A 72,089-nucleotide genomic window follows, 5' to 3' on the forward strand; every position below is an offset into this window, starting at 1 on the left:
AGTACAAAAGCAACTGTACCTTCCTGACGACCTACCTAACGTTCTCAGCCACAGCAGAAGCTGGATTTTCCAGAACTGCCCTCCAACGGTAGCATTTCCCATGCATCGCTCAACCCTAATCCTTGGAGTATATAAAGAGGCTGAAGACTGAAAGAAACAGTTAGAAGCAAGAAACATTTACATACGCAAGACATATTCGAAAATCTTCTAAGTTTTCTTTCATCTGAAATTCATTGAGTTTACTATTAGCTTTTTAGAAGCAAATCTCTTGTAAACGATTCTTTGATAAACAGTTTGTTTAGTTCCTTTAGGAGATCAAGGTTGATCGGATCCTAGAGAAGACTAAGAGAGTGAATCTTAGTGTGAGCTAAGTCAGTGTAATTGTTAGTCACTTGTAGGTTTCAAGTGCAGTTGTAACTCTTACCTGATTAGTGGATTGCCTTCATTCTAAGAAGGAAGAAATCACCTTAACGGGTGGACTGGAGTAGCTTGAGTGATTTATCAAGTGAACCAGGATAAAATCCTTGTGTGCTTTTCTATCTCTTTTCTTTTGCACTTAAGTTCTCGAAAGATTTGTCAAAATCTTTAAGGTGGAAGTTTTATACTGAAAACGTTATTCAAACCCCCCTTTCTACCGTTTTTCATACCTTCAATTGGTATCAGAGCGCAAGTTCTGATTACCACACCTAACAGTGTTCAGTGATCCGGGCCGATGTGAAAAACAATGGCTGCCACCACCAGTGAAACTCAAAGAGATGGTTACAATGCAAAGCCTCCTATGTTCGACGGTCAAAGGTTCGAATATTGGAAAGATAGACTGGAAAGTTTCTTTCTGGGTTTCGATGCAGATCTCTGGGATATTATTGTGGATGGCTACGAGCGTCCAGTTGATGCAGATGGCAAGAAGATCCCAAGGTCAGAGATGACTGCAGATCAAAAGAAGCTGTACTCACAACATCACAAAGCAAGAGCAATTCTTCTAAGTGCTATTTCCTATGAAGAGTACCAGAAGATTACAGATCGTGAGTTTGCAAAAGGCATTTTCGAATCTCTGAAGATGTCTCATGAAGGAAACAAGAAAGTCAAAGAATCAAAGGCATTGTCTTTGATCCAAAAGTATGAATCCTTCATCATGGAGCCAAATGAGTCCATTGAAGAAATGTTCTCCAGATTTCAGTTGCTTGTAGCTGGCATACGACCTCTCAACAAGAGCTACACAACTCAAGATCATGTTCAAGCTCAAGAACAGAGTGTTCCAATTGCAGAACGGGGCTGTGCCGTTCACTGTGTTTTTCCTCCTGAGGAACTCCAAGTCCTGGCAGAATGGAGATTCAACCTCGACAACTTGGCTACAAATGGGTATGATCTTCGTCCTGAAGTCCAAGCTCAAGGTTGGGGAAATTACTTCAACAGACTTCAAGGACCGGTATATGATAAATTGGTCAAGGAATTCTGGAAGCACGCCGACTGCGATGATACTCAGGTGGTATCTCATATTCTTGGCAGAAAGATCATCATCACGGAGAAGTCCTTCGTGAACTTGCTGGGTGCAGATACTGCTTATGGGTATCGTTTCCAACTGACGGAATCGAAGCTGAAACCCAGCACCAAGGACAAAATCAACCAGGCCCTGTACACCACCTTCAAACCGGGCAAGACGAGTTACAAGGTGATGGATCTTCACCCCAAACTCAGGATCTGGCACAAGATCCTGCTCCACTGCATAAACCAGAGACCGAAGGGCAGTTCTCCAGACTACATCAACTTCAACCAGAAGGTGATGTTGTTCTTCATCCAAGATCAGAAGAAGATCTGCCTTCCCTACTTCCTGTTCTCCTACTTGAAGGAATGCATCCGGAAGTCTCGCACCACCGCCTCCATCAAGTCTGCAATCAAATATATCCCTTTTGGAAGGCTGCTCTCAGACTTTCTCATTGAAAGCAACCTGGTGCAAGATCTGGTTAATGCTGGATGTGTAGAGGATCTGAGCACAATTGTCAGTGATGTCTTCACTGCAAACTCTCTGAAGAAGATGGGTTTGGTCCAGAAGAAGATTGCTCCTGCTCATGAAGACACATCTTCTGAGATCAGAGGAAGAAGGATGCCTCTGAATGACTATCCTCTGTGGACTCAGGCAGACAATCCTGACGCCATCAGATGCTATGTTGAAGACCTCAGGGCTCAAGGATTCGAAATTGACCTTGATGATTTCGTCAGCAGACTACCGCCAGCTCCAGAGTTTCCTTCTCCTCCCAAGAAGAAAGCTCAGAGGAAGATGATACTGGACGAATCTTCTGAGGAATCCGATGTCCCTCTGGTCCAAAAGAAGAAGAGAAAGCCTGATGATGGTGATGATAGTGACAATGAGGATGGTCCTCCCAAGAAGAAGAAGAAGAAGGTCAGAATCGTGGTAAAGCCTACTCGGGTGGAACCAGCTGCTGAAGTGGTCGGAAGGACTGAACCTCCTGCCAGAGTGACTCGATCATCAGCACATTCAAGTAAGCCTGCACTTGCTTCTGATGATGATTTGAATTTATTTGATGCACTCCCTATTTCTGTCTTGCTCCAACACTCCTCAAATCCCCTCACTCCTATTCCTGAATCCCAACCAGCCGCACAAACCACCACTCCACCACATTCCCCAAGATCTTCCTTCTTTCAACCTTCCCCTACTGAAGCACCTCTCTGGAATTTGCTTCAGAACCAAATCTCTAGGTCAGATGAACCAACCTCTCTCCTTACCATTCCGTACGACCCATTATCTTCTGAGTCAATCATCCATGAACAACAAGAGCCAAACCAAACAGAACCACAACCCAGAACGTCTGATCACTCTGTTCCCAGAGCATCAGAACGTCCTGCTGCCAGAACCACGGATACAGACTCTTCAACATCCTTTACACCTGTATCCTTCCCAACCAATGTTGCTGATTCTTCTCCCTCCAATAACTCTGAATCAATTAGAAAATTCATGGAGGTTAGAAAAGAAAAGGTGTCTACCTTAGAGGAATATTACCTTACTTGTCCAAGCCCTAGGAGATATCCTGGCCCTAGACCTGAACGTCTAGTTGACCCAGATGAACCTATCTTGGCTAATCCTTTACAAGAGGCAGACCCTTTGGCTCAACAAGCTCACCCTGTCCCTGACCAACAAGAGCCTATTCAACCAGAACCTGAACCCGAACATTCAGTGTCTAACCAATCCTCGGTTAGATCACCCCATCCTCTGGTTGAAACTTCAGACCCTCACCTTGGAACCTCTGAACCCAATGCTCAACTGATTAACATTGGTTCTCCACAAGGTGCCTCTGAAGCTCATAGCAGCAATCACCCAGCCTCTCCTGAACCCAACCTCTCCATAATTCCCTATACTCACCTCCAACCCACATCTCTCTCTGAGTGCATCAATATTTTCTATCATGAAGCCTCTTTGAGGCTCCGCAATGTGCACGGTCAGACTGACCTCAGTGAGAATGCTGAATGTGTGGCTGATGAGTGGAACAATCTGGGCACTTGGCTAGTGGCTCAAGTTCCAATTATGATGCAGCTCCTGCATGCAGAGGGAAGTCAGAGCATTGAGGCTGCAAAGCAAAGGTTTGCTCGAAGGGTGGCTCTTCATGAACAAGAACAGAGAAATAAGCTTCTTGAAGCCATTGCAGAAGCCAAGAGAAAGAAGGCTCAAGCAGAAGAAGCTGCACGTCTAGCAGCAGCTCAAGCTGAACAAGCCAGACTTGAGGCAGAGCGACTTGAAGCTGAGGCTGAAGCTCTTAGATGCCAAGCACTTGCACCAGTTGTGTTTACTCCTGCTGCTTCTGCTTCCATTCCAGATCCTCAAGCTGCTCAGAATGTTCCTTCCAGTTCTACTCAGACAAGCTCATCCAGACTCGACATCATGGAACAGCGTCTTGACATTCATGAATCCATGCTGATTGAGATGAAGCAAATGATGATGGAACTTCTGCGACGATCTGACAAACCTTAGTTTTAGGATCTCTTCATTTTCCTTCTTTTTACTTACCGTTGTTTTATTTAAACTCTGTTTCTTTTTATTTACTTATTCTATTTTATTCGTTTGTGATTCTATATGCACATCTATATATATATTTGTGTCACATATGTTTGCAAAAATCTCTTTTATTCATCATATTTCTTTACATCATAAAATCTAGAATGGAGGATCCCTCCTCATTCTTCTGCACTCCTGGCGCTGCTCTGACCTATCTTTCTCCAGACGCTCCAGTACATGCTGGATGTTGCTGAGCCTGTCCTTTAGCTCATCCCTCTCCAGAATCTCTTCTGCAGTATTGAGCTCCTCTTCCAAACTTTCTTTTTCTTCCAGCAGCTTGAGTTCAAGCCGGCTGAGTTCTTGCACCTCCTCCACGAAGGCAAGAAATTCCTTCAGGTCTCTCTCCAAATCTGGACGCAGGTCCTCTTCCAGCAGTGTCCGTGTCAGCTCCGCGATGGTAGTTGCACCCTCTGGATGCCTGATGTTCAGGAACAAGTCCTCTTCAAAGGCCTTCTTCCTCAGCTCTTCTAGTGCTACGATGTATGATGCCATTTTTTTACTGAAAATTGTTCGAGGTGTGAAGCTTACCTTTCTCTCCAACGCTTTATATAGGCTTCACTTTCTCTCTGAAAGTTAATGCTTCTACGGTTTCTCGAGGTTAAGTTCTTGGTAACTGACCCTTCTCTTTACTCACTTGACCGGTGGTAAACGTTCTTCTCTTGCATTAACTCTTCCTTTTATTTCGCCTAACTCTGATTCTTGCATCATTTTATTTTTCTTTAAACTTAGACCTTCTCTAAGGGGGAGTACCTTGTACTTCAAGCTAAGTTTTTCACACCCCAAGCTTTTTGCTTATGACAAAAAAGGGGAGTAAACCCAGTTTTTGATGTGTAAGATGCGTTAGTGTGATTTATTTTTCTTTTGGAGATTTTAAGAGTTCCACCTTCATGACCATAGATGTGTCACTGGGCAAATACAAGGAATACATTTCACTTCTTCTGAAGTGATTATAAGTTGACTCTGATACCCAAGACTCTGATACCTTGTCTATGACTCTGATTACTTATGCGCTCTGATTACTCGATTTTCATCTATGTCATAAGTCTTTCACTCTGAACTCTTATATTATTTAGCTCAGAATCTAGACTTTACTAACGTTTTCATCAAGTATTAGATTCAGGGGGAGCTAAGCTCAGAATCAAGCAGTGACTTGAATTCAGAATGAGCAAGATAAACTATTCACATCAGGATAAGTATTATTCTATATCTCTAAACTCTGAGTGAATTCAGTTTAATGTTTAAGAATTGTTCATCAAAAATTTTAGTTTTGTCATCATCAAAAAGGGGGAGATTGTAAGATCAAGTTTTGATCTAGTAGTACAACTCTATGTTTTGATGATTACAAGTTAACCTTTTGATATGAACAATTGTGGTACTCTAACGTGTTTTTCTGAGTGTGCTATTTGCAGGTTCTGACCTCAACTCAATCTCACACAAATCAGAAGCACTGTGTATAAAGAGTGACCCAAGCAACGCTTTCGCATTCACCATGTTCAGTATGAACAGTGGAAAAGCTTCAGAAGTTCTGAAGCTATACAAACTCTGATGTGGACTCAGTCGCTAGAAGCTCTGAAGATCCAGAAGTTCTGATAACCAAGAAACACTGAAGGTTCAGATGTTCTGATGGTGTAGAAGACTCTGAAGATCCAGAAGCTGAATAGTGGAAACTCTGAAGTCCAGAAGCAAGAAACTCTGAAGGCCATGTTCTTCCCTCTGAGTTCAGAATCAGAAGATACAATGGTCAGAGGATCTGTGCTTTCCCTCTGACTCTGATCAACCGGCTTCACAAGTTCCAACACGAAGCATTCCTCTGATCAGAAGTCTCCTAGGTTTAAAGGTCGCGTCGCTATCCAAGTACAAAAGCAACTGTACCTTCCTGACGACCTACCTAACGTTCTCAGCCACAGCAGAAGCTGGATTTTCCAGAACTGCCCTCCAACGGTAGCATTTCCCATGCATCGCTCAACCCTAATCCTTGGAGTATATAAAGAGGCTGAAGACTGAAAGAAACAGTTAGAAGCAAGAAGCATTTACATACGCAAGACATATTCGAAAATCTTCTAAGTTTTCTTTCATCTGAAATTCATTGAGTTTACTATTAGCTTTTTAGAAGCAAATCTCTTGTAAACGATTCTTTGATAAACAGTTTGTTTAGTTCCTTTAGGAGATCAAGGTTGATCGGATCCTAGAGAAGACTAAGAGAGTGAATCTTAGTGTGAGCTAAGTCAGTGTAATTGTTAGTCACTTGTAGGTTTCAAGTGCAGTTGTAACTCTTACCTGATTAGTGGATTGCCTTCATTCTAAGAAGGAAGAAATCACCTTAACGGGTGGACTGGAGTAGCTTGAGTGATTTATCAAGTGAACCAGGATAAAATCCTTGTGTGCTTTTCTATCTCTTTTCTTTTGCACTTAAGTTCTCGAAAGATTTGTCAAAATCTTTAAGGTGGAAGTTTTATACTGAAAACGTTATTCAAACCCCCCTTTCTACCGTTTTTCATACCTTCATCAAGGACAAAATTTGAAACGTTTTGTCTGTGAACAGCTGTGTCCTTTCACCAAAGCGTGTCTTAGGAGTTGTGTCAGAGTTAGGTGAATTTGAAATTCAATTTTCATGCATTAGTGGTAGGCATTGGTTCATAACTTGAGTGGGTTTTTAATGACCAAGGCAACGTTTGCAACGTTTGGCTGTGAAACGCCACACACGACATTTATTTCTAGAAATCATATCTTTGTAAGTTTCAAAATATTTTCATATCTCTTTTATGTGACAACAGCACAGGTAATGATGGCCTTGAACAAAGAGCCAGATCACAGAAATGACAAGCAAAGATATTGATCTACACTTGACAAACTAAGACAAATCAAGCTACCTCAGCCCAGACGCATATACAAAGCCACAAGATGAAAGGCGAAGCTGTTTATCACTTATAATTTTGTGCACTTTCATTGGAAAAGCCTGTGAGCTTTAAAAACCTTGTAACATTTTGGGCGTTTGTATTACCCTGTGGGCTTTGTAATAAAGATACACTGCGTCTTAAAATGAACTTTAAGACTGGGTATCTTGTGGGCTTGTGTACTGATATGGGCTGACGAGTTTAGTCTTAGTGGGCTTAAGAGTTTCTGTAATTACTAGGCCAGGCGACCCATGACCCGCACGGGTCAAAACCCAATAATATATAAGAAGGACACCGCCCTTGCGGTGGGGGATCCAATTCACTTTTCACAAACTTGTCTAGCTAATTTTCTTACGTTGCTCTCTGATTGCTTAAGCCTTGGGCTAAGGTTCTATACCGGAACAGTACTATAAAGAAGAAGACATCAAATAGAGATAACAATTTTAGTCCCGTGTGTTTTAGATATTAGTTTTTTTTTTTTAACATAGCTTTTAGTTAATAAAAGGCTTAAATACTCTGAAGGTCCTTGAAATTGTATGGTGTATGAAAATAAGTCCCTGAAGAAAAAATTTCCAATTCTGGATCCCTGAAATTTTTTTAAATATAAATAAGTCCCTACCCGTGTTATGTGTTTATGTGACTCTATTTTTGCACAGTTATCAATTCCACGTGACTTTTTTATTTTCCTTTTATTACACATGTATTAATAAATAATAATTGAACATTTTAATCGTAAAATTAATCCCTAAATCTAATTATCCCTAACAAATTATGTTTCGGCTCAGTCAGTGAACCCTGACTTGGGTTCGTCGACGTGGTGGAAAACCCACGATGGTGGCTCGATTGCCTTGCTGTGGAACTTGAAAATGAAGGATGGGGAGGCCACGACAACGGTGTGGGGCGGCAGAGGACACGACGGCTGGTGCGGTGGTTGCAACGGTGAGGAGCGACGACGCGTAGAAGAGGTGTCGGCCGAGAAGCTCCAAAGTGTCGAGGGTGGTTAGTTTGGGGGCTTCGGCGTGGTTATCTCGCGTCTGCGATGGTGAGAGGAGCGGGTCCTGAGTTGATCTCAAAAGCGACTCTGTCTTGCGGTTTCGGTATTGGTGGGAAGAACCTGGGTATGATGATTGAGAGGCTGCGCCAAGAGATTTTAGGTCAATGGTGGAGACTGGGGTGTTGTGGGTAAATCTGTGTAGAAGGTTCTGATTGAGGTTTGGTGTTGATGTTTGGCTGAGAAGGAGAAAATGCTTTGAAGATGACTCATAATAAATTAGTGTCTCATAATAAATAAATTATAAAACTGAAAAGGAGCCTTTTTTTCAACGAAAGTCCAGGTTTCATAATAGATAAAATCTATGTCTCATAATATATTAGTGTGAAAATGCTTTGAAGATGACTCACAATTCATTACTCTAAATTAGGACTGTTCATGGTTCTCTGAGAACCGAAGCTAACCAAGAACCGAACCGAAAACCGAACCGTTTAAGAACCGAACCTTTAAGAACCGAACCGAACTCGAACCTAAATTGAAAAACCGGTTCGGTAACCGAACCAAAATATCAACTACCAATTCAGGTTCGGTTCGGTTCGAACCATAGTATATCGGTTCGGTTCGGTTCGAACCATCTATAAATATGCATATTTTACCGAACTGGTTAACCAAAATTTGTAACCGGTTCGGTTCGGTTCGAACCATACTATATCGGTTCGGTTCGGTTCTCTCGAACCAAAATTTTGGTTCAGGTTCGGTTCAAGCAAAGAACCGAACCATGAACAGTCCTACTCTAAATGTGCAATTAAGTGCGTGAAAATAATGTGGGTGATCAGGTTTTTCGATTTAAGCTTTAGGTTTATACCATTCATTGTTATGGTCTGGAAAAATATCCTACAATTGCTTCTCTGTCTTTTTCCTAGATATTTTCATAAGAAAAAAATATTAGTCAACTGTTTTTTTTTACATTAGTCAACTGTTTTATTTGTGAGTTGTGTTATTATATTCTAATTCTAATATAAAACATTCTACAAATTGAGTGATTATTTTTTTTCTTTTATTTCCTTTAGTTATCCAACAGCCGAAGTCATGAAACTAACTTTATCAAGGTTCAAAAATTACATTAAAATGGTAATTCGCTCTCAATAACACTTATGAATCAAACTTATGAAATTAAACTGAAATGCTTAAAGAGTTAAACTACCTCTTTAGTCTTTATTTATTTCTAAATTAAAATTTAAAACGTAGTTTTGCTTATTCGCAAGGGTTAGTTTTGGGAATTCACTAGTTTCCCCGTGGTTTCCATATTCTATCTATGAACGCGTGAAAATGGAAACTTGAAAAATCAATTCGCACTTTGCAGTTGCAGAGAGTGAAGGAGAAGGAGAAGGAGAAGGAGGAGGATCGACCAGTGAGAGATTCTTCTTCTCCTCTCATCTAGTCAACAATGGTGAATTGGAATTCCCGAGTGTAAATTACTTACTTGAACCCTTTTCCTTCTGAATTTCAATGGCTGATCATTCAGATTCTTCTCCTCTCGTCCCTCCCCAACCACTCTCTGACGCTTTCGAGATCGACCTCGAAGCTGGTCCCTCTGAACAAATCCAATGCCGGATTTGTCTTGAAACTGATGGTAATTTCACTTCAACCCCTTTTCAATTTCCATTTCTAGGTTACGGCAAATTGTAGTTCAGTAATTTTGAATTACTTGTGATTTGGTATCTTATGCGCGCGGTTTAATTCACTTCGTTCGTTCGTCGATTGATGAAGTGCCCGAGTTGCGGAGTTGAAGCATGTTATGTTATTCACCAAGCTCTGATGATTTTGATAGTAAAAGGATTATAGGGTTCTTATAAGTGCATCTTTTGATTGGAATTTGATTTGAACTGGCTCTTGGAACTGTTGTTATTATTTGTTATATTGAATTGAATGGTTGCAGTTATTTGAAAGCTTCACTAGTGAGCCTCAAAATTTGGGATGTATCATATCTTATAATCTGATTGGAATTAAAGAGTTATTATAAGTCAACGATACGTGCATATTTTGATTGGAATATTTTTTTAGCTATCATGTGTTCAGTGTCTCTTGGGACTGTTTTTGTTATATTGAATTGAATGGCTGCAGTTGAAAGCTTCACTAGTGAGCCTCAAATTTGGGACGTATCATATCATATATCTGATTGGAATTATAGAGTTCTTATAAGTCAACAATACGTGCATATTTTGATTGGAATTTGATTTGAACTTTATTTTTTTTTAGTAATCATGTGTTGAGTGTCACCTGGGACTGTTCTTGTTATATGGAATTGAATGACTGCAGTTATGTGAAAGCTTCACCAGTGAGCCTCAAATTTGGGATGTACCATATATCTGATCAGTTACCATTTACTTGTTTCTTTTCTTCTTCTCTCTCTCAGGTCGAGATTTTATAGCTCCATGTAAGTGCAAAGGCACATCAAAATATGTACATCGGGATTGTTTGGATCACTGGCGAGCTATTAAGGTAAAGATACTGTCTCTTGTAACATCTTGAAGGAATATTTTTTCAGTACTTCTGTAGTACATACTCCCCCTATTAAAAAAAGACACCTAACACGTATGATAAGTAATTCCAATTTTATAGTTTTTTAAAATTTAACAACGAGAGTGAATGTCACATTGTGATTTGTGAGATTGGATGTACTGAGTCTTACAGTACATTAGTTATACTGGAAGTTCGCTCCATTATGAAATTGTGGCATGCTTTAGCTACAATAAAGAATTTATCTATATCCCGCCATCATAAAATAACTACTTCCTTTGTAAGTGGTGATTCGTGATTACCTGTAAGGGTGGAAAGCAGCAATTGTATATGTAGAACTGAGTGAAAGCCATGTTTGGTGGTCACGAACTACTTTGTTTGGCTAATCACTTAAACAAATATCTTCATTATGCTCTTATTTATTGATCTCACAATATTTTCTTATCTAGGTCTATTAGCCTCTAGTTTACTTGGTAGAATTTCATACAACTAAATAGGTTTTTTGTTGATTCTATCTCTTCAGTTATCTCTCTATCCCCTGGTCATTCATTATGTTTTTTATGTGTTTTCCAACTTTATTTTGTGTAGTTTATTTTTGCAATTTTAGCTTACACTTGGATTGTAATATGTTTTCCTTGCTTTGCAAGATTTTTTTCCTTCACGTCTCCTGTCATTTACACATTTGGGTTTGTACTCTAGAGCCATCTAGTTGTCATTAAAATGAAGTTTTGTGCTTTTATCTGATGATAAAAAGAACTGAAGTCTATGACCTGACTTTCCTTCGGAAAAGACAAAGATCCTCTTGTATGCTTTGTGCATAATGAGGAGTAAAGTATCAATAACCAGTGATAGATAAACTCCTGGATATTCTGTATTGTATACAAGTATCTGGGATTCTGGATAATATTAATAATCAGCTTTTATAATACGCAACCACCTACTCTTCATATTCTTTAAAGTTTAACTCAGTTTAGATCCTTGTATTCTAAGCCTAGCAGTTCCATGTGTTAAATGGTGTACTTCAGAGTGCCTCATCTAATAAATATATGTATATCACTTAACGTTCCTGCAGGAAGGGTTTGCATTTGCTCACTGCACTACCTGCAAGGCTCCTTATCATTTGCGTGTTCATGTTGCTGCTGATAGGAAATGGCGTACCCTGAAATTTCGGTTTTTTGTCACCAGAGACATTTTGTTTATTTTCCTGGCTGTCCAGCTTGTAGGTGAATTTATCCCATTCACGTGGCCATATAGATACTTATCTTCTACTTTATAAATCCGTATATATGACATGAATCTGATTTAGCACCTCATTTCTTTTGCATGCAGATCATCGCCTCTCTGGCATATTTGGTTTATCTAATAGATGGTTACCAGCAGTATTGGCTTCGTCTTCTATGGGGTTTTGATAGTGAACTGAGTTTTTATTACATATGTGGTAAGATTGCAATTAACTTGTATCTTAATGTTTAACAAAAATTATTTTCTCTAAACTTCCCCTCTTTTGTCTTGAGTACAGAGTTACCTTGTTTCACATATCAAAAGATACTGGTTTTGGTGTTGATTTCATGCTGTTGTTATTGTTGTTGTTGTCAAATACAGGAGCTCTCTTGTTTTTCGCCTTGCTTGGCCTTTCTGGGTGCTTCATTACTTGTTATGATCGAAGGGTTCGCAGTGATTTGGCTCAACCTTGTAGAGAATTATGTCTTTGTTGTTGTCAACCTGGGTAATAACCTTAATTTAATATATTCATGAACCTTTGACATTCTGAAAACACACAGTTATGATCCTGCTTGACACGTCATAGTAATGGTCGTCTTCTTGTTTGGAAATAGTGCTTGGAAAGTAATATTTGATATTTATTTTGCACTCTATTGGGTATCCCTCTTTAAACAAAGTGAATTGTGAGTGTGTAATAGAACCCAGAAAGTTATGGAGTATTATTGATGAAAACCCTAAGATACAAGAGAGAGACCCAACACGCTCCCAAAACCCAAATCCCAAGTGGTCTCTAAGATAATCCCTAATGCTCACTAACTACTCTTATATATAGGCTACATGCCTCATTAACTTTCTAACTGACCCTCTACCTCACTAACAACTACTATCCCTTCTTAATAACCCCACATACATATGAGTGTGTGTGTGTGTGTACAATTATGTCCATGAGGTCTGGACCTATGATCTAATGCTAACTACCCAAGCACCTCACACTAGTCCAATCCTAGATTGTCTGTCTGTATAATTTAGATATTTCGCTTATAAAATTTTGTTGCTAATATATTCATGTTTGCATATACTAAACTGGGAAAGAAGGTTGTTACATGTTACAATGAAGTACGTTAAATTAGCAGCAACTCTGTAATTCAGAATGGTAATGATCTGTGACTGGGTTGATTTTTATTTCATGTGCTGTTGTTGCAGAGTTTGTGCAGACTGTCATTTGCCCGGCACTCTCTGTATGTGGACTGATTGCACCACATGCTTTGAGAGTTGTGGAACCATGGCAACAGAATGTGGTGGTTGTTTGGGAGGTGCTGGGGAAGCAGGGCTACCATTATTATTTATAATGGCTTTGATTGTTCTGGGACTATTTACTGTAATTGGGATATTTTACAGCGTATTGGTGGCTACTATGGTTGGTCAACGCATATGGCAACGCCACTATCACATACTTGCAAAACGGATGTTAACCAAGGTGTGATTGGTTTACTTTCTCATCTTTTATGCATTTGGTGCATTGCGATTATGAGTCAAATCTTTCTGTCACTTGGTTTATTTGGTCAGCATTTAAATCCTATATTATATCTTCACTGAGACATTTATTTGGTAAGGAATAGCCAAGAATATCAACCTTAAATGTCTGCTTATGCAACTGGCTTACTTGGACTCTCTTGCATTAGAGCAATGTTTATTGAAAGGATTTTTCTGATGTTCTTGGCTAATGTAAATGTATATCAGCTACTGTGGTGTGGCTGTTTCACTGTACTTAAAAAAGGATCTTGCAGTCTAATGAGTAATTGGCAGAAAACTAAAATCCGAATTTGGAAAGTACTATGCAAACTTAATCCTTCGCTTAGCCAAAAAGGGAAATGGTTGACTCTTGGAGTTGTCTGCTTCCTCTTTCTTAAGCTCATGCTTGCCACACTCTGCAATTTCTTCGTACTTCAATTTTAACCGAAATTCCTTTGTCATCTGCTGCACATGCATGCCCAAGTTGATATTAATTCACACATCCACCCCTCATGAGTACATGTGTGGTAGAACTTAGTGATGGGAGGGTAACTATCAGTGATACACCAGGCTAGGCATCCTTTGACTTACATTTGACATGACACTCAAACAATTTGAGATTAGTTATCCTTAATAGTAAATACTGTTAAGCCCATGTGATCTGAAATATCCTGACATTATTTTGATTTGTTGAATATGAAACTTTTACTACTTCTCATCTCAGGAGTATGTGGTTGAAGATGTTGATGGAGAGATGACAGACTCTGATTGGTCTCCCCCTGTCCTTCCACCTGAGCATGTTCAGCAATTGAAAACATTGGGTCTACTATGAGATTGAAGGACTCTTTAGTCATCTACTGACCAGAATGACAGTACAGATAGGCTGGCACTCGCTTTGTTTTGGTATGCTGGTCCATTTCTTGAAGATCTGCAGTTAATTGATAACAGTGTAATAGCCGCTCAATTCAGTTTGGCTTGAACTGTACATTTGTGCTGAACTGCTCTATGTGGAAATTTATGATTTTATTAATTTGTCCACTAATGTAAAGAAAATGAAAGGATTTTCGAATTCCTAATAACACGTTACTGGTTGCTGCTTGGAAAATCTTGTTTCCGTCTCTGATGGGCGTATGTTCTAAATACCCAACTATTCCAACTATCCAAGAATTTCTAAAAGATAATCCAGGTAATCACCACTTAAAACTAGTTGAGTCATCCTACAGACTGACTTTTAAAGCACTATCTGTGAAATAACATTGACAGATATTCTCCCCCTGCATATGAAAAGATTTGCAAAATTTTACTGCTTTTTTTTTTTTCTTCTTAACGAATCAATCATATATATTAGCTGAGTGCAAACAAAATCCACGAGTTGGGCCAGAGGCCTAAGTAGGGTTTGGATCTAAAAAAGCGCTTTTGTCCTATACTATCTAACTCTCTAGATTTCGTAATGGGAAAGTAAGATACCTAAGTATAAAGATGTTAAGTTCAAACGCTGAATACATCATTTATTATATTTTGGGCTCATTGGCTACATAAAGCATGTTTACTTCGGAACGTCACTCGGGAACATAGGCACCAATCCAGGTCCACTTTCTTTACAGAGCAATGATCACGATCTTAGCTTTCAGTCGGGACGACACAACCCCTCATGGCATTCCAACTCCACTAGCCTGAACACAGGGGATCTCAAAATCAACGCGCTAGTGTTGAGTTGTACCACTAGATCATCCCCAGGTCACCTCATCTCTGAAGTGTCACCTCAGGTATCTCAGGGATCCATACCGGGTGCACTCCGGGGCTCTTGTAGAAGTTTCCGCACGTTTCTACTCCTTATTCCTCTTGCATAAAACAATGATGCATGCAGACATATAAAACAATTATTTATCAGTCATCTGCCCCATACTCCTCAGGACCCCATAAGGCCCCAATTACTCAACTTGAGTAATCTTCTTGAAGGCATTTGAAGTCCTCACCTGGAGCCATAACTTGGAACAATTGTTACTCAATGATTAACATTAGTAAACATAGTAATATGCATAAATAGTTCATGCAATTAACTAAGTCCATATCCACCTATTTATTTCTAAATTCAGTTAACCTATATGCAAAAACTCTTCGGTCATAATCATGTCGATCACTGAATAACCGTTCCTGAGCTTTTTTTCAAATAATGCCTTCAAGGTTATCTAACATTGTATCTCCTTCATTGCTATCTGAACCTTCAGATATTATCCTCCACATGTTTATTGCAAAAAGCAAATACAATAATACAAAGATCATGTACACAACCTGCTATAATTTCGCAACTCAATCATACAACATTCAATAGTCAAATAACAGAACAAACTATCAAATATAATCAAAAGCAATCATCCTGCCAGAAAACTCATACTTTGCATCTTGTACTCTCCCCTTACCAATGCTTCAGAGGAGTGCTAGGGATGGGCTGTCCTTGTCTGCAATAATTCAAATCATAATAAGATATAAGTCTTTCTATAGTCATATTTCAAGTTTTTAAGTTAATTAAGTATTAAAATAGCCTTTTAAAAGTCCAAGTCTTCAAATCTTTGGTCATGGTCCTTCAATCTCAAGTCCAATCCTCATGATCAATTCCAAGGTCATCATTTTGTCTCAAAACTCAGTCCATAATTACTCTCCAAACCTGTCCAAGTTTCCTCCATCCCTTAAATTGCAAAAAATGAGTCATTTTAAAGCAAAATTAGTAATTTTAATCATCATTAATCAAACTTCCCTCAAGGATTACGAAAACAGAGGAAAAACACTACGATTCAGGGCTAGAAATAAAGTTCCCAGAGGCTCAGAGCCTCTAGTTCGAGCTCTTCTTCTTCCTCATGAACAGTGGCGGAACCAGGATTTTTGTGGAGCCTGGGCAAGGTTAAGCCTAAGCCTAAGTGCTCACAACTGACGTCTGACCCCGGGTTTTAAATTGCAATTGCGGTTGCGGGCATCGCAGTGTTGCGGTGTGAATAGTTTGTTGCAATGAAAAATATGTCTTATTCTCAGTTAAACACCTCATCTAAACATATAGGTACAATCCAGAATTACTAGGTTCGTCAGACGCTCGATACTTGACATAAGTACGCGGTACACTAAATAATTTAAAAATATAAGGCAAATAATTAGAATATATAGCAGCAAACCTTTTTCTTTCTTCAGATTTGACATTTCTTATTTATCTTCTAGAAAAATAAATAGCTTTAGTGTTATTGAATTATATTTATAAATTATTTTGATGGTGTTATAATTATATCAATATTATTACATAAACTAATACTTATAATATTTTAATTTATTATAACTAACTTGATGTAATTGTTTTATTTTTATATAAAAATATTATTGTAACTTATTTTAAAAACGTTTTTTTTTAAATAAAAACGTTTAACTATTATAAATACTTAATGTGCACCAAAATTATAAATACTTAATAGATATATTTTTTTGTGGTCAAACACTTAATAGATTGTTATCTACCTTATAAACATTTGGGTCATATCTTTTTTTTTTGTTGACAGTCGCACACTAGCTAGGTAGAAATATACAGCCGAGTAGACCCAAGAAAGTGTTGGCACAAAAAATTTGTATTTGACAAAAAAGGCAAATTTTTTCAACAGAGTATAAAATAGGGAAGAGAAAAAACAAAGAGGGTTAAAACTTAAAACAGAAGGCCCAACCCACTCAACATCTTAACCCTAGCAGTAACACAACCTCCTCCTTCTCAACATCTTAACCCTAGCCGCACATCTCCTTCTCTTCTCCTTCATTTGTGCCGCATGTGTCCCTTGTGTAGAGCCTCCAATTTCTTTCTTTTTCAATTTTGTTCAATGCTACATTTGAGTTATTCAAGTGATCCTCTCTCAGTGAATCCACCCCTGTCATGCTTCAGTTCTCAATTCTCAGTGAATCTCACTCATTCTCTCACTCCTTCACTCTCTCTGTCTCTAAATCCCAAGTCTCACCGACTCAATCACTCCCAAATCACGCGAGAGGCGGTGGAGGGAGCAATTGAACAATGGGCGAACAGAGGTGAAGCCGTGCGTGAAGGAAGTGGTGAAGCCGTGCGTGAGCAATGAACAATCGAGCAAGTGAAAGACTAGGGTTTCAGAATTTTATTTTTATGAAGTCCCTGAATTTTTCCCTTACCTTTACATTTGCCCTTTTTCTTTTTTTTTTGGGCCCAAAATATGATCTGGGCCAAAGAAAAAATAAATTTTTTTTGCCAGAGCCTGGGCACAGGCCCAGGGTGGCCAGGCGGTAGATCCGCCTCTGCTCATGAAGAAGAACGGCCGAGAAGTTAATGAACTTCATGTTCATCCTTCTCTTCTTGAATTATAGCCTCTTTGCTTCCTAAAACTCACATGCAGAGTCTCCTTCATGACCATAGAGTGCCTAGAAACGAAAAAGAATAGCCCAAAACCCTCTGATCATGAAGAATAGCACATGCAAAGAGGAATTTTCGAGAAACCCTAATTCCTCTGTTCATAATAAAAACCTTCAAATTTCATGAAACAAACTTGATATTTGAACTCAGAATCGAACGTAGAATCTGAAAATGTAACTTTTACCAAGTTCTGGGAATTTTCCGGCAAGTCTCACCAGAGAAGGCGGTGGTTGCGGCGGCAGTCATGGCGGCGATCAGAGCTGGGTGTAGGGGCGACTTTGTCTTGCTTCCAGGAGTTGAACGATGGAGGTCTCGCAAGCTAATTCGCTATGGTTGAGGAGAAATCCTTAGTTGCAGGTCACGAAGTGTAACACCCCGATTTCGGTGGCGTCACTTTAGTAACCAAAATAAACTTAATGCGGAAAAACGTGATATATTTTTTTTTTTCGATAATAACTAAGACAAGACTGAATTAAATAAAACCCAACAATAACAATTATCAGAACTAATATACAATATATAGACAGCCCCCGCTGTAGTAGTAACCTCGTCACGAGTAAACCTCCAGTGACGGAAAGAAAGGTGTAACGCCCGAAGGCAAGTTATACAAACCAAAAGAAAAGGGTGAAGTGCCCGCAACACCATCCCTCAAAACTGAGAATCAGCTGACCCAATGGCCTGAAAATAAGACCTCCTAAGTCCAACCAACTCTCTGTGATTCCCGTAAGGAAACCACACAAAAAGCTATAGGCGGATCTACCCTGTCCCCTAAGTAACAAATGAAGCAAGACTGTCAGAGCTAAAACTCTACTCCTACACTAATCCTAATTCGAGGAGCTCATGCCAACACTCAAAACTATGTGCTAGCATGATCGTCGTCTGAATCAGAATCCAGAACGACCAAGTCTACTAACCCTATCCGTCCTCCCCTCGCAACCGCAGTACGCTCCGATGCTGGACTCACGGGCTTAGGGCCCGAACCCTGATCATCGATGATCGCAACAGAGGGTGCACTAGACCCTGCCGAAGGCACTCCCACTGGAATCTCCTCTGAGGGATCCTCCTCCTCTGAAGATGACGGTGGCGGCGGTGCTCCTCCGAATCCTGGTCCGCAGTGAACGCCCGGTGGCAAGTTGAAGCTGATAGAGCATCGCCTCAACACTCCTGACCTCAAGAGTCATCCACTGTCCACGTGATCCTCCATGATACGCCCCGAATACGTCGCTCGGTGGCTCGCGGGGTCAACCACCCACGACCCGGGGTCGTCCTGATCGATCATCTCATACCTAATCCCCCCCGAAGGGTGGACCATGGTGTACCAGTCCGCAATATTCATCTGACAAAAGGCGTTGTCCGCCAAAACACACACAGAAGACGCGAGGGTCAACTCTAAAGAACTATGTAGATAATAAACCCAATAGGTACAATTAATAGATAGCCACTTAGGCTTATAACTAGAGATATCATTCCTAGGGTTGCATGTTCCACAAAATCATAACGACAATAATAACAATTAGCATGTTCCAAGTAAGTTTATCAAATAGCAACCACACTCATCAACTAAGTCAGTATGCATGTTGCGTGATATGTATGCAGGTTAACCCAGTCAACCAATATGCAATCCGGAACGGATGGACATCAAACGGATCAATCCTAGCACCAGCAACGGTGGGACCATTCTGCCCGCGTGCCCCTTACACCAAGCATAGGTATGGACATCAAACGAGTCAATCCTAGCACCAGCAACGGTGGGACCATTCTGCTCGCGTGCCTCTGGGATGGACATCAACCGGATCAATCCTAGCACCAGCAACGGTGGGACCATTCTGCCCGCGTGTCTCTTACACCAAACCAAGGTAGCCAGATCAGCCGTAACCCGTAGGTCTGCCATTTCGGTCTGCTACAAGAGACGTCTACAAACGCTCTTCCACGGCATTCCGGGTCTTATGACCATTTTGGAAACCGACGAGGTCCAGAGTACGTCCTGTGTTAATACCTCATTAATGTTGCATGAATGCAAGATGATTAGTCAATCAACGTCTCCGATCTCACTCGACACGTCGCCACGTGTTCTAGCTAAATTAATGTCTCTAAAAGCTTACCCTAAGGTAAAGTCGATTCTGCGACAAAAGACACACTTCACAACACACATAGCTGCTCCAACAGCACAAGAGTATCACATACTCGGGAACTAACGGTTCCCCGGACTTATCCCCAGGATAGCCCCACAACATAGCTGCTCCAACAGCACAACAACCAACGCTGCTCCAACAGAACAACAACAAACGCTGCTCCAACAGCACAACAACAAACGCTGCTCCAACAGCACAACAACGACATACTCAACACTTGGATCCGACGACACTCCTCGTTTTTCCAAAACTAAGATTTGACTTCCAATGCCTTCCTTCGAGGTTATTATCATTACTTAAAGATTTAGAGGTTATTTAAGGTCTTATGAGTTTTCTTTATAAAATAGATTCCATTTTGTCTTATCGCAAGTCTTATACATTTACAGGATCTACCAATCCCAAGTCGCTTCCAGAGGATGTCTCGATCCACTAAACAAAATCAAGGCCCGAACCTCGTTCGTCCTATCAAACTTTCTCAAAACTCTCAAAATAAAATCGGCATGACCTGCCCTCTATTCTCACCATTCAGAATCTCAGATTTCCAGTGTAAAGCATATTTAAATCATCACAATCAACAACATGTCATATATAAAGAAATCTCAACATTAACACTTAGCACTTAGCATATAAAGCATGCACCACACATCCTAGATTACCCACATAGCACATAGCATGTAAGTCAATCTTCAAAAACATTCAGTAGATGAATCATCTACATTGTCAGCCGAAGCCTTAGAAAACATTTTCACTCACACACAATCTCAGTGCATAAACAGTAAACAATGTCGAAACATCGACCCTAAGCATTAACTAGAGATTCAGTGAGAAGCCCTCACCTGAAAGTTCTCCAGAATGACCAACTAGTGCTTCCTCGCACTCAAAGTGTTGCTCCTCAGGAAATTCCTCAAAAGTTCCTTTAAAACAAAATCACAGAAATACTATCAGAATCTATCGAAAACTAAGTTATCGATACTTACTAAGGTTACTCGAAGTAATCTATACTCTAAGGTACGATAATCTAGCGCGAAAAGATAAGTTTTCGGAAAAGGAAATTTCTTCCTCCCCCTCTAATAGGCTCGGCCACTTTGGTTAATTATGGGGCTTGATTTTTCTTCGATCAAACTTGGTTCCTATGCTTTCATAAGCCGTAACTAAGGGTATTCTGAACTCGGAAAAATTATCGGATCAAAAACTGTCGCAGGGGTATTTTGGTCATGATTTTTAACTTAGGATTTTCAAAACTGAAATCCCAAAAATAAAATTTTGCAGGGACGTCACCAACGACGTTTATGACAACTAATCCTACTAGCACTAAGCTAAGGCGATAGTTTACAGCCTAAAGGTTGGAACTTTACTCAAAAACTACATAAATGGGTATTTTAGGCTAGAATTGATTCCGGCGGAATTCCGGCGACATAACGGAAAATCTAATCCGGCAGAAGTGATCTTGGGCACATATAGAAGAGGTTTAGAATCAGAAATGAAAGATTCAGGATAGTTTTGCAAAAACCCATAAACTATCCACTCAGAAAACTCTACAGAAAAGCTATGGAAAAAGCGATCGGAGGTAAGGATTAGCGACTATACCTCGAAGCCTTGAAGCAGCAACTGATTGATCGACGATCAAGCAAGGTTTGAACAAAAACTCTTCTTCCTTCTTCCTTGTTCTTGGCCGCGGGTTTGAAGAGAGAAAATGGAGGAGAATTTGAATTTTTCTTCCTTTCTTTGCTATATATAGAAGGTGGTAATTCGCGGGAAAATGCAAGTTTCGCGAATCAGATTTTTCCGGCATCATTCTCCATGAATTCTAAGATAGGTTTTGGCAAAGGAATTCCTAAGCTAAGAAGATGTCTCCTTGTATTTTTGGCAACTAATGCAAAGTCGGTGCAAAGTCGGTGTAAAACTATTTTACCCGATAAGTTGCTTTTTGCATCGAATGTCGGAATGGAAAACTTCCTTCTGAAGAAAGATTGAAATCATCAAGAGAAATGGGTGTACGCGTGTAGAATATTCATTTGAAGCTCTGAATAGATAAAGTCTTCATTGTCGAGAAATTCTAGGGTTTTGAAATACTAGGGTTTCGGTTTCGGCATACTTCCGATGATTGGAATCGGACGTTCGTAGATCCTAGAGTTTCGCCTCGAAACGATTTTGATATATGGAAAAAGAGAAGTTCTAACATTTCTCTGAAGATTTTGGAATTAACTTCCGTCGTGCCTAAAAGTGAAAATTAGCTATATACTAGGGTTTCTGACCTAGGTTTAAGCGTAAAACGTTCGTGCTATAAATTTTATCGATCATAATGAAATCCTTGAACTTTTCCTGAACTTTCTCCTTCATAAATATATTTCATTTAATAAACTTTCGTTCAGGTTTCCCTTCACATTACATCAACCCTAATCGTAAATGGAAATCTCTTCCACTTATTCTAAGCTTAAAATCTTGGGTCTTACATCACTACCCCCCAAAAAGAAAGTTTCGTCCTCGAAACTTAAGGGTCCGTAAAAGTTCTGGATATTATTCCTTGATCTTTTCTTCTAATACCCATATAGCACCGTCCGTGTCTTTGTTCCAAATAACTTTTCACTAAAACACTCTGCTTTCCCTTCGATTGTTTCACTCTTCTAGCCCCAATGCTGGTTCGACGGCGTCTCAAAAGACATATCATCTTCCAACTCTATGTTGTTCGGTTCGACCACCTGCGTTGGGTCTCCGTTTGAAGTAATACTTGTTGGCATTCGTGCAATTGCACAACATTAACCACTCGTTCCTTTGCTTTTGTTCGTCCAAAATGTTGATTAGAAACTCGGTACATCTCTATGCTCCGGAGTGAATGCTCAACTTGTCCTCGTGACGTGCACTCCTGATCCAAAACTCAACTCAATCGCTTGATCACTCCTAGACGAAACATTACGTTGGAATCTAATAATCCATTATTGTTGTCTCCGTCCTCAAGACCTTCCTTACTCAAACCAATTTAGACTTACTGAAATTCCTAACGCTTCGCATAAATCGAGACTTATCCTCTAGAAGATCAGTTCATAACTGTACCTCAAAGGTCTTAACTAGTCATTTTATCATCCGATCCTCCAACCTTCTGAGGTTTAACTACTATCGTAACTGCTATCACCACTACATCCCTTATTCATACATGATTTTCAACTCCCTAAGTCAATCTTAATCATAGGATTCTTATTCAACTGAGCAAAATTCACTTGCTAACTCTAGCATGCATCACCGAAATCCATGACAAAGTTCCATTCACTATTAGACTCTGAGTAGCCTGTCCAAATATGATAACTTCAAGTATTCATCTTAATACTAACACTTTCCTTCTTGTAACTTGATTACCATCTCGTCGATAAACTTCTTAATCCCTCAATACTCCTTAAGTGAATATCCATTTCTTAAAACTATAACTCCTCCGCTTACCCAAACAACCTGATAAGTGTCGTCACGTTCTCACACTCATAACTGGATCTTGATATCCATAGTCATAACTTGTTATGCTAACATCATTCAAATCTTATCACATGGTTCATTATGTCCGCAGTCTCATAATCAACATCAATCGATTACCAACTTATAACCAACTTTAACACTCTACACAACTCAGAATTTCTTTACTTCAAGATCTCTCTTATACTATACCTCAAGGTCTTAATCCGCAACTCATCTTCAGATTTCCAATCTCCTACTCGTACGTGATTCTCAACTCTCAAGGTCAATCTTAACCCTAAGATTCCAATCCAACTTAGTAAATCTCACTTAGTAATCTGAGCATATTTTCTTTGAAATCCATATCAACAACCTCAAGGATTCAACTTATGCTAAAACTTTCTTTTTCTACTTAATCATTGATTCAACACTCAGTCACTCCCGAAAACTCCTGACGATTCTCTAAGTCTCACACATTCAAGTTAAACTTCCTGGGCTTAAAATCTAAACTTTTATCTAGTTTGCATCGGTAATGTCCTTTGACCCTTTAACACTTTTCAAGTGAAAATTCATTTCTTAAGACTATAATGTCTCCACAAATTAATCATGTACTTAGCAAAACTTATTCCTCGAACTCGACTACAACAATCTAGTTCAAAGTTAATTCTTCTCCATCTTGCTACTTATCAAGCTATCATCTATAACCTGATTAAATCCAACCTATTTGGTCTCTAACAATTCCACTCTGTAATCACATAACCTATGACTTCATAACTTCCGAGAAAATACCTAATATGTTTCCAACATTAAATCTTTTGACTGAGTCTACTTCTACTTGGAGTAATCACACGAACCAACCAATTAATGTCTAAACGACAATCATCAACTTCCAAAGGTTCAATTCTTAATCTTGTACAATCAAGTGCTTAACACGAACTTTCCTCCCAAATTCAACTAATCTTCGATCAGATCAAGTTAATCTTACCAATCCTTCTATCAAAGTCCATAGCCAGCTGTGATTCCGAATATCACCCCCTCAATATTAAGTTGATCAGACCTAATACATCGAAGGTGGAAATCTAGAAAAACCTACTGGATCAGTCAATGAGTTCCTATCATCCAATAGTCACAAATATCTTGATATTAAATCCTCAATGATGTCGCTTCGGAACTACACACTCCCGACATCATAGGTATAATATCCATACGAAATCTCTCTAAGATTCATTCCTTAGCTTCTAGCTTCTGGTCAGACGCATCGGTACAAGACGACTTTCTAGGCTTAACGTGTTATCTTAAACCTCGGGTACTTCTATAGCTAAAATACGAGCTACGTTCAAATAAGGTATTAATAGGCGTAATAACTATAAGGTCAAAGCTTAGACAGTATAAATAAGTTAGGTGTGTTTGCACACGCTACGAGAGTAATGGAATATATTATACTGAAATGAGAAAGAATGGTTAGAAAGTTACCATCGTTCTGTTTAGTTAAACCAACAGTTAGTACTAATCATAAGATAGCTTTTCCATAACTATACGATATGAGTAAGCAATAACTTCAATCAATTTTTAAGCGAAAAATCGCTTGCAGACAATCAATTTTCACTCTTTGCAGAGTCACACAACCTAGCACAGAAGACCTATTCCCCAACAACTCCCGAAAGACTCGACCGTGCTCTGATACCACAATGTAACACCCCGATTTCGGTGGCGTCACTTTAGTAACCAAAATAAACTTAATGCGGAAAAACGTGATATATTTTTTTTTTTCGATAATAACTAAGACAAGACTGAATTAAATAAAACCCAACAATAACAATTATCAGAACTAATATACAATATATAGACAGCCCCCGCTGTAGTAGTAACCTCGTCACGAGTAAACCTCCAGTGACGGAAAGAAAGGTGTAACGCCCGAAGGCAAGTTATACAAACCAAAAGAAAAGGGTGAAGTGCCCGCAACACCATCCCTCAAAACTGAGAATCAGCTGACCCAATAGCCTGAAAATAAGACCTCCTAAGTCCAACCAACTCTCTGTGATTCCCGTAAGGAAACCACACAAAAAGCTATAGGCGGATCTACCCTGTCCCCTAAGTAACAAATGAAGCAAGACTGTCAGAGCTAAAACTCTACTCCTACACTAATCCTAATTCGAGGAGCTCATGCCAACACTCAAAACTATGTGCTAGCATGATCGTCGTCTGAATCAGAATCCAGAACGACCAAGTCTACTAACCCTATCCGTCCTCCCCTCGCAACCGCAGTACGCTCCGATGCTGGACTCACGGGCTTAGGGCCCGAACCCTGATCATCGATGATCGCAACAGAGGGTGCACTAGACCCTGCCGAAGGCACTCCCACTGGAATCTCCTCTGAGGGATCCTCCTCCTCTGAAGATGACGGTGGCGGCGGTGCTCCTCCGAATCCTGGTCCGCAGTGAACGCCCGGTGGCAAGTTGAAGCTGATAGAGCATCGCCTCAACACTCCTGACCTCAAGAGTCCTCCACTGTCCACGTGATCCTCCATGATACGCCCCGAATACGTCGCTCGGTGGCTCGCGGGGTCAACCACCCACGGCCCGGGGTCGTCCTGATCGATCATCTCATACCTAATCCCCCCCGAAGGGTGGACCATGGTGTACCAGTCCACAATATTCATCTGACAAAAGGCGTTGTCCGCCAAAACACACACAGAAGACGCGAGGGTCAACTCTAAAGAACTATGTAGATAATAAACCCAATAGGTACAATTAATAGATAGCCACTTAGGCTTATAACTAGAGATATCATTCCTAGGGTTGCATGTTCCACAAAATCATAACGACAATAATAACAATTAGCATGTTCCAAGTAAGTTTATCAAATAGCAACCACACTCATCAACTAAGTCAGTATGCATGTTGCGTGATATGTATGCAGGTTAACCCAGTCAACCAATATGCAATCCGGAACGGATGGACATCAAACGGATCAATCCTAGCACCAGCAACGGTGGGACCATTCTGCCCGCGTGCCCCTTACACCAAGCATAGGTATGGACATCAAACGAGTCAATCCTAGCACCAGCAACGGTGGGACCATTCTGCTCGCGTGCCTCTGGGATGGACATCAACCGGATCAATCCTAGCACCAGCAACGGTGGGACCATTCTGCCCGCGTGTCTCTTACACCAAACCAAGGTAGCCAGATCAGCCGTAACCCGTAGGTCTGCCATTTCGGTCTGCTACAAGAGACGTCTACAAACGCTCTTCCACGGCATTCCGGGTCTTATGACCATTTTCGAAACCGACGAGGTCCAGAGTACGTCCTGTGTTAATACCTCATTAATGTTGCATGAATGCAAGATGATTAGTCAATCAACGTCTCCGATCTCACTCGACATGTCGCCACGTGTTCTAGCTAAATTAATGTCTCTAAAAGCTTACCCTAAGGTAAAGTCGATTCTGCGACAAAAGACACACTTCACAACACACATAGCTGCTCCAACAGCACAAGAGTATCACATACTCGGGAACTAACGGTTCCCCGGACTTATCCCCAGGATAGCCCCACAACATAGCTGCTCCAACAGCACAACAACCAACGCTGCTCCAACAGCACAACAACAAACGCTGCTCCAACAGCACAACAACGACATACTCAACACTTGGATCCGACGACACTCCTCGTTTTTCCAAAACTAAGATTTGACTTCCAATGCCTTCCTTCGAGGTTATTATCATTACTTAAAGATTTAGAGGTTATTTAAGGTCTTATGAGTTTTCTTTATAAAATAGATTCCATTTTGTCTTATCGCAAGTCTTATACATTTACAGGATCTACCAATCCCAAGTCGCTTCCAGAGGATGTCTCGATCCACTAAACAAAATCAAGGCCCGAACCTCGTTCGTCCTATCAAACTTTCTCAAAACTCTCAAAATAAAATCGGCATGACCTGCCCTCTATTCTCACCATTCAGAATCTCAGATTTCCAGTGTAAAGCATATTTAAATCATCACAATCAACAACATGTCATATATAAAGAAATCTCAACATTAACACTTAGCACTTAGCATATAAAGCATGCACCACACATCCTAGATTACCCACATAGCACATAGCATGTAAGTCAATCTTCAAAAACATTCAGTAGATGAATCATCTACATTGTCAGCCGAAGCCTCAGAAAACATTTTCACTCACACACAATCTCAGTGCATAAACAGTAAACAATGTCGAAACATCGACCCTAAGCATTAACTAGAGATTCAGTGAGAAGCCCTCACTTGAAAGTTCTCCAGAATGACCAACTAGTGCTTCCTCGCACTCAAAGTGTTGCTCCTCAGGAAATTCCTCAAAAGTTCCTTTAAAACAAAATCACAGAAATACTATCAGAATCTATCGAAAACTAAGTTATCGATACTTACTAAGGTTACTCGAAGTAATCTATACTCTAAGGTACGATAATCTAGCGCGAAAAGATAAGTTTTCGGAAAAGGAAATTTCTTCCTCCCCCTCTAATAGGCTCGGCCACTTTGGTTAATTATGGGGCTTGATTTTTCTTCGATCAAACTTGGTTCCTATGCTTTCATAAGCCGTAACTAAGGGTATTCTGAACTCGGAAAAATTATCGGATCAAAAACTGTCGCAGGGGTATTTTGGTCATGATTTTTAACTTAGGATTTTCAAAACTGAAATCCCAAAAATAAAATTTTGCAGGGACGTCACCAACGACGTTTATGACAACTAATCCTACTAGCACTAAGCTAAGGCGATAGTTTACAGCCTAAAGGTTGGAACTTTACTCAAAAACTACATAAATGGGTATTTTAGGCTAGAATTGATTCCGGCGGAATTCCGGCGACATAACGGAAAATCTAATCCGGCAGAAGTGATCTTGGGCACATATAGAAGAGGTTTAGAATCAGAAATGAAAGATTCAGGATAGTTTTGCAAAAACCCATAAACTATCCACTCAGAAAACTCTACAGAAAAGCTATGGAAAAAGCGATCGGAGGTAAGGATTAGCGACTATACCTCGAAGCCTTGAAGCAGCAACTGATTGATCGACGATCAAGCAAGGTTTGAACAAAAACCCTTCTTCCTTCTTCCTTGTTCTTGGCCGCGGGTTTGAAGAGAGAAAATGGAGGAGAATTTGAATTTTTCTTCCTTTCTTTGCTATATATAGAAGGTGGTAATTCGCGGGAAAATGCAAGTTTCGCGAATCAGATTTTTCCGGCATCATTCTCCATGAATTCTAAGATAGGTTTTGGCAAAGGAATTCCTAAGCTAAGAAGATGTCTCCTTGTATTTTTGGCAACTAATGCAAAGTCGGTGCAAAGTCGGTGTAAAACTATTTTACCCGATAAGTTGCTTTTTGCATCGAATGTCGGAATGGAAAACTTCCTTCTGAAGAAAGATTGAAATCATCAAGAGAAATGGGTGTACGCGTGTAGAATATTCATTTGAAGCTCTGAATAGATAAAGTCTTCATTGTCGAGAAATTCTAGGGTTTTGAAATACCAGGGTTTCGGTTTCGGCAAACTTCCGAAGATTGGAATCGGACGTTCGTAGATCCTAGAGTTTCGCCTCGAAACGATTTTGATATATGGAAAAAGAGAAGTTCTAACATTTCTCTGAAGATTTTTGGAATTAACTTCCGTCGTGCCTAAAAGTGAAAATTAGCTATATACTAGGGTTTCTGACCTAGGTTTAAGCGTAAAACGTTCGTGCTATAACTTTTATCGATCATAATGAAATCCTTGAACTTTTCCTGAACTTTCTCCTTCATAAATATATTTCATTTAATAAACTTTCGTTCAGGTTTCCCTTCACATTACATCAACCCTAATCGTAAATGGAAATCTCTTCCACTTATTCTAAGCTTAAAATCTTGGGTCTTACACGAAGTCTCCCCGGAGTTCATATAACTTCCAGAACTCATCGTTTTAGCTCGGTTTTACGTGATTTCTCAGCCCAGAACAGGTATTTATGGGTCCAGGAAGGTCAAGAATACATTATTTTTGAGTTTGAGTGAGAGAACTTAGAGAAACAGAGGTGGTGATGGTGAACACGAGAGAGAGAGAGAGAGAAAGAGAGAGAGAGTGTGAAGAAGGAGAGAAGAAAAAGAGAGAGAGATTAGGTAGAGCCTACAACAGAGAGAGAAAGAGAGGTTTCTGCGGTGAGGGGAGAGTTATAAGCCATCCTTGCATCCTTTATATAGATTTTTTCCAATTAGATGTCCATGTTTTATCTCACAATGTGACTTATATCACCAAAACATGGAAATTATGATTTTGTTGTATAATTTTGGCCTCTAAAAATTCATGCAAGCATACTACCATGTCCAGGAGTTGCAGAGGAATGTTATGATGAAGAGAGGTATGGTGATGTGAAGGTGAATAGTAGAGTTGGTGAAGGTTTTATGTTTTAGTCCCTAAGAAAGTTTCATTTTTAAACTTTAGTCCTTATATAGTTTTTATTATAAAATTAAGGATTTCAGTAATAAAACCTGAATTATCTAATTAAAAATCTAATAAATATTTTTATCTTCATATAAATATTACTGCTATAATCTAAGCTAACAGGTCTAGGGTGTGATGTTATATATTCCCCCTCTCAATGCTGAAGGCCATGTGATATGAGTCGTCAGAGTCTTAATCTTTCGATTCGGCTCAAGTTTCGATCACTCTGAGACAATGCTCGTCATTGTCAAGAGAGTTGATCAGATTACTACGCTCTCAGGTTTTGAGTTCCTTTTGGTTTGTTATGACCATGTCCTTGGTACTTATTGTCGGCATTGCCCTTATCGGATAACCGACCATTCGACTACGTGTAAAATGAGGCCTAACATTAAAGCATTGAGAATGAAGTCATTACTTGATCGGCGAGAGTGAGAGATGTTACAAACTTCATGCACAGACACAGACACATATAACACACACATACACCCATATATTCATGCTATAAGACGATGTATCTCAATACTATGTACTATACTAATACATAGGTGTCAAGCATTAAGTTGTTACTTGGTCGGCGAGAGTGCGCAATGTTACACCTATTATACTCACATCATTATAGTTCTTCACATCATGGATATAATTATATATATATATATTTACTTAATAATTAAATTTATTCTTCACCCTCACTAATTCTTCTATTTCACCTCAAAACCTGCAGACGTAAGATCTTTTACAAGATCAGGTAGTCGGGTTTTACAAACAAGAAGTCTCACTCCTTCCGGTAATGGTTTTGTACTCTTTTTATTTTGTTGAAAAGGGGTCACTTTCTACTTCATTATTATGTTCTATTATTCATCTTAACTATCCTAAGGGTGATTACCTAACATGTTATGGGTAGGTTTTGTTTCCATAAAACAACAAACAATAACACATTAAGCTGGGGGATTATTTCCCTCTTCCCTTCTACCCCATATGCATAAGTATTATTGTCTTAGGACAATATTGATACCAAGCCGTAAGGCTCTTAATCTTAAGTACTGCTTTATCCCATAGCGTACTTTTAACCCTTTCTAATAGTGGAGAAATACAATCTTGGACAAACAATTCATATCATGAATCACAGCCAAAGCGATTCAGTATCATAGCACAAAGCATATTATCATAACATAAAGCATATAACTCAGACATGCATTCAAAAACACATGAGTAAATAACAATATGCTTCTATCGTTCTAACGAGAAACTTATATGTTATGTACCAATACAAGGTCTTGCATAACCCCCCATACCTTGGATTTCTAACGGGCTTTCGTCTCGAGTGTCGAATCTCCTTTCTCTACATTATCGATTATACTAAGGTTACAATGTGCGAAGCGCCTCAAGCACCTCTGCCAGAGATGCCCCACGCTTGTTCTCGTCGCCTCTCTTGTTAAATATTGATTTTACCGCACCGTTTTGTTTTTCTTTTCTATCACTAGTCGCTTTTGATATCATCCTCATTATTCGCGGCAAATCCTTCCTTTTAACGGTGCTGGCATCTTAACTTAAGAAACTATGCGTAGCGAAATCATAGCGGAAGTGGTACCTGCGCCATAGTATGGACAACACACTCCTATACAAATATATTACAACACAAACATGAAGTCTAGTACATCATTAGGTCGGGCTTGAGATGCAAGTAAATAACACAAAAAATGGGGGGTTTGAATTGTGTACTTTTAAATCACTTTTAAAAATTTGGTTTTCGAAAAGAATATTACTCCCTCCGTTCCAGAAAGTTTCTAGTTTAAGGTTGTGGCACAAAGAGTAAGAAATCAATTATTGATAGTATAATTTGACTAGATTGCCCTTATTTAATTTTACTAGTATGATGTGCAATTATTAAATTATACTTAGATAGAGAAGAATGTAATTAATAGAGAAGAGTTGTAATTGATTAATATGAAAGGTGATAGGTGAGTGAAAATATATTAAATGAGGGTATAGGTGGAAAAAAATGGGGAAAAATGCATTGACATTCTAAAACAACAAACTATTTTGGATATTGAAATCATGCACAAAAATACAAACTTTCTGGAACGGAGGGAGTAGTTCTTAAAAGCTTTTCGTAAACGGTTTAGTGCAGCAGAATAATAAACAGAGTTTAGCAGATGATCAACACACACAGATTTATATTGGTTCACCCTAAACGATTGGGCTACATCCAATACTTGGCCACCACCAAGATTTCTACTAGCAAGTTTCAAGGACTTCTCCAATACAAGTATTCTCAAGGACTTCTCCAACAAGTATTCTCACGGACTTCTCCAAGTATTCTACAGGACTCCTCCTACAAGTATTGTACAAGACTTCTCCTACAATCTTTTCAAGATCGTTTAACTCTACAAGGTTTCTCTTCTTACAAGAGTAATGGTAGATAATTTATGGCACTGGAACTCTAAGTGTTTTGGTACAACTTTGACTTTGGATCACTCAAGATTTATAAAATTAAGAGAGAATTAAATGAAGAGATTCGACTCCTTAAGGTTGTTGGTTCTCTCCTTCACTTTGCAGAAATGGTGGGTAAGTTTGACACTTGGGAATGTTTCTGCCTTGAGTTTTTGGAGCGTTGAATGCTTTGAAGAATGTAGAATTGAATGCTTTGAGTTCTTGTTCTTTTAGCGTTGATTCTCTCTTGCTTCATTCTTCAGCTTTGCCTTATATACTCGCTTGCTAGAGTTGTGGCCGTTGTGAGACAAATCCAACCGTTTTTCTAGCCGTTGAGATATGAATCTGTCTGTTGATTCAAATGGCTTCAGTTGGTAGATGCATTAAATGCATGCTATTGTTCAAGTCTATCCTTTAGCTGAAAATGTGATGTTTGTCAACTAGTAGGTGGCAATAGACTTGAGATACTCTTCAGGAATGAGACAAAATGGAAGTTTGATGTTGACGCGTTGTCCTTTTCCTTCGTTGGTCAGCGCACTCTAAGGAAAGAGAAAAATCTTCACGTGATATCTTTTTGAATCCTTAACGAATTGTTGAGTTCTGGCAATGTCTTTGGCGCCTAGAATTTTGTCTTCAACCTTTCTGAATGATGAGCTGGCATTGGACGATCAGGTGCAAACGTGCCTTGACTTGAGTTGTAAGTGTGTCAGACGGTCTTGCGAATTCTGAATTTTTTTCCTTTAGAAGAGATTTGACGTTGAAGTAGTTTGTTCAAAAAAATATATCCTGGAATTCAAATTAAATGATAAGCTTAGTTTTCATTAAAGTGCTTATAGATAAAAAATTGTTATTCATCGAAATTAGATTTTAAAACGATATGATGAGTTTGAACTTAACAGGGCTATGATACAAGTCTACCCTCATCAACTAGTCCTACATCAACAGACCATATCACACAAGTAGCCATCAAGAGTCCTAACATCATCTGGTCATATCATACAGGTAGTCATTAGGGAAAGTCACAAGTTAACAAGAGGAAATATCAACATTGTCGGGTCATCGGAAAGGAAGATCAAGCAAGTCACTAAGTCTGTATACACTCCACCACTCAACAACTGGTCTAGCTAGCTGTCAATGTTACTCCGGCCTCCCCTCCTAATCACTGGAAACCTGATAAACTCTGTGGCCCCTCATCCCTCTCCTAGTCTTGTGCTCCATAGGTCTTCTGCCAGTACCGTTCGGGAGGTGTCCATTGCTACCGAGGTACCTGTCAGCATGCCCATTCTCCATGGGAATGTCGGTATGGGGACTTTGATCTATCTGTGGAGGCGCAGAGAAGAATGGTACAACAAAGGTAGGCATTGAAGGTAGTGGTGGATCCTCCATGGTGAAATCTTGAGCCAAGTAACGAGAAAGCATATAAAATGTGAAAGCCCTAGGGAATGACACTGGGTATCCTGGTGGAGTACCATCTGGGTGACGGTACCAAAAAATAGACATGCCTATATATGTACATATGCCCGTGGACGCGCTAATCTGCCAACCCTCAGGTGCGACGAAGTCAGCTACAATTTCCTAAACTAGGAGATTCATCCATATCAGCGGGAGCTCCAGACTCTCAAAAAAAAAGGTGTAAGGGTGAGATACATAAAAACTCAGTCACAAATAAACATATAAGTTAGTTAGTCAGAAGTCAAGCAATAAATCATATTCAAATAGCAAATCATCTTCAACCTGCAAGAACACAATCTCAAACAAGTCAAATAATGCAAAATATAAGTTTATGCCATGCATGCCACCGTGACAACCAAATATATATCTCAAATGTACGCTGGGCCCATTGGCTACACAAAGCCTGTCAACTTCGGAACGTCACTCGGGAACATGGCACCATCCCAGGTCCATTCTTATCCGGGTCATGAATACCATTTTAGCTTTCAGTCAGGATAACACAACTACTGATGGCCTTCCCATTAGATTAGTCTGAACACAAGGGACCCCATTCACGCCCTAGTGCTGAGTCGAACCACTGTATCATCCCCAGGCCAGTTCACCTCTAAAGTGCCACCTTAAGTATCTCGGGCATCCACATCGGGTGCACTTCCAGGGTCTCAGGTAGAAGCTACCGCACGTTCCTACTCCTTATTTCTCCTGCATAAAAACAATGATGCATGTAGTCATAATATCCAAACATATTTGTCAATCATCTCCCCCTTTTCTGCCCAAGACCATACAAGGTCCATATTACTCATACTTGAGTAATTCTCTTGAAGGCATTTAGAATCCTCACTTGAACCATAACTTGGAATACCTGTTATTCAGTGATTAACAACAAAATTCACAGTAATATGCATATACAGTTCATGCAATTAACTAAGACCATAACCACCTAATTAATTTCTAAATTCATTAGCCTATATGCAAAAGTTCTTCTTCAAATGATAATCATCGTCTTGTTGATCACTGAATAACCATTCCTTGGTTCTTTTCAAATAATGCCTTCAAGGTTCTTTTATTGTATCTCCTTCATTGCTATCTGAAGCCTCAGATTATAACCTGCAACGGTCTAATGCATCAAGCAACAAAGATACAATAATCCATGCACACAACCTGTTATAATTTACAACAAAATCGAATAACAATCAACAGTCAAAAATAACTATCAAACATGATTAGAAGCAATCCTCCTTCCAGAAAAACTCATATATTCATCCATGGCCTTGTAGCTTGTATTCTCCCCTTACCAAAATCTGAGAAGAAAGCCAAAGGTTGATTGTCTTGATCTGCAATCACAATCAGGTTTAGGTTCTCTTAGTTGCATGTCAAGCTTTAAGTTTAATTAAGTCCTTTAAATGGCCTTTAAAGGCTAAAACATCAAGTCTTTGATCATGATCATCCAATTAATTCTCATGATCAGTCCAAGGTCAGGGTTTTTGGTCCGAAAAATAGTCCATGATCACCACTCATATCTGTCCAAGTTTCCTCTACACTCCAAGCCATCAAATTAAGCCATTTTAGGCAAAGTTTAGTCATTTTAAGCTTAATTAATCTTCTTTAATTACCAATAATCAAGCTTATCTCACAAGCTACCAAAATCAGAGGAAAATATCACAATTCAAGGCTGAGAATAGAGCTCCCAGAGGCTCAGAGCCTCTAGTTCGAGCTCTTCTTCTTCCTCTTTGAAGAAGAATGGCTGAGAAGTTGATGAACCTCAAGTCCATCCTTCACTTCGAAATTTTGAGCCATTTGTTCCATGAAACCTCTGTAATAAGTTTTCTTCATGATCAATGAGTTCCCAGAAATAAAAAGAACAACCGAGAACCTTTTGATCATGAAGAAAAGCACATGCAAAGAGGAATTTTCGAATTTTCTTATGTTCCTCAGTTCATAGTGAAAAACTTTGAATTTCATAAAACAAATATGATATTTGAACTCAAAATGAAGCATAGAATCGGAATAGCATCTTTTACCGAGTTATGGAAATTGTCTGGTGAGTCTTGTTGGAGAAGACAGTGGTAGCAACGGCGGTCACGGCGGCAGTCGGAGCTAGGTGCAAGGCCGACTTCTCCTTGCTTCCAAAATTCTAATGGTGGTGGTCTCGTGAGCTAGAATGCAAGGGTTGGAGAGAAATGCTCAGTTGCAGGTCTTGAAGCTTTATGAAATCGTCATTTTAGCTCGGTTTTTAGTGGTTTCTTCGCCCATATCAAGTATTTGAGAGCCGAGGAGTATTTTGGACAAGTTATTTCATGGTTTGGGGGAGAAATTTCAGAGAAAGGGTGATGATGATGGTGAGGCCGAGAGGGAGAGCGTGAAGAGGAAGGTTAAGAGAAGAAATAAAGGTTGGACAGTGTGGGGGCGCAACTCCAAGCATTTATGCTGGAGGGACCCCATGTTGTGTCGTCAACTTTATTCTCTTTTGGTGCTAGTCGACTACTTAGTTTAGAGAATCCTTTCTACCTAAGGCATTAACTTCTCAACTTAAGGTACTAAGCGTAGCGGAAAAATTTAAGCGTAAGTGGTATCAACGCCCTAGTTTGGGGAAACACACTCCTACACAATATTTTATATCACAACATAAAGTCTAGTATATCATTACATCGAGCTATATTACAAGGTCTAACTCTTCAACTAGTATCACCACACCATATCTTATAGACGACCATCGAGGACCTACAACAGCTGAGCATATCTTACAAGGGACCAACAAAACATGCATAAGTCCACAAGGTAAAATAACAACAACATCAGGTCATCAGGTCGGTCGATCAGGCAAAACCAGTACAGACTACACTCCCCATCAGATAACTGATCTGACTAGCTGTCATACACACCGATCACCACCCAAGTCACTTTGGTCCTCAGATTCAGTGGTTCTCACATCCCACCTCCTGACCCGACACTCCCTCCTCCTCCTTCCATATCCATTGGGTAGCTACCCATTTGGCAGGTGTCCATTGCTGCTAGGGCGAATCTCCACATGCCCATTCTCCATAAGCATGTCGGGCTAGGAGCTCGGCTCTGGCTGTGGAGACACAACATTCAGTGGAACAGTAAAAGTAGGCAGGGGTGGATCCTCTAAGACATCTTGTGCCAAAAATCATGGTGTCATATAAAAAGTAAACATCTTGGGAAAGGAAACCAGGTAGCCTGGAGGAGCGCCATCGGGATGGCGATACCAGAAAGTCAACATGCATGTATATGAACATATTCCTGTATTGGGATTGACCTGCCATCCCTCCGGCATAACAAAATTAGTAACCACTGTTTCCACAGGAAGTTCCATCGGATCCTGCTTGGTCTTCGCTATCTATAAGGAAAATAAGCGTAAGGGTGAGTTATAGAACAACTCAAATCTAAATAATATATGATTTATCAGTCAAAAGTCAAACAGATAATTATATTTAGTTAGAAATCAATCACCATCCTGCAAACACACATATAAGACATATAAAACAAATATAAGATTATGCTATGCATGCCACCGCGTCAACTAATTATTTGGATAGTTCGTATGTATGTTGGGATCCATTGGCTTTACGAAGCCTTTAACTTTGGAACGTTACTCAGGAATATGGCGCCACCCGGGCCCACTCTTTACCGAGTTGTGAATACTATTACAGAGTTTCATTTACATCGCCACTCATGGTCTTACGTGCCACCTCAAGTATCTCAGGCATCCACACTAGGTGCACGTCCGAGGTCTCAGGTGGAAGTTGCCGCACGTTCCTACTCCTTATCCTACCTGCACGTTTATTATGCATGTGAACCAAATTATCACATTATTAATCAATCATCTCCCCCTTATCCTGCTTAGAACCACACAAGGTCCTTATTACCCATTTTTGAGTAATTATCTTGAAGGCATCCTGCATTCATACTCGAACCATCGAACCATTACTTGAAATACCTGTTATTCAGTGATTAACAATAAAATCATAGTATCATGCATAAACAGTTCTTTCATTTATTTAATTCCATAACCACCTAATTAATTTATAATTCATTATCCTAAATGCAAAGTCTTTATTTAAAATAGAGAGTTTTGTCCTGTTGATCACTAAATAACCATTCCATGGTTCCTGTTATATAATGCCTTCAAGATCCACTCCCTATATTTATTTCACTGATATCCGAATCTTCAGATATAACCTGCACTTGTCTAATGCGTCAAGCGATGACACAAATATCATCATCCATGCACAACACCTGTATTAAATTACAACCATATCGAATAGAAAAAGATAATCAAATAGCTAATAAATATAATTAGAAGCAATGCTCCTTCCAGAGAATCATATAATCATCATATCATCGCAGCTTGTAATCTCCCCTTACCAAGAGAAATAAAAGGAAGCTGGTCTTGATATGCAATAGTCACAAATACAAGAACTTTAATTAATCAATGTTAGACATAATCAATTAATCAATTCACATAATCAGTGTTCTTAGTCCCAAATAATGTCTCAGTCCAAGTTTGTCCAACTCCATCTCATAATCCATATTATCAAGCAAAGCCCTTTTAAACCAAAATTAACCAATTTTAAACTGATTAACCTTGCTAATTCATCATCTTTCACAAACTACCAATTTCAGAGGAATATGGGTCATGAAAGGATTGTAACCTGAACCTAACAGAGGCTTAAAGCCCTAGTTCGTGTTCCTCTTCTCCCTTGTCGAGAAGGAGGAGACGAGAGGTTGATGAACCTTGGGTTCATCGCTCTTTTTCAACTTTCAACCTGTTTGTTCAATAAAACGTAAAATAAAAGCTTCCTTCATGATCAGTAGGTTCCCAGAATTGAAAAGGATGGTCCAGAACCTCTTGATCATGAAGGAAAATGCATGCAAGAGAGCAAAAACAAAAAATTTATAAGTCTCTCAGTTCATGATGAAAGTTTCGAATTTTATGAAACAAACATGATATCTGAACTCAGAACGGAGCATAGAGTCGGAATATGCTATTGTTACAGAGTTCTAGAACTTTTTCCGGCGAAGCTCGCCAAAGAAGATGGTTGCGGCCGGCGCGGCGGCAGACTGAGCTGGGTGTTGGGTCGGGTTCTACTCGCCTCCAGGAACTCAGTGATGGTGGTATCGTGGGCTGGGTTGTCGTGGTTCAAGAGAAAGTGGCAGTTGCAGGTGTAAAGCACTCGCCGGGGTTTGTACAACACTATGATCACTGCATTTTGGCTTGGTTTTCAGAGACTTCTTTGTCCAGATAAGATATTTAGGACCGCATAGACATTATGGACGAGTTATTTTAGGATTTGGGTGAGAGATTTGAGAGGTTTGAAGGTGAGGGAGTCAGGCCGTGAGGGAGAGGAATTGAGAGGAAGGAGAGGAAGAGTGTTCCGTGCTAGAGCTTACTTAAGTATAAAAAGTACAATAACTAAACCCTAGCAGAGCACAAATATAGATATGATGCAATAATAGGAAATATTCTCATTAATAGTAAAAAAGGTGTCAGATACAAGGTAAGGACCCCTTTTATAGTGGGTGTGGTCTTCATGTGGATGATTCATATATTTGGGCCTTTACAATCAAGGCCCAAATTCCTATGCAAATAAGACAAACCCAAAAGAATCTGCCAACTGGCAAGAGGGTCCATCGGTAGGACGATGAGCCACAATCCGTTCATCATCGCATGTGCCTCTACAAAATCAATGTCTCGCCCTAATCCGTTGGTCTCATGGGCGGGCATAAGATAGCTCATATCCCGCCCGGTCCACAAGCCCCCAAGACATGAGGTTCAAGTTACTTGAGTCGAAATGTCTTTATTGTGCTTCCCAATAGTTCAGTCGCCTACCACTTGTGTCGCCCGGACGAGATACTTGGCCATTCAGTTTTTTTTTATAAGACCGTCTTTTTCTAGGCGTAATAAGATCACACCACGGTTATACGTCATGTCTTCGTAATTGGCCTGTCTCGCCCTGATTGTGGCGCCCTGTTCATATATTGCCATGTTTTAGTTGCATAAGTCAACCTTTCATGTTAATGTTTTGATGACTACTTGGCGATCTTCCCTCAAATGTCAATCAAACGTCAATCAAATCTCTCACTGACACACACATCCCCATTTTCCCGGATTTTGCCATCATTAATAATGAATGAAATTTGCGTGTGCGTGCGTCTCGAGGAGTTGCCTTGTTTGGTGTAACCCTAGGATCATGGGATGCGTTTTCCCCTGTCGATATCTTTTAAAAATCTTTTCAAAAAATTTCAAAATCTCTCTCTTAACCCGTCGGTTCACTTTTTCCACTCATTCTCTCTCTTCATCCATCGTTTCACAAATCTTTTTCCACTCATTCTCTCTCCTCTTTCTTCACCTATAAAACCTTCCTTTTTCCTTTCACTTCCATACATTCAGAAAAGCTCAAACTCTTGCTCTCTTTTTCTTTGAAGATCAAGTTCTCCCAGTTTCCGATCCGGTTTATTTGCTCCGACCGTCGTCATTGCACGGTGTTTCCCTTTGGCCCACTGATGACCCTAGTTTAGTAGTGTTTTTAGGGTCATTTCTTTGTTTGTTTTAAGTCTTTTTGTTGAGTCTCATGTAGTGTTTCATGCATTCTCATGCATTTTTATCTTTCTTTGAGTCTTTACTTTATTTTGGTAATTTTGTAGTTTTATAGGGACTTGCATGATTTTCTTATGTTATTTGAGGGTCCTCTTTGCTTCTGGATATTTTCCTTGGCTTGTTGGTTTTGTTTTCAGATCAGAAGCTGAAGGAGAAGGAAGGCCAAGAAGCATGGAATTGAAGGAGGGGTTAAAGAGGCTTGAAGAGGAGTTACAAAGAAGCTAAAAAGTCTTTCCAGCGAGCTTGGAGCGCCTAGGCGTTGGGATCCTTCTAGAGAGCATGTTTTCAGCTGGAATTGGCGCTCAGGCGCTCTGAATTGGCGCCTGAGCGCCCAGACTCGACTGTTTTGCCTATAAATTGGTTTTTAGACATTTCTCTTGGAACCTTTTGTCATTTTATCATATTTTCATAAGTTAGAAGAGAGGGTTTGAGTTCTGGAGCTTGAGGAGCTTTCTCTAAGCCCTATGTTTCAGGTTTCATCTTTATCTTCTTGTATGGATTTCATAGCCATGTTTGGCTAAAACCCCTTTTGCTTTGGGTTCTTTGTAAGACTTATGATGTTTTAATCTTAATTCCTATTTCTATTCATGAATCTTCTGAGTAAACCCTTGAATCCCATATCCATGCTTTATTTTCAAGTTAGAACATGTGCTAGTTTATGCTTTTCTATAATAGAACGGGAGTTTGTTATAGATTAGGGACTTGTTGTGGGATTACCTCTTCTATCCTTGCTACTAGGAATAGAGGAAGGGTTGGGGTTTGTTGGCCTGAATTGCATGCTTAATGCCTTTAGCAAATGTTTAGGTTATCAAGGAATTGTGCCTATCTTTTGGCTTGAGAGGATTGTCTATGCGAGGCATCGATAAATGATTGATTAGGCTAGAACATCAAGGAGAGACTCAGAGTTTTGTGGATGGAATAGGTTGATTAGAACTGAATTATTCAAGCAAGAACCCAAGGCATGCTCACCATTGTCCTCACACACTTATATTTCAATTGCTTGTTAATTAATCACCAAAACAATCAACTTTTAAAACTGAATTTTACATGCTTTCCTACCGTGAACTCGAGGCTTAAACTGAATTGCCACACCAATTCCTTGTGGTTCGATAAATTTAAAACCGGGTGAATTCCGTACACTTGCGGATTGACCAACAAGTTTTTGGCGCCGTTGCCGTGGAATTGTTTGTGGTTTTTTGTTTAAGTTTTTAGTTTGTGGTTTTATTTTTTTGCTTTTATCTTTGTCTAGAATTGGTGTTACTAATCTTTCTTTGTTTGAGTGTCACACTTTTAGGTTACTCTCACGAGAGACACCGTCATGGGTGGCCATATGACGGAGGAGGAGATGCAAGCCCATATTGAGGCCAGAATCCAGGAGGGGATCACCCTCTGATTATGTGAACAAGAAGTTGAGAATGCCAACCGGTCTCTTCGGGAACTCACTTCGGCTACCATGAGTTATGACTATCCCGGGAGCATTGTCTTTCCCGAGGGAGTGGGAAACTTTAAGTTGAGACCGGCATTCATCAACTTGGTGAGCCAAAACCAATATGGTGGAGGTACTTTGGAAGATCCACATGCTCACATGGAGAGGTTCATCCGGAATTGCAACACTTACCGGGTGAACAATGTTCCGGCGGATGCAATTCGGTTGAGCTTGTTTCCATTTTCTTTGAAGGACACCGCTGAGGAATGGATGAATTCTCTACCTCAATGGAGCTTCACTACTTGGTAAGACTTAGCGGAAAAGTTCACAACAAGGTTCTTCCCAAGAGCCCTTTTGAGGAAATTGAAAAAAGACATCATGAATTTTGTGCAACCCACGGAAGAAAATCTCTATGATGCTTGGGAGCGCTTCAAGAAGCTCTTGAGGAAATGTCCTCAACACAATCTCACTCAAGCTGAATTGGTTGCAACATTTTATGATTGTCTACAATACTCTTGGAGGTTTGGCCTAGATGCGGCTTCAAATCGTGAGTTCGATGCTCTTCCCCCACAAGCGGGGTATGACTTAATAGAAAAGATGGCAGCGAGAGCCATGAACTCTGAAAATGATCGCCAAACCCGAAGGAGTAAGCTTGAAGTGGAAGCTTACGACAAGCTCTTGGCCTCCAACAAGCAACTCTCCGAACGAATTGCGGAGATTCAAAATCACATAAAGGCGACCAATTTAGTCGGTGCTACAGTAGTGATGAGCAATATTTTACCCATTTTATATAGCCTTAATTTGTCATTATTAATGATTATTCGTAATTAATTGACCTTGCTTGACAGAGATTTATATTATTTGGTCTAATTACGTTTATTCTTATTTTCAGGTTTTATTTGACATCAAGGGCATTTTGGAGAATTGCGGAATGAAGATTTGATTGTGCTGGAGTGAAGATTGTATTTTAGGAAATATTAGGATTTAATTTCGGAATAAATTAAGTTTGATATCTTTAAGATTCAAACTTATTTAGGTTGTTATTTTAAAACTCTATCTTTAGGATTTATTGTTATCTTTTAGGATTTGATTTTGATTAGGATTTGTGATCTCAGCTCCTATTTAAGGGTTTGTGCTGAGAGAAACAATTACCTTTTACCTTCCACATTATTATTTTATGCAATTTTCGAATTTCAGTTATATTAGAGCTCTGCTAGGGTTTTATGCTTTTAACCCCTATTTTCTTCTCCAATATAATTGTTGAATTCGCCCCATCCATGGAAGGCTAATTCCCTTCGAACGAATTCCTTTGCAAAGTATATCGCCCTCTTGAGGTATAGTGCTTAATAGAATTCAACTGATTAGTTTTCTTCATCTCTAATTCTGGCTTAGGTTTGCTTAATTCCTTATGTTCACGAAATAGAAGATGATGTATGTTCGCTTAGTTCATATTAGGGCGTAAAAGATTCTTAATCGCTTAGTTTAGGAATCTGTGAATTAGTTATCGCTTAGTTAATTAATTCTCACGAACTAGGAAACTAATAACAAGAATTGATCTTTAGATACCCGTGATTGAGCAGCGATATACTGAACAAAGGGATTCGTCCGTCTTTACTTATCGTATTAATCTGTTTTTACTTTCTGCTAATCTTTTGAACTGAATCACAAAACCCCCCCAGTGTGTGTGCGTTGTGCGTTCTTAATACTGAATCTTTGTTGAAACCATAGTAGTCAATCCCGGATCGCGGCGCGTAGCGGCCGACCCCAAAAGTGGGATAGCGGGATAGCGGATAGCGGGATGACCGCTATTTTGATTTTTCACATATAATATTATATAACTAATATATACATATAATTACTAAAAGAAAGGAAAAAAAAATAGAGGAAAAGAAGAAAAAAACAGAGCAACTCAGAACAGAATAAAGGCCCAAGGGTAAACAGGGGTGGTGGTCGCCGGAGCCTGGACGGTGCTTGTCAGATTGCGCCGCGGCCATGGGTTCTGGACTTCTGGTCGAAGGTGGCTGAGGGGAAGCAAGTCGCGCCGGAGAAACGCGTTGAAGAAGGTTGCAAGTTGCAGAGGAAACGCGTAAAGAAAGAAGAAACGCGTGAAGAAGACGAGTGAAACGGTGCGTTTCACTTATTAAGAGCGAAATTCCAAAAGTACCCTCAAATTTTAACCTAATTTTACAATTTTGAGGGCAATTTGGGGATTTTCCTTGAACCCGACCCATCTTCAACCTGGAGCACCGCGATTGAACGCGATCGAACGCGATTTGGACGCGATTTGGCCGCGATTCGCGGCGCGACAGCCGCGACGGCGTTCCGCGACGCGATCGATTCAAATTCGCGGGGAAGGGCCGCGACGCGACGGTGCTATCGCGCCGCTATTTGCCGCGATCGATAACTATGGTTGAAACGATAATCCTTGGGAAACGACCTAGGAGTCACTTCCTAGTTACTACAGTTTTCTAAATTAATTATTTGTATCGGGTACGGCCTCGATCAAATTTGGCGCCGTTGCCGGGGATTATCGTCTTTACCAAAGGTTTAATAGAGTTAGTATTAGTAGTATTAGTATTATTATTAGTAGTATTAACAAGTTCGATCTCTGACGCAGGTACTGTGAAGGTAAGGATTAGTGATTTTTGAAGGATAATTAGGCTGTAACTTCAAACGGCCATATCTTTTACTCCAGAACTCGGAATTCAACATAATTTATATGCTTTTGGGGTAGAAAAAAAATTCCAATCCATCTGTGACCGCTACGCCGTGAGATCGATTCTTAAAAACGCAAAAAAAGGCCTTCCGCCAAAAGTTTTTTTTTAGGGTTTTGAAAAAAAAAAAATTTACTTTCATTCTTATTCTATTTGGGATACTTAGTGTTGCATGACTAGGGCAAATCCTGGGTTTGTGCATCCATTAATTTCTGAAATAGATAGAGAGTTTCATAGGTTAATTAGAGCACGTAGAGCTTTTGTAATTGATCCTCATTCAAGTGATTCTGATTCTGACCTTGATTTTGATTCTGATTTTGTTGCAGTTTTTGATAACATGGCTGAAGAAGGACCGCGAGAAAGAACATTAAGGGAGCTGGCTGCACCTGATTTCACCTACGAAAGCTTGTGTATCCAGTATCCTGAGGATGTACCATGTGTGCTCAAAACTGGACTAATCCATTTATTGCCTAAGTTTGGTGGTCTTGCAGGTGAAGATCCTCATATGCATATCAAGGAGTTTCGTACTGTCATATCCACCATGAAGCCTCCTGAAGTTGACAAAGATCATATCTGTTTGAAGGCTTTTCCTCATTCTCTTCAGGGAACTGCAAAGACTTGGCTGTATAACCTGCCTCCTTCATCCATTGCAAGCTGGGACGACCTGAAAAGAAAGTTTCTTGAGAAGTTCTTCCCTGCCTCTAGGACAACTTCAATCAGAAAAGACATCTCAGGAATCAGACAGCTACATGGAGAGACTCTACATGAATACTGGGAAAGATTCAAGACACTATGTGTGAGCTGCCCCTATCACCAGATTTCCGAGCAGCTCCTAGTTCAGTATTTCTATGAGGGTTTGCTCAACATGGAAAGACATCTCATTGATGCTGCTTGTGGAGGTGCATTGAATGACATGACTCCTACTGAAGCCATGCAGTTGTTTGAGAAGATGGCTGCTAATTCTCAGCAGTTTCACACAAGGAGTAATGATGCTGTTAAAACTGTTAATGAGATTGGGACAGATCCAAGGATGGACAAGCTTGAGAAGAGGATGGAAACCATTGCCAGCTTGGTTACTCAATTGGCCATGAACCAGAATAAACCTTCACAACAGGCAAAGGTTTGTGGCATTTGCACTAAAGACCATAATACTGATGTTTGTCCTTCTCTGCAGGAACCTACAGATGAGAATCCTGAAGCATATGCTGCCAACATTTTCAATAATCGACCTCAGCAAAATTGTGATCTGTCATCTAACAGATATAACCCTGGCTGGAGAAATCATCCAAATCTTAGATGGTCTGATCAGTCACAACCTGCCCAAGCACCGTTTCAGAATAATGCTAGACCATATGTTCCTCCTCCAATGCAACAACAGGCTAACAACCCTGCTGCACCGCAATCTAAAGAATCTTCATTGGAGGATATGTTGAAGCAGATGACAGCCCAAAACATGCAGTTCCAACAAGACACCAGATCCTCTATTCAGAATCTGACCACCCAGATAGGACAGATGGCTACTTCAATAAACCAGCTACAGTCCCAGAATTCTGATAAGCTGCCCTCTCAGACGGTTGTCAATCCAAGAAATGTGAGTGCCATCACCTTACGGTCGGGGAGGCAAATTGATGCAGATCATGGACCAGAGCCAGAACCTGAACCTGAAAAGGAGATAGAGACCACTGCCACAAGAACCTTCCAAGTACAACCACCTTCCATTCCTCTTCCATTCCCTCCGAAAGCTATGCCAAGCAAGAAGAAGGAAGAGGTAGATAAGGGAATCTTGGAGATATTCAAGAAAGTGGAGGTGAACATACCTCTACTTGATGCACTCAAGCAAATTCCAAGATATGCAAAGTTTCTGAAAGAATTATGCACTCAGAAAAGGAAGCTGAAAGGAAATGAAAGAGTTCGCATGGGGAGAAACGTTTCTGCAATCATAGGTAAAGCTGGTAAACCTGCTCCTGTTTCTGATGTTCCTGAAAAGTGTGAGGATCCAGGTATGTTTTCTGTTCCTTGTGTCATAGGTGATACTAAATTTGAAAATGCCATGCTAGATCTAGGAGCTTCAATTAATGTGATGCCTATGTCTATTTTTAAATCACTTTCACTTGGACCTTTGAAACCTACGGGTGTTGTCATCCAATTAGCAAATAGGAGCACGACACACCCTGCTGGATGGGTAGAGGATGTTTTGGTTAGGGTTGGTGAACTTGTTTTCCCTGCTGATTTTTATGTGCTTGAAATGGAAAAAGGATCTTCCCGTAATACAGTTCCTATCATTTTGGGGAGACCATTTTTAAAGACAGCCCGAACCAAGATAGATGTTTATGCTGGTACACTGACTATGGAATTCGGTGATATTGTGGTTAGGATAAACATTTTTGATGCTATGAAACATCCACCTGAAGACTATTATGTGTTTCATATTGATTTGCTTGATGAACTGCTTGATGATATGCTTGATGAACATGAATCTGATTTCCTACATGATTCTGATTTTCCTTCACTAACTGGGTCATACACTTGTCATACATGTACTGCTACTGAAATGTGTGATTCTTGCATTGATCAATTTTTGGACACTGTTGTTGACTCAGATGTTAAGAAATCTGATTGCACTAACCCAGTTGTTGAAGTGCAGGCTGCAGAAACTGTATCTGCTAGTTTGGTTCCATCTGTTTTGCAGGCACCCGTAGTGGAGCTTAAGCCCTTGCCAGATAACCTCAAGTACGCTTACTTGGAGGATGATAAGAAGCTCCCTGTCATTGTTTCCTCTCTCCTTCGTGAAAATCAAGAGGAAAAGTTGCTGCAAGTACTAAAGAAGCACAAGAAAGCTATTGGCCGGACCTTAGCTGACATTCCTGGTATTAGTCCATCCATGTGCATGCATAGAATACTCTTGGAAGAAGGAGCGAAGCCAGTAAGACAACCACAAAGGAGACTCAACCCAGTGATACTTGATGCTGTGAAGAAGGAGATCACCAAGCTTCTACAAGCTGGCATTATATATCCAATCTCTGACAGCCCTTGGGTAAGCCCAGTTCAAGTGGTCCCTAAGAAGACAGGACTTACTGTAGTGAAGAATGAGAGGAACGAGCTTATCCCTACTCGAGTGCAAAATAGTTGGAGAGTCTGCATTGATTATAGGAGGTTCAATCAAGCAACTCGAAAGGATCACTTTCCTTTGCCCTTCATTGATCAAATGCTTGAGCGCTTAGCAGGTAAAAGTCACTACTGTTTTCTTGATGGTTTTTCTGGGTACTTTCAAATTCACATTGCTCCTGAGGACCAAGAAAAGACCACATTCACTTGTCCCCTTGGCACTTTTGCCTATAGGAGGATGCCCTTTGGCCTATGCAATGCCCCTGGTACATTCCAGCGGTGCATGGTAAGTATTTTCAGTGATTTCTTAGAGAGTTGCATCGAGGTCTTTATGGATGATTTCACTGTTTACGGATCTTCATTTGATACATGTTTAGATAATCTGGATAAAGTTTTGCATAGGTGCATTGAAACTAACCTTGTTTTGAATTATGAGAAGTGTCATTTTATGGTAGAGCAAGGCATAGTTCTAGGTCATGTGATTTCTAACAAAGGCATAGAGGTGGATCCTGCCAAGATAGATGTTATTTCCCATTTGCCTTACCCCTCTTGCGTGCGAGAGGTGCGTTCTTTTCTTGGCCATGCAGGTTTTTATCGCAGGTTCATTCAGGATTTCAGCAAGAGAGCCCTTCCTCTTTCTAACTTGCTGCAGAAGGAAGTGGCGTTTGATTTTGATGAGAAATGCAGAGAGGCATTCGATTGCCTCAAGAAAGCCTTGACCACCACTCCTATCATTCAGGCACCGGATTGGACAGCCCCTTTTGAGCTTATGTGTGATGCCTCTAATTACGCATTGGGTGCTGTCCTTGCTCAAAAAGTAGATAAGTTGCCTAGGGTAATATATTATGCATCTAGAACTTTAGATTCTGCACAAGCGAATTACACAACCACTGAAAAAGAACTTCTAGCTATTGTGTTTGCTCTAGATAAATTTCGATCATATTTGCTAGGTTCTAGAATTATTGTGTACACTGACCATGCAGCTCTAAAGTTCCTGTTGAAGAAGGCTGAATCAAAACCTAGGTTGATCCGATGGATGCTCTTACTCCAAGAGTTTGACTTGGAGATTAGAGATAGAAGTGGAGCACAGAATTTGGTGGCCGACCACTTGAGTCGGATAGAGAGGGATGCTGATACTCTTCCCATTAGAGATGACTTTCCGGATGAGTGGCTCTTTAATATTTCAGTTTCTTTTCCAGCACCCTGGTTTGCTAATATTGTTAATTATTTAGTTGCTTCTGTTTTCCCTCCATTTGCTTCTAGAGCTCAGATTGCTAAGCTCAAGAGTGATGCTAAATATTATTGTTGGGATGACCCCTATTTGTGGAAGTTTTGTACTGACCAGGTTATTAGGAGGTGCATTCCAGATCATGAGATTGAGTCAGTCCTTCTGTTTTGCCATCCTTCTGCAGTGGGTGGTCACTTTGGACCCCAAAGGACAGCACGCAAGGTGCTTGATTCTGGATTTTACTGGCCCACCATCTTCAAAGATGCGTCAAGGATTTGCAGCACCTGTGAGCCATGTCAGAGAGCAGGCGGTACCATTTCTTGGAGAAAAGAGATGCCTCAACAACCCATGTTGTTTTGTGAGGTCTTTGATGTATGGGGTATCGATTTTATGGGTCCTTTTCCTGTTTCTTTTGGTTTTTATTATATTTTGCTTGCTGTTGATTATGTTTCTAAATGGGTGGAAGCTAAGGCCACCCGGACTAATGATTCTCGAGTTGTTGTGGATTTTGTTAGATCTAACATCTTTTGCAGGTTTGGCATTCCTAGAGCAATCATTAGTGACCAAGGCACCCATTTCTGCAATAGGTCCATGCAAGCTCTTCTCAAGAAATATGGGGTTGTTCATAGAATTTCCACACCATACCATCCTCAAACAAATGGGCAAGCTGAGAATTCCAACAGAGAGATAAAGAGGATCTTGGAGAAGACTGTCCAGCCTAACAGGAAGGATTGGAGCAATAGACTTGAGGATGCTCTTTGGGCCCACCGCACTGCTTACAAAGCACCCATCGGAATGTCCCCTTACCGCGTTGTTTTTGGTAAGGCATGTCATCTCCCTGTTGAGATAGAGCATCATGCTTATTGGGCTGTGAAGACTTGCAACTTGGCTCTTGATCAAGCTGGTGGCGAAAGGAAGCTTCAATTGAGTGAGTTAGATGAGATCCGCTTAGAAGCCTATGAAAACTCTAAGCTCTACAAAGAGAAGACCAAAATATTCCATGATAGCTTGATTTCCAGAAAAGACTTTTTGGTTGGACAACAAGTGTTGTTGTATAACTCTAGGCTTGGCCTAATGAGCGGTAAGCTTCGTTCTAAGTGGATTGGTCCTTTTGTTGTTACTAATGTGTTTCCTTATGGTACTGTAGAGATCAAAAGTGAATCCACAGATAAGAGCTTCAAAGTTAATGGTCATCGCCTCAAGCATTTCCTCACTAATCCTTCTCTTGTGGATGGTACCATGGACGATGTTTCCTTGGTTGTTTCCACCCTCCGCCCGCCATGAATCAGGGAGTTTTCTTTCTCCTTCTTTACTTTTATTGCACTTGTTCAATTCCATATTTGTTATGCTTCATTGGGACAATGTGTAGTTTAAGTGTGGGGGGGAGATTAGCTTAGGTAGAATAAATTAGATGAATAAATTGATGCATGCTTCTCTTTGAATTCTTAGGTCTTGTTTAGATTATGGGCATTTTCTTTCTTTGAACTGAGTCATGATATCTTTTGATGTGAATCCATGCGTTCTTGTTGTCAAGTTACTTTTGAAAATTGAGGGGTTGAAACAATTATGACAGACTTAATTCCCCTGTGAGAGTTTTTGAGCCTTAACTGTAGGTGGTCAACTGTATGCCATCTCTAATCTTTCTCTTGTGTGATTGCACTCTTGTTTACTTGCACTCTAGAACTTGACTTGACGCTTGTTTCTACTTGATATTCACATGCACATATTGAGGTGATTTTAGGCATTTTCTTCTTTTAATTAATAAGCCACTAGCCAAATAAGCCTACCTTGAATGAATTTATCCTTTGATAGCCACTTTGAGCCTTTTTACCCCTCTTTTCTTTAGCTCATTACAAGCTTATAAGTGAAAAACCATGATCGACCTAATCTTAGGGAATTTTGGAGCTTTGGAATTGTTTTGGGAGTAAGTACTAAGTGGGTAAGGGTGCATTGTTCTTTAATTCTTCCAATTCTCGGTTATGCTTAGTTGGTTGTTGTAAATAGTATGGTGGTGCTGTTTTTCTTACTAGTTTTGTTTTGTTAGTAATTAAAAAAAAAAAAAAAAAGAGAAAAAAAAGAAAAAAAAACAGAAAAAGAAAAAAAAAAAGAGAAGGCCAAGAGAAAAAAAATGAATGAAAGGATAAAGGATGAAAAGTTGAAGTGTGGAATTGGAGGAAGAATTGCAAATCTTATGCTTTGAAATTGGGTTGATCTTGACTTACTTCTTACTTATTCCCCATTGCTCCTCTATTTCCTAAGGTTTTAGCTACTTATCCCATGTTTTATCCTACCTTGTTCTTGGCCCCATTACAACCTATAAAAGTCATTTTTGATCTTTATGTGCATGTGTTTTTGATTGTTGATGTTAGCGTCTTGTCAAGCCTACGGTAGTGTTTGTTCTCATGAAGTGCCTTGAGCGTAAACACAAACCTTAAACACTTGAGTGTAAACACTTTGAGAGCATAACTTGTGAGGTTCTATCATCTTTGTTCTCACCTCTTGGTTTGATTGGTTACTTTACATGCTTGGATGTTGGGATGATATTCATGGATTTCTTGTCTCTTTGTTTTTTCACTTGATTTTGCCCATTTCTCTACATTTCCTAGGATTCATTGTTAAGTATGTGATCTTTTAGGTTATTGCATGATTCACTTCCAGTTACAAATTGGTTTTCATGTTCTTAATTCTTTATTTTGCCCAGGAGTACAAAAGGCTAAGTGTGGGGGTATTTGATGAGCAATATTTTACCCATTTTATATAGCCTTAATTTGTCATTATTAATGATTATTCGAAATTAATTGACCTTTCTTGACAGAGATTTATATTATTTGGTCTAATTACGTTTATTCTTATTTTCAGGTTTTATTTGACATCAAGGGCATTTTGGAGAATTGCGGAATGAAGATTTGATTGTGCTGGAGTGAAGATTGTATTTTAGGAAATATTAGGATTTAATTTCGGAATAAATTAAGTTTGATATCTTTAAGATTCAAACTTATTTAGGTTGTTATTTTAAAACTCTATCTTTAGGATTTATTAGGATTTATTGTTATCTTTTAGGATTTGATTTTGATTAGGATTTGTGATCTCAGCTCCTATTTAAGGGTTTGTGCTGAGAGAAACAATTACCTTTTACCTTCCACATTATTATTTTATGCAATTTTCGAATTTCAGTTATATTAGAGCTCTGCTAGGGTTTTATGCTTTTAACCCCTATTTTCTTCTCCAATATAATTGTTGAATTCGCCCCATCCATGGAAGGCTAATTCCCTTCGAACGAATTCCTTTGCAAAGTATATCGCGCTCTTGAGGTATAGTGCTTAATAGAATTCAACTGATTAGTTTTCTTCATCTCTAATTCTGGCTTAGGTTTGCTTAATTCCTTATGTTCACGAAATAGAAGATGATGTATGTTCGCTTAGTTCATATTAGGGCGTAAAAGATTCTTAATCGCTTAGTTTAGGAATCTGTGAATTAGTTATCGCTTAGTTAATTAATTCTCACGAACTAGGAAACTAATAACAAGAATTGATCTTTAGATACCCGTGATTGAGCAGCGATATACTGAACAAAGGGATTCGTCCGTCTTTACTTATCGTATTAATCTGTTTTTACTTTCTGCTAATCTTTTGAACTGAATCACAAAACCCCCCCAGTGTGTGTGCGTTGTGCGTTCTTAATACTGAATCTTTGTTGAAATGATAATCCTTGGGAAACGACCTAGGAGTCACTTCCTAGTTACTACAGTTTTCTAAATTAATTATTTGTATCGGGTACGGCCTCGATCAAGCAGCCAAAGTGGAGTGTGTAGCTATTGGAGGGCCCAATGTAAGTGAATTTTGCACCATTACTAGTCAGGGTTTCCGAGGTCAAAGCTCTGGACTTCCTCAACAAGTCCAAGAGCAAGTTGGTGAAAATGATGGTGGCAAGAAGAGCTTAGAGGAGCTATTGGAGAGTTGCATCAACCGCATGGACAACAACCATAAGAACCAAGAGGCGGCTATCAAGAACTTGGAGAACCAACTTGGCTAGCTAGCCAAGCAAATTTCCGAAAGGCCTCAAGGTAAATTTCCTTCCGACACTATCCCCAATACCGAACAAGAAAATTTTGCTGTTGTTGCCACTAGAAGTGGGAGTGTGTTACATGAGTTAAAAAAGCAAATTGAGGGAAAAAGTGAGAAGATAGTTGAGAAGGAAAGGAGTGTTCCTATTAAAATTAGATTGATGAATGATCCTATTCCTGAGCTTAGCAAAGTTCCATTTCCTAAAGCATTGGCTAAAAAGAATTTGGATAAAAAGTTTTCAAAATTTATGGATGTTTTTAAGAAACTCCATATTGATATCCCTTTTTCCGATGCTTTAGAACAAATGCCTATCTATGCTAAGTTCATGAAGGACATTTTAAGTAAAAGAAAGAAGTTAAGTGAGGTTGATGAAACTATCATGATGACCGAGGAGTGTAGTGCCATTTTGCAAAGAAAAATGCCTAAGAAGAGAAGGGATCCTGGGAGTTTTACTATCCCAGTGGAGATTGAGGGGTTGACTGTTGTTGAAGCCTTGTGTGATTTGGGAGCGAGCATCAACTTGATGCCGCTTAGCATGTTTAGAAGGCTAAACTTAGGAGAGGTCACCCCGACCATGCTCTCCTTTCAAATGGCGGACCGATCCCTAAAAACACCTTATGGGATCATTGAAGATGTGATGGTTAAGGTTGATAAATACGTGTTCCCAGTTGATTTTGTGGTGCTAGACATGGAGGAGGATGCTAAGATTCCTCTGATTCTTGGCCGACCCTTCTTAGCCACTGGCAGGGCGAAGATCGATGTTCATAAGGGACAACTCATTCTCAGAGTTGGTGAGGACAAGGTAAGATTTTCGGTTTTCAATACTAATTCGCAAACTAACATTAATGATGGTTTTGTTTGTGATATGATCAAAAGCTTGTCCAGGTCTTCAAAGGAGACCCCCAAGGTAAGTGAAAAAGATGTTGAGCTTAATAAAGCTCTCATCAAGCTTGTTAGTGAAAACAAGTATGGAGGGTCTAAAGATGAGAATTTCAAAGCCCACAAGGCCCGACTCACTCAAGCTAGTCACCTTGTAAAGATGGAAGGTGTGACTAGTGATGAGCTCATGATTAAGCTCTTCCCTCACTCCTTGAAGGGGGGAGCAAGGGTTTGGATTGATGGTAAGAAATTTCCTCCCTAACACCAAAGGAAGGAGAGTCCACCTAGGACTATAACTTAGGGCTTCTTGGGAGACAACCCAAGTCTTGTTTTATTTTGCTTGTTTGTTTGTTGCATTTTGCAGGGAATGAGAGCCTGAATTCTGGAGAAGGAGGTGTATCTAAGGCTCCATGGTAACTTGTAAAGGAGGTCGACTCTTTCCCTTAGTTAAGCTCATGCATTTTTGCATATTTTTCTTTTGTAGCTTTTATTTTTCTTTTAATCATGCATTGTTTTGTTAGAGTCATTTTTGGGTCGTTACTTCCCTATACTCACATGCTTTTGCCCGTAGTTATGCTCTCTAACATGTTGTTGTTTTTGAAAATGTTTTTGTGAATACTTGTGTTGTCTTTTGGGGATGAGTGATTGCATGCTTTGGGGAAGAGAGGAGGAGACTTCGGTCTTCCGAGTGTTTCTTGAGGATAGAGTTGGTGTGAGTCCATAAGGGTCCATCTTTGACCCTTCACCATAAAATTTCTCTGGAGGATCCTGACTCACTTGTACTTCTTGGTTCTGTATTGATTTCACTCTTTGCATGCTTTGTGATACTTCCACAATTCTTGAGACCTGTAGGTTTTTGAGCTTCAGAGTTTGTTGGCTTGAACATTTGTCCCTAGTTGTCCCTTTTGAGCCTATTGAAGATTTCTTTGTTAGCTAAATGATTGGGATGGATGATAGGTTGGATTTTGGGAAGTGTTGATCCTTGCATTGTGTTGGAGCTAGTAATTAAAGTTGGAAATGTCTCTTGCCCCAAGTGTAAAAAAAGAAGAAAAATAAAAACGAAAAAGACTCATAATCAAGTTGGAGTTGCAAAAAGAAAAAAATAGAATAAAAGAAAGTTGAAAAAGAGGTCAAGAGACTTGTGCTTAAAAAGTTTGTTGTTGATAGGTCCGGGGTAACTAATAAGACCACACTCAAGATGCTTGAACCTTTAGATTTCCTTAGGGACCAACCACCTTGTACTTCACCAAGCCAACATTTCAACCCTTTGAAAGTCTCTTTGAATTTGTGCATGTTTGATCTTTGTTGCTCTTGAGTGAATGATATCCAGAACCTATGAACTGCTTGTGTGCTCAGTGCACTAAATGTATATCTCATCCTAGGAATTTTAGATCTATATGCTTCTCATGATGGACTCTACACTTTCCTTTGTCTAAAAGTTGCATGAAGTGGATTGTTGTGTCTTTCTTTTGGAACCGGCTGTAGATGCTAAATCCCCCGGTTTTGTGATAAGTATTCCTTGTTGGGCACTGGTTTTGGGAGCATTTCTTGCGCTTGAGGGAAAGCGAGTGTTTTTTACGCTCGAGGGCGAGCTGCCGTTGAGTGTAGTGGTGTGATGACCCTAGTTTAGTAGTGTTTTTAGGGTCATTTCTTTGTTTGTTTTAAGTCTTTTTGTTGAGTCTCATGTAGTGTTTCATGCATTCTCATGCATTTTTTATCTTTCTTTGAGTCTTTACTTTGTTTTGGTAATTTTGTACTTTTATAGAGACTTTTCTTGCATTTTAAGTAAGTTTAGGACTTGCATGATTTTCTTATGTTATTTGAGGGTCCTCTTTGCTAATGAGCTCTTTGAGCTTCTGGATATTTTCCTTCGCTTGTTGGTTTTGTTTTCAGATCAGAAACTGAAGGAGAAGGAAGGCCAAGAAGAATGGAATTGAAGAAGGGGTTAAAGAGGCTTGAAGAGGAGTTACAAAGAAGCTAAAAAGTCTTTCCAGCGAGCTTGGAGCGCCTAGGCGCTGGGAACCTTCCAGATAGCATGTTTTCAGCTGGAATTGGCGCTCAGGCGCTCTGAATTGGCGCCTGAGCGCCCAGACTCGACTGTTTTGCCTATAAATTGGTTTTTAGACATTTATCTTGGAACCTTTTGTCATTTTATCATATTTTCATAAGTTAGAAGAGAGGGTTTGAGTTCTGGAGCTTGAGGATCTTTCTCTAAGCCCTATGTTTCAGGTTTCATCTTTGAAATTCTAGATCACTTAGAACAAATGTCCTGCACGATGCTGGGACAATCGATTAGAACATCATATGACTGAAAAGCATGAACACAAAAAACAACTAAAAGAAACAAGACACAGAAAGTTGTTAACCCAGTTCGGTGAAACTACACCTACGTCTGGTTAGCTTTCGCCCAAAGAAAAGGAATTCCACTATCTCAAGATCTAGGTTTTACAGACCCACATGAACACATCAAGTTCATTGTTCTTAACCTAATCTACCCAGCGGTCTTCTACATAGAACCACAGCCTAAGTATGAGAGCCCCTCTCACTTTTCCTCAATCACTGCCACAGTGATTGGTAACAACAATAACACAAGATTTGTTTGACACTCAAACACAACACAGAACTCAGTCTAACTTTATAGAATCAGTGAGAAAGACTAGTTCACAACTAACAAAGACAAAGAACAACTTACACTCTTAAGAACACTTGATCTTCAAGGTAATTCTCTCGATCACTTTTTCTTCAGGTCTTTTTCTATATATATATACTTCAGCAGAGGCGGCTAGGGTTTATTTGGGCTGAAGAACACTTTGATCCAACTCCTATCAGTAGAGAATCTTCCAAGATCTTGATATGAGGGATCAACAAACAAAATAGAAACAAATCTCTTAATCACAGATTTGTTCCAACAATAAACAACCCGCAATTGGCTCCCAACAATCAGTTACTTGACCTTCAAGTAAGCACAAACCATACCATAAAACATAATCATAAGGGACCCACTTGCATGCCAGCAGGGGCGGATGTCCTGCCCTTCACAAAGGCAGATGTCACGACATCGGCTAGGACATCAGGTTGTTTTTATCAAAATTGATGACAACAAAGGAACAACAATCTCCCCCTTTGTCAAATTTTGTCTAAAACAACTTCACTACCAGAGAGGGAAAAAAAAACAAAATCATCAGAGTCAGCAGCAGAAATACTCCCCCTCAAACCAATGCATCCACAACAGCCAAAACATGGAGGAACTCCCCCTTAAAAGATGCATCCAAATAAACACTTCCTGAAGTATATAGAAACCATATGCATAGCAGTACAAACTAAAACAACCACACTTGATAACACTTGAACAGAAGCTCGCTTGAAGCACTTGAACATAAAAGATCTCCTGAACTTGTCTTCACAAAGCTTCACACTTAGAACAGAACATAACCAGAATACCAAGTCTTCAAAAATAAACTACAACACAGAAAGAAACAAAACAACACACTACTCCCCCTTTTTAGCACAAATTTGGCAAAGGTGAAAAGAATTTAAGCACAGCCAAATAAAAGTCAACTAGCACACAGACTAGGACATGCACTAAATACCAGAAGAAGAGGAGTTTTCCTCATCATTTTCTGCAGATCCTTCCTTCTCAGCATCAGCTGCATGCTCACCCTCTTGACCTGCTTCCCCCTTGAGAGTTTGGATGAGAGCATCCACCTTAATCTTCCTAGCAGCAGCAATCCTGATGGTCTCTTGAAGTTCCGTGGAAATGGCCTCAAGTTCAGCAATGACACTGTGAGTTCCTGAGGCAGACATAGAGGCAGGAACAGATGTCCTACTGGATGGTAGATCAATGTCCAGGACATGAGGTTCCAGGAACAACCGTTGGTCCAAAGTGATGGGAGTGCCTTTGGGCACAGGAACATCATCAACAGTGAGGATATTAGGATGCTGTTTCAAAATGATAGCAGTCAGTAAAGAAGGAAAAGAGATGGGGAGTTTCACAGCACATGTCTCTGCATGCTTCAAGGTTTGGGAAAACACAAAGTTGCCAAAGTCATAAGCAATTTCAGTCCCAATGCGATAGATAAGTTTGGCAAGCATAGCAGAAACAGCAGAAGTATGGTTAGATGGGACCCAATTCACCACTCCAATCCTATTCAGAATAGCATACTTCACACTCAGTACCCCAGTTGACAGAAGCTTCTTAGCAGGCCACTTCTTTACTCTTCCTGTAAGGCCCTAAGTTCAATTTGGAACAATTTTATGGAAGTTTGAATAAAATTGAAGTTTTTGGCTATGCTTGATAACTGGCAGATTAGAACTGTCAACTTGTGTGAATTTTTAGAGGGTCTTAACGACTTCATTTGGGAAAACTTCCTTCATAAGAGTTGTAGCCCTTTAAGTCTAGAAAATTCTCGAAGTGGAATCAGGTCATTCTGACCTCTGTAGCTCGAGATATCATCGGTTTAGTGACGATGGTCCTGGCTGTACAGTACCAGCGGATTTAATTGATTTGTTTCCTTTCAATTCCGAGTTTGATCGTGATATTACTAAAAAGGGCTGAGGGTTTTGATTAGTTTCAGACCTGAGTAAGTTCTTAAGTGATGGGGTCAAGGGTTTTGACTTGGGTCGGGCTTGAAGGAAAACAAACCCTAGCCCAAGAGAGGGAGAGAGGGGACGCGGGCTATGTAGGGTTTTGGGAGGGAAAGGGGTTTCTTTTCACACTATTCTGAAGAAAGAAACCTGGTGCACTTCTGAAACACGTAAAACAGAGGAGAAAGAGTGAGAGAAACTTTCCCCTTGCACCCTAGCCGTCACCGTCCCAAGCCCCACCACCGTCGACGTGTTCGCACAAGAGGGAGAAGGAGTTCGCGAGCGAGAGGGAGAGAGGAAGGTCACGCGTGGGAGAAGAGGAGAGAAACCAGAACCTTGCTCTTCAATTTCATCTTTTCTTCAAGCCTAAGGACAAAGGTAAGGGCTGGTCCTAGGATTGGGTAGATTGCCTAGGGTATTTGCCATGTTTTACTATGAGAAAAGCCATGAACATGATTGCTTTTGCAAGAGTTTTGTGTTCATGATGCTTGCTGTTTTTTTTCTGCCTTGAGATCTTGATGTTTTGCTTCTGATTTGAGATGAAATGTTGATGCCATGATTCTCCATTAATCATCACTACAACTACCGTTTCTTCTATGACTTTGCTTGATTAAAATGATTGAAGATTTATATGCTTAGATCTGCCTTTTGTGCTAGAATTGATGGTTATCTTGGTTCTGGAAATTTAAGCATGATATATGATATATGATATGTGGTTCTTGCTGCTGGAATATGGTTTAAAACTCTGGGACTTGAATGGTTGAAAAATTAATTTGAAGGCAAAAGTATCTCTGCCAGTTTTCTGTACTGGACAGCGAGTTTTGGAGCTTAATATCACCTAATTCGGGGCGTTACATTGTGGTATCAGAGCTCCGGTTGAGAAACCAGAGCACTAAGGGTTTTGGGTTTACGATTTTCCGAACTCGTTGGTGTTTTTGTTTTTGATAAAGATGTTTTCAAAGCTTCGCGGTGAGATTGGGTAGACTTGTTTGCTAAGATGTTTGCTTGGCTGTGAGATTGTCTGTAGTTAGTATCATTGCCGTGATACTTGAGACTAAGTGTTTGATTATATTAAGATGTTTGAACTCTGTGATCGATTGATGGAATGTCAATCGAAGGAAGAGTGGGCTTTGGAATCCCTTTTGCGCTCCAAGGTGTACGCCTGTGTGCGTTTGTGTGCACCAGTGCTATTGGTGAAGCAGAAGGATGGAAGGTCCAGACTATGTGTGGACTACCGACAACTCAACAAAGTGATCGTGAAGAATCGTTATCCGATGCCTCGGATAGACGACTTAATGGATCAACTTAGAGGAGCGGTGATCTTCTCGAAGGTAGATCTTAAGTCAGGATACCATCAGATCCGAGTCAAGGAATCGGACATCCAGAAGACCGCATTCAGGACCCGATATGGGCATTATGAATATCTTGTGATGCCGTTTGGGGTTACTAATGCACCCGCAGTGTTTATGGACTACATGAACAGAGTGTTCAGGCCATTCCTGGACAAGTTCGTGGTGGTGTTTATTGATGATATTTTGATTTACTCGAAGAGTAAGGAAGAACACGAAGAGCATTTGCGTCAAGTGCTAGGAGTATTGCGGGAGAAGGAGCTATATGCTAACGGCTCGAAGTGTGAATTCTGGATGGAAGAGGTGAAGTTCCTAGGTCATGTCATATCAAGTCAGGGTGTGGCCGTTGACCCTAGCAAGATCGAGACGATTCTGTCATGGGAGCAACCAAAGACAGCAAGCGACATCAGAAGCTTTGTTGGGCTTGCTGGCTACTATAGGCGATTCGTCAAAGATTACGCAAAGTTGACTTCGCTGTTGACCCAGTTGACGAAGAAGAATCTACCGTTTGCGTGGACGGAGAAGTGTGAGGCTAGTTTCCAGGAGTTGAAGAAGCGGCTGACCACCGCACCCATACTAGCTTTACCTAAGGAAGGAGAACCTTATGACGTGTACTGTGATGCGTCACACAATGGTTTGGGTTGTGTAATGATGCAAGATAAGAAAGCAATTTCCTATGCTTCAAGGCAATTGAAGACTCATGAGAAGAACTACCCCACACATGACTTGGAGTTGGCTGCCATAGTTTATGCTCTCAAGATTTGGAGACACTATCTCTATGGCAGTACGTTCACGATCTACAGCGATCATAAGAGTTTAAAGTACTTATTTGATCAGAAGGATCTGAACATGAGGCAGCGGAGGTGGATGGAATTCCTTCAGGACTATGAGTTCACTCTACAGTACCATCCGGGGAAAAGCAATGTCGTAGCCGACGCTCTCAGCCGGAAGGCTATACATGTGTCCTCAATGATGGTCAAGGAGTTAGAACTGTTGGAGGCTTTCCGAGATCTGAGCTTGGACGTTACGCTCGCACCAGGAAAACTGAGTTTCGGAATGGTGACGGTGTCAAGTGGACTCTTGGAAGAGATCAAGTCTAGACAAGAGACTGATGAAGGGATAGCTGAGTGGCGAGACCGTGTGACTCAGGGAAAGGCACCAGAGTTCTCTATTGGGAATGACAATATTCTGCGATGCGAGGGACGGATATGTGTGCCTGACGATGCAGAGATGAGAAGATTGATCCTGGATGAGGGACACAAGAGTAGACTGAGCATCCATCCCGGAATGAACAAGATGTATCAGGACTTGAAACTTCACTTCTGGTGGCCTGGGATGAAGAAGCAGGTTGCAGAGTATGTTTCTACTTGCTTGACATGTCAGAAGGCGAAGGTAGAGCATCAGAAGCCCGCAGGGAAGCTGCAACCACTAGATGTCCCAGAGTGGAAGTGGGACAGTATTTCTATGGACTTCGTGACGGCTTTACCTTTAACTCGGAGAAAGTTCGATGCAATTTGGGTTGTTGTTGATCGTTTGACAAAGACCGCTCATTTTATCCCGATCAACCTGAAGTACAAGGTGGAGAAATTGGCGGAGATTTATGTGGCTGAGGTTGTGCGTCTACATGGTGTACCGACCAGCATCGTGTCAGACAGAGATCCGAGGTTTACCTCTCACTTTTGGGGAGCCTTGCAGCAGGCCCTCGGAACTAAGTTGAGATTGAGCTCTGCCTATCATCCGCAAACCGATGGGCAGACAGAGAGGACAATCCAGTCGCTGGAAGATTTGCTACGGGCCTGTGTGTTGGATCACAAGGGCAGTTGGGATGAGATGCTGCCATTGATCGAATTCACTTACAACAATAGTTTCCATGCGAGCATCGGCATGGCACCTTACGAAGCTTTGTACAGTCGGAGGTGTCGTACGCCCTTATGCTGGCATCAAGATGGAGAAAATTTGGTGATTGGCCCGGAATTGGTGCAACAGACCACCGAGGAAGTCAGGAGAATTCAGGAAAAGATGAGAACCGCGCAGAGTCGCCAAAAGAGTTACGCCGACAACCGACGAAAGGAGTTGGAATTTCAGGCCGGGGACCATGTCTTCTTGCGGGTTACCCCGATGACAGGTGTCGGAAGGGCAATCAAGTCCAAGAAGCTTACTCCGAAGTTTATTGGGCCGTACCAGATCACGGAGCGAGTTGGACCGGTGGCGTACAGGATCGCCCTACCACCGTTTCTATCCAACATCCATGACGTTCTTCATGTGTCGCAGTTGCGGAAGTACATGGCAGATGATTCGCATGTGATTACGCCAGACGATATACAGCTGAGAGATGATCTGACAATGGAGGTGCCACCCATCAAGATCGTCGATCGAAGTGTAAAGCGCTTAAGAAACAAGGAGGTACCTTTAGTGAAGGTCGTGTGGAATCAAGAGACTGGCAACGCGATCTGGGAGTTAGAAGATAAGATGCGGGAGTCACACCCCGATTTTTTTGTAAACCCTTAAGTTTCGAGGGCGAAACTATTTTAAGGGGGGTGGTATTGTAAGGCCCTAAGTTCAATTTGGAACAATTTTATGGAAGTTGGAATAAAATTGAAGTTTTTGGCTATGTTTGATAACTGGCAGATTAGAACTGTCAACTTGTGTGAATTTTTAGAGGGTCTTAACGACTTCATTTGGGAAAAATTCCTTCATGAGAGTTGTAGCCCTTTAAGTCTAGAAAATTCTCGAAGTGGAATCAGGTCATTCTGACCTCTGTAGCTCGAGATATCATCGGTTTAGTGACGATGGTCCTGGCTGTTCAGTACCAGCGGATTTAATTGATTTGTTTCCTTTCAATTCCGAGTTTGATCGTGATATTACTAAAAAGGGCTGAGGGTTTTGATTAGTTTCAGACCTGAGTAAGTTCTTAAGTGATGGGGTCAAGGGTTTTGACTTGGGTCGGGCTTGAAGGAAAACAAACCCTAGCCCAAGAGAGGGAGAGAGGGGACGCGGGCTATGTAGGGTTTTGGGAGGGAAAGGGGTTTCTTTTCACACTATTCTGAAGAAAGAAACCTGGTGCACTTCTGAAACACGTAAAACAGAGGAGAAAGAGTGAGAGAAACTTTCCCCTTGCACCCTAGCCGTCACCGTCCCAAGCCCCACCACCGTCGACGTGTTCGCACAAGAGGGAGAAGGAGTTCGCGAGCGAGAGGGAGAGAGGAAGGTCACGCGTGGGAGAAGAGGAGAGAAACCAGAACCTTGCTCTTCAATTTCATCTTTTCTTCAAGCCTAAGGACAAAGGTAAGGGCTGGTCCTAGGATTGGGTAGATTGCCTAGGGTATTTGCCATGTTTTACTATGAGAAAAGCCATGAACATGATTGCTTTTGCAAGAGTTTTGTGTTCATGATGCTTGCTGTTTTTTTTCTGCCTTGAGATCTTGATGTTTTGCTTCTGATTTGAGATGAAATGTTGATGCCATGATTCTCCATTAATCATCACTACAACTACCGTTTCTTCTATGACTTTGCTTGATTAAAATGATTGAAGATTTATATGCTTAGATCTGCCTTTTGTGCTAGAATTGATGGTTATCTTGGTTCTGGAAATTTAAGCATGATATATGATATATGATATGTGGTTCTTGCTGCTGGAATATGGTTTAAAACTCTGGGACTTGAATGGTTGAAAAATTAATTTGAAGGCAAAAGTATCTCTGCCAGTTTCCTGTACTGGACAGCGAGTTTTGGAGCTTAATATCACCTAATTCGGGGCGTTACACTTCCAGCAGTCAATTCCTCAGCAACTGTATCCAGAGAAAGTTCTTCTTCAACAAATTCAACCACACTTCTTTCAAGAGTTTGGTTGATGATAGCAGGAGAGAAATTCACACACTTACCCCTGACAAACACTTTCCTGAATTCAGGACTGGCAGAATTATTAACATCATCAGAGAGATTGACAATAAACTCCTTCACAAGCTTGTCATAGCATTTTCCTATGTTCATCACAGTCTTCCTCAACCCTGCTTTTGCAATCAAGGCAATGATCTCTTTGCAGGCTAACACATCAGAATCAATCTCCCTTTCTTTGGCAACACGCCTTTGATAGACATATTTCCATTTGAAGGCATTTTCTGGAGCATGAATAGACACATTATCTAGAGGAACATTAGGAACATCTGAGGGAATACGCTTACCAGAGAACATTTTCTTCTCAGAGGCAGTGATGTCCAGGACATCGCCTTCAACATCTGATTCAATCTCCAAATCAATTCTGGAAACTTTCTGCTTTTTCCCAGGAGTCTTCTTGACTTTCTTCCCAGACGATTCCACAGCTTTCTGCTTGCCTTTCCTTGACACATCGGTTGCCCTTGATTTTGACGACCCAGTAGTGATCTTGGCTTTCTTCTTCTGGACAACAGGGGTTTCTTCAACAGATGCTCTTCTTCGTTTAAGCATTCTGGCAGCAACACTCGCCAGAGGCACATCCTCTGAATCTTCATCATCAGAGACATCATGAACAATGGGAGGGGTCTTCATCGACTCCTGTGACAAAACATCCGTTGAGTTTGCAGCCTTGGAGTCAGAACTCTTGGATGAAGAGGAAGAATCCTTTGAGAGTGAAACTTCCTTGGCAGGCTTATCAGACAATGTCTCATCGGAGCCATGGGAAGATGTCGCGACATCGTCTTCATCATTTGCAGAGACAGAAGTGTTTGAAACCTCCTCAGGCACAGGGGCTTCAGGGTTTTGCATTGGGGTTGCACGAGACTTGTAGTGCTTCTTGGAAGGAGTTCTTGAGTTCTTCTTGGATTGAGTGGAAGAACTTGTGTGCAAACCCATAACCCTAGCACCACCAGCAGTTCTCTCTATCTTTCCCTTCACAGACTCTTTCTTGCTTGAAGACATGATGAAATGGTAAAGCAAAAAGACAAATACAAGAAATTGAGAAAAATGTAGGTGATGAGAAACAGAGATTGTTAGAGCAAGATTGGAAACTTGTTGTGAGATTGTGAGGAAGCCATGGGTGATGATTATATAGCAGTTGAGTGAGAAGGAAGCAATGATGTCACAACGGTAGTTAATGGTAGTTACGAGAAAACTAGTCGTTAGACAGAAAAGGGGCTTTAGTTGCTATGCTCCTTCGAAGAGGCAAATCCCAAGATTTCCTCTTAATTTGTCAAATGTAGCAGCATCTAAGGGCTTGGTAAAAATGTCAGCCAATTGTCTCTCTGTGGGGACATGTTCCAAAGTAACAATTTTATCCTCCACTAATTCCCTGATGAAGTGATGTCTGATATCTATGTGTTTGGTTCTGCTATGTTGAATAGGGTTCTTGGCAATATTGATAGCACTCAAATTGTCACAGTACAATGTCATGACATCTTGCTCAACTTCATATTCCTTGAGCATCTGCTTCATCCAAATAAGTTGAGTACAACTGCTTTCAACAGCTATATATTCAGCTTCAGCTGTGGATAATGACACGCAATTTTGCTTCTTGCTAAACCAAGAGATTAAGTTGTTTCCAAAGAAGAAACACCCTCCAGATGTACTCTTTCTATCATCAGCACTTCCTGCCCAATCTGCATCACAGTACCCTACAAGAGAAGAGTTAGTATCATTTGTATAAAGAATCCCATAGTCACAAGTACCATTTATGTACTTAATGATTCTTTTCACTTGTAAGAGATGACTGGTCTTTGGAGCAGCTTGATATCTTGCACAAGCACCAACAGCAAAGGTAATGTCAGGTCTGCTAGCAGTGAGGTACAACAGACTTCTAATCATGCTTCTATATAAGCTTTGATCAACATCCTCTCCCTGATTGTCTTTAGACAGCTTGATATGTGTAGCAGCAGGAGTCCTTTTATGTCCAGATTTTTCAAGTCCAAACTTCTTGACAATGCCCCTAGCATACTTACTCTGGGAAATAAACATGGAATCTTCCATTTGCTTGATCTGAAGTCCCAGAAAGTAGTTCAATTCACCAACTAAGCTCATCTCAAACTCTGACTTCATTTGTTGGACAAAATGTTCCACCATCGCGTTCGACATCCCACCAAACACAATATCATCAACATATATCTGTGCAATCATGAGTTTTCCTCTTTCATTTTTCACAAATAATGTCTTGTCTATTCCTCCCTTGCAATAGCCATTGCTCACCAGAAACTCTGTAAGACGTTCATACCAAGCTCTAGGAGCCTGTTTTAATCCATACAAGGCTTTCTTGAGTTTGTAGACATGATTAGGATGATGTGGATCTGTGAATCCCTTTGGCTGTTCAACATAAACTTCCTCATTCAGATAGCCATTTAGAAAGGCACTTTTGACATCCATTTGGAATAATCTGAACTTCAAAAGACAGGCAACACCAAGCAAAAGTCTTATGGATTCCAACCTAGCCACTGGAGCAAAGGTTTCATCAAAGTCTACTCCTTCAATCTGAGTGTATCCTTGAGCCACCAGTCTTGCTTTGTTTCTAGTTACTACACCATTCTCATCTGATTTGTTCTTGAAAATCCACTTGGTTCCTATGATGTTTACTCCCTCAGGCCTAGGAATGAGATCCCATACTTCATTTCTTCTGAATTGCTCAAGTTCTTCTTGCATAGCATTTATCCAGTATTCATCTGTCAGAGCCTCCTTGACATTCTTGGGTTATAACTTGGATATAAAGCATTCATGAGCAATATAGCTTCTAGCCCTGGTAGTAACTCCTTCTTTGAGATCACCAATAATATTCTCTTGAGGATGATTCTTTTGAATTCTGATCGATGGAGCTTTATTTGCAGAGGTCATCTTGTGATCTTGCTCATCGGAACTGGTTTCTGATTCAATGTCGAGGTCAATAGTTGGGACATCGGCTGTGACATGTGGACCATCATCATCTTCAGTTGCACCATTGTCTTCTCTTTCATTTGGTTGATCATCAATAGAGACATTTACAGATTCCATCATTACCTTTGTTCGAGAATTGTACACTCTGTAAGCTTTGCTGTTTGTAGAGTATCCCATGAAAATTCCTTCATCACTCTAAGGATCTAGCTTTCTTCTTTGTTCACGATCAGCCAGAATATAACATTTGCTCCCAAAGATATGAAAGTGTTTCACAGTTGGCTTCCTTCATTTCCAGAGTTCATATAAAGTGACTATGGTTCCAGCTCTAATGGTTACTCTATTGTGAATGTAACAGGCTGTGTTCATGGCTTCTGCCCAGAACTTGTTGGAAATCTTCCTTGCATGAAGCATAACCCCGGTGGATTCTTGGAGAGTCCTATTTTTCCTTTCAACAATTCCATTCTGCTGAGGTGTAATTGGAGCTGAGAATTCATGGCTTATTCCTTCTGAATCACAGAAGTCAGAGAATTTGGAGTTCTCAAACTCTCTTCCATGATCACTTCTGATTCTTACTATAGAGCAATTCTTCTCAGTTTGAAGTTTCAGGCATAGCTTTTTGAATATGTCAAAGGTTTCTGATTTTTCCTTCATGAAGTCAATCCAAGTGAACCTGAAATAATCATCAACACAAACATAAACATATTTCTTACCTCCTAGACTTTCTACCTGCATGGGTCCCATCAAGTCCATGTGAAGAAGTTCAAGGACTTTTGTTGTAGTTGGATGCTGAAGCTTTGCATGAGATGTTTTGGTCAGCTTTCCAATCTTGCATTCTCCACATATCTTTTCTTCATCTATTTTCTGTTTTGGTAGCCCTCGAACAACATCTTTAGAGATAACTCTCTGCATACACTTGAGATTGATGTGACCTAGGCGTTGGTGCCATAGATTCAACTCATCCACCTTTGATATCAAACATCTAGACACTTGGGCTTTCTCTTGTGGAATCCACATGTAGCAATTGTCTTTGGACCTGACACCTCTCATCACAATCTCTTGATCACTAGTGGTTACCATGCATTCAGTCTTGCTAAACATCACATTCAGCTCTTGATCACACAACTGACTTATACTGATTAGATTTGCTGCCAATCCCTTGACAAGAAGAACGTTGTTCAGATTAGGAGATCCAGAGTTTACCAATTTCCCAATGCCTTTGATTTTTCCTTTAGCACCATCTCCAAAAGTGACTGATTAACTGGAGTCTTCCTTGAGATTTTCCAGATACTCCTTATTCCCAGTCATGTGTTTTGTGCAGCCACTATCAAAATACCAGTCTTCACTTGATGAGACTCTAAAAGATGTGTGTGCTATAAGACATGAAACTTCTCCTTTGGGTACCCAAGCTTTCTTAGATGTTTTGAGAACCTTCTGGATCTGAGGATATCCGTATAGCTTGAAGCAGTAGGGCTTAATGTGACCAAACCTACCACAATAATGACATCTCCATGGAGTTTGAGCAGTAGTCTTCTGAGTAGTGGAATGTTGAGGCATATGTTGTGACATCGGGCTTGACATCCGATAGTTCTCTGGGTTTTTAAACTCAGAGTTTTCCTTAGCTCTCACAAACTTCCTTGATGCTTTCTGATTTCCTCTATTCTCAGACTTGTAACTGAAACCAATGCCTTTAACACTTTTTCCTTGCTTGCTTGTTTCTTCCAGGATCTCTTCAAGCATATTAGATCCACTGTTCAGCATACGCACTGACTTGTAGGTATTTTCCAGTTTGGCTGTCAGTGTAGCTACTTTCTCTTGAAGATCAGCTATAGTTAACAGAAGCTTGGCTTTTTCAACAGTTTCAAGATCCTTTAATTTTGAGTTCCATTTATCCAAGTCATCTTGTAGTTTATCAATGGTCTCCCTCAAGTTTTCATTTTCAGTCTTAACTTGTTCCATCTCATCTTCTTGCTCCTTCAGATGTTTGCAAGTTTCCTTCCATTTAACATGTAAGAGTTTGTAAGTCTCTTCCAAATCCTCAAATGTCATTTCATCACCACTGGAATCTGAGTCATTGACAGCCCCTGAGAAGGCATTAACTTTGTTGGCAGATAACTCTTCCTCATCCTCAGTATCTTTATCTGACCATGTCACTACCATGCCTTTTTTTTGTTTCTTCAAGTAGGTTGCACACTCAGATCTAATGTGGCCATAACCCTCACATTCATGACACTGAACACCCTTGTTTTGGTCTGATTTGTCCTCTTCTTTGACCTTTCGCTGGGAATTGTAGGATTTAGAGTTGTCTGACTTAATGTCCTGGACATTTGGCCTAGTCCTTCTGTCTATCTTCCTTAGAGCTCTGTTGAATTTTCTAGAAAGAAGTGCCAGAGCTTCAGATAGATTCTCACTTTCACTATCAGCATCATCTCCTTCAGTGGTGTTGGATACAAAAGCAATGCTTTTGGTCTTCTTTTCAGGGTTTTCACCCAACTTTAACTCATAAGTCTGCAGAGAACCAATCAGCTCATCCACTTTCAAACTGCTGATATCTTGAGCTTCTTCAATAGCAGTGACCTTCATTGCAAACTTGCGGGTTACAGACCTCAAGATTTTCCTCACAAGCTTTTCATCTGACATAGGTTCTCCCAGAGAAAATGAAGCATTTGACAGATCACGCACACGCATGTGATATTCAGAAATTGTCTCATCTTCTGTCATTGTCAAGTTCTCAAAACGAGTAGTAAGCATCTGGAGTCTAGACATCCTCACCCTGGTTGTACCTTCTTGTGTTGTTTTCAAAATCTCCCAAGCATCTTTGGCTACAGTGCAAGTATTAATCAATCTAAACATGTTTTTGTCCACAGCATTGAAGATAGCATTCATTGCTTTTGAGTTTGCCAGAGAAGCTTCTTCTTCAGCACTTGTCCATTCATCCTCAGGTTTTTCTTCAGGAGTAGATGTACTTCCTTCTGCTTGAGCTTTGATGGGATGCTTCCAGCCTTTGACAACAGCCTTCCAAGTTTTGATATCAATAGACTTGAGAAAGGCTATCATTCGAACCTTCCAATAGTCATAATTGGAGCCATCCAGGATTGGTGGCCTGTTGATCGATCCTCCCTCCTTATTGTCCATGAGATCAAGAAAGTATCTCCCTGGAGCTCACCCACACAGAACAGGGGTGCCTGCTCTGATGCCAATTGAAATTCTAGATCACTTAGAACAAATGTCCTGCACGATGCTGGGACAATCGATTAGAACATCATATGACTGAAAAGCATGAACACAAAAAACAACTAAAAGAAACAAGACACAGAAAGTTGTTAACCCAGTTCGGTGAAACTACACCTACGTCTGGTTAGCTTTCGCCCAATGAAAAGGAATTCCACTATCTCAAGATCTAGGTTTTACAGACCCACATGAACACATCAAGTTCATTGTTCTTAACCTAATCTACCCAACGGTCTTCTACTTAGAACCACAGCCTAAGTATGAGAGCCCCTCTCACTTTTCCTCAATCACTGCCACAGTGATTGGTAACAACAATAACACAAGATTTGTTTGACACTCAAACACAACACAGAACTCAGTCTCACTTTATAGAATCAGTGAGCAAGACTAGTTCACAACTAACAAAGACAAAGAACAACTTACACTCTTAAGAACACTTGATCTTCAAGGTAATTCTCTCGATCACTTTTTCTTCAGGTCTTTGTCTATATATATATATATACTTCAGCAGAGGCGTCTAGGGTTTATTTGGGCTGAAGAACACTTTGATCCAACTCCTATCAGTAGAGAATCTTCCAAGATCTTGATATGAGTGATCAACAAACAAAATAGAAACAAATCTCTTAATCACAGATTTGTTCCAACAATAAACAACCCGCAATTGGCTCCCAACAATCAGTTACTTGACCTTCAAGTAAGCACAAACCATACCGTAAAACATAATCATAAGGGACCCACTTGCATGCCAGCAGGGGCGGATGTCCTGGCCTTCACAAAGGCAGATGTCACGACATCGGCTAGGACATCAGGTTGTTTTTAACAAAATTGATGACAACAAAGGAACAACAATCTTTATCTTCTTGTATGGATTTCATAGCCATGTTTGGCTAAAACCCCTTTTGCTTTGGGTTCTTTGTAAGACTTATGATGTTTTAATCTTAATTCCTATTTCTATTCATGAATCTTCTGAGTAAACCCTTGAATCCCATATCCATGCTTTATGTTTCAAGTTAAAACATGTGCTAGCTTTATGCTTTTCTATAATAGAACGGAAGTTTGTTATAGATTAGGGACTTGTTGTGGGATTACCTCTTCTATGCTTGCTACTAGGAATAGAGGAAGGGTTAGGGTTTGTTGGCCTGAATTTCATGCTTAATGCCTTTAGCAAATGTTTAGGTTATCAAGGAATTGTGCCTATCTTTTGGCTTGAGAGGATTGTCTATGCGAGGCATCGATAGATGATTGATTAGGCTAGAACATCAAGGAGAGACTCAGAGTTTTGTGGATAGAATAGGTTGATTAGAACAGAATTAGTCAAGCAAGAACCCAAGGCATGCTCACCATTGTCCTCACACACTTATATTTCAATTTCTTGTTAATTAATCACCAAAACAATCAACCTTTAAAACTGAATTTTACTTGCTTTCCTACCGTGAACTCGAGGCTTAAACTGAATTGCCACACCAATTCCTTTTGGTTCGATAAATTTAAAACCGGGTGAATTCCGTACACTTGCGGATTGACCAACACCCACGCTCTTGTCACCTACTCTCAAGACCCTTCCTCCGGTGAGTCCTCTGCTTCTTGCTTTCCTTTTTTTGGTTTATTTTCTTCCGTTCTTCACTCTGTTCATCTTCTTTCTTCAAACCGCCCGTCTCCTTGTATGAGACTACCCTGAATGTCTGTAAATAGTGTTAGCGTTTCATCCTTAGAAGTTTCCTCCCCTTCATTAGACGGTGAAATGTCTTCACCATCTGTTGTCGTAATTCCTGATTCTCCTTCTATTCGAGATGAGTCCGGTCCCGCCGACTCTATTGACTTCATACTTTCTTCTAATGATGGTCTTTCCTCGCCTGAGTGGCGAACGAATGTGCATTTAATTGAAGATAAAGGCCTATGGCGCTCCATTTGGGGTAGTGTTGGGAGTATCAACTCCCACCGAATAACAGCCCAAGGTTTTACCAAAGTGAACCCCGCCACTTCCTGTAATGACGACTTGCAGCTAAACATCCTTCCCTGTGGCCATGATGACTGTGTTACTTTACGAAAGGAGACGTTAGATGAGCCGCCCTACTTTTTTTATGTATATGGTTACCTTTTTACTGATCTTAATATTAAGCTTCCTTTTTCTTCTTCCATATGTCACGTTCTTTCATTTTTAAATGTGGCGCCTTGCCAACTTCAGCCTAATGCTTAGGGCTTTATTCGTTGTTTTGAAATTCTGTGTGAGCATCTGAGCTTCACACCAACTTACCCTTTATTTTTTCTTTTCTATAAATCTGTCACCAAAAAACCTACTTCAATCAAGTGGGTTCCACTCCTCGCCCTTAAGAAAATGAGCCGGTTCACCGCCCTCAAAAGTCATTATAAGGTCTGGCAGAAAAAGTTCTTTAAGATTGTTGAGTCGCCGGAAATAAGCAAGTTATTCCGTGATTCCAATAATTGTCCTCTTTTTCCCTTTTACTGGACCAAAAAACCTCGCCGGAAAATTTCTGTTTCTTCTGAGGCTTTGGAGGATTCCGAGCGAGGGGTCGCCGCTACCTTCAATCGTTGCCCGTATTCTC

The 72,089-nt window shown here is 40.3% G+C and overlaps 2 protein-coding genes and 1 non-coding gene across 3 annotated transcripts; 2 read left to right on the top strand and 1 right to left on the bottom strand.

Annotated features, from left to right (window-relative positions):
- The first annotated feature begins 9,282 nt into the window (after window positions 1-9,282).
- LOC130723764 (uncharacterized) lies at window positions 9,283-14,309 on the top strand. Its single transcript, XM_057574891.1, has 7 exons — window positions 9,283-9,584; window positions 10,368-10,453; window positions 11,544-11,690; window positions 11,801-11,909; window positions 12,074-12,197; window positions 12,896-13,169; window positions 13,929-14,309. The coding sequence occupies exons 1-7, from the start codon at window positions 9,461-9,463 to the stop codon at window positions 14,034-14,036; spliced, it is 972 nt and encodes a 323-aa protein (XP_057430874.1). The 5' UTR covers window positions 9,283-9,460; the 3' UTR covers window positions 14,037-14,309.
- A 27,597-nt stretch (window positions 14,310-41,906) lies between these two features.
- On the bottom strand, window positions 41,907-42,013 carry LOC130727070 (small nucleolar RNA R71). Its single transcript, XR_009015110.1, has one exon. It is a non-coding gene; the product is annotated as a small nucleolar RNA R71 (small nucleolar RNA).
- A 2,419-nt stretch (window positions 42,014-44,432) lies between these two features.
- On the top strand, window positions 44,433-49,877 carry LOC130725009 (uncharacterized). Its single transcript, XM_057576271.1, has 4 exons — window positions 44,433-45,559; window positions 45,659-47,756; window positions 47,868-48,745; window positions 48,875-49,877. Exons 1-4 carry the CDS (start codon window positions 44,433-44,435, stop codon window positions 49,875-49,877), a joined length of 5,106 nt encoding a protein of 1,701 aa, XP_057432254.1.
- The last annotated feature ends 22,212 nt before the right edge of the window (window positions 49,878-72,089 follow it).

The sequence above is a fragment of the Lotus japonicus genome, chromosome 6, assembly GCF_012489685.1.
Source record: "Lotus japonicus ecotype B-129 chromosome 6, LjGifu_v1.2".
Taxonomy (NCBI): Eukaryota; Viridiplantae; Streptophyta; class Magnoliopsida; order Fabales; family Fabaceae; genus Lotus; species Lotus japonicus.

Bases quoted from the DNA above. Each gene is read 5' to 3' on its own strand.
- LOC130723764 (XM_057574891.1), top strand. From the start codon at position 9,461: ATGGCTGATCATTCAGATTCTTCTCCTCTCGTCCCTCCCCAACCACTC. The intron at 9,585-10,367 runs GTAATTTCACTT...TCTCTCTCTCAG, and splicing joins GATTTGTCTTGAAACTGATG to GTCGAGATTTTATAGCTCCA. The intron at 11,910-12,073 runs GTAAGATTGCAA...TGTCAAATACAG, and splicing joins GAGTTTTTATTACATATGTG to GAGCTCTCTTGTTTTTCGCC.
- LOC130725009 (XM_057576271.1), top strand. From the start codon at position 44,433: ATGACTAGGGCAAATCCTGGGTTTGTGCATCCATTAATTTCTGAAATA. The intron at 47,757-47,867 runs GTTTTGCATAGG...AAAGGCATAGAG, and splicing joins GTTTAGATAATCTGGATAAA to GTGGATCCTGCCAAGATAGA. The intron at 48,746-48,874 runs GTCAGTCCTTCT...AAGGATTTGCAG, and splicing joins ATTCCAGATCATGAGATTGA to CACCTGTGAGCCATGTCAGA.